This window comes from Phytophthora cinnamomi (assembly GCF_018691715.1).
Source record: "Phytophthora cinnamomi strain GKB4 chromosome Unknown Contig14, whole genome shotgun sequence".
NCBI lineage: Eukaryota > Oomycota > Peronosporomycetes > Peronosporales > Peronosporaceae > Phytophthora > Phytophthora cinnamomi.
This window is the reverse complement of record NW_027150947.1, coordinates 1,330,228-1,385,461: the sequence shown is the minus strand read 5'-3', so window position 1 is coordinate 1,385,461 and position 55,234 is coordinate 1,330,228. Positions and strand designations below refer to the sequence as shown.

General features: G+C 51.8%; 3 protein-coding genes across 3 annotated transcripts; 1 reads left to right on the top strand and 2 right to left on the bottom strand.

Moving 5' to 3' along the window:
- Positions 1-12,443: 12,443 nt before the first annotated feature.
- Positions 12,444-13,226, bottom strand: IUM83_01268 (uncharacterized protein; the record flags this gene model as incomplete). Its single annotated transcript, XM_067925110.1, has 3 exons — positions 12,444-12,905; positions 12,967-13,086; positions 13,146-13,226. The coding sequence occupies 3 exons, from the start codon at positions 13,224-13,226 to the stop codon at positions 12,444-12,446; spliced, it is 663 nt and encodes a 220-aa protein (XP_067797144.1).
- Positions 13,227-14,781: 1,555 nt separating this feature from the next.
- Positions 14,782-50,366, top strand: IUM83_01267 (TKL protein kinase; the record flags this gene model as incomplete). The annotated part of the gene is made up of 2 exons (XM_067925109.1): positions 14,782-15,766; positions 50,338-50,366. The coding sequence occupies 2 exons, from the start codon at positions 14,782-14,784 to the stop codon at positions 50,364-50,366; spliced, it is 1,014 nt and encodes a 337-aa protein (XP_067797147.1).
- A 1,809-nt stretch (positions 50,367-52,175) lies between these two features.
- Positions 52,176-53,345, bottom strand: IUM83_01266 (uncharacterized protein; the record flags this gene model as incomplete). The annotated part of the gene is made up of 4 exons (XM_067925108.1): positions 52,176-52,655; positions 52,717-52,836; positions 52,896-53,122; positions 53,219-53,345. 4 exons carry the CDS (start codon positions 53,343-53,345, stop codon positions 52,176-52,178), a joined length of 954 nt encoding a protein of 317 aa, XP_067797148.1.
- Between the last annotated feature and the right edge of the window lie 1,889 nt (positions 53,346-55,234).

The following is a 55,234-nucleotide window of genomic DNA, read 5'->3' as shown; positions in this document are numbered from 1 at the left end:
GACGCCTGTCAAATAGACTCAAAACAGGGATTACCCACTATTTGTCCTCTCTACTTGCTACTACGTAGTATGTCGTAGTTATATCTATTTTCTTGTATTATTCGTGTATTATTCGACCAGTGACTGGGATAATATGCAGGTCCAATGAGTTCTGCGTGGGGTGCTTGGTGTCAACACAAGCCAACGGTGCGACCACGATGTTGCAGTCTGTGCGACAGCAAGGATAACGTGCAAACGATTGTCTAGTCTTACATTACACCAGTTTTGGTGCGACTTCCACCTTTGGGTTAAAAGGGCTACGTGCAAGAAGTCTGATGCATGTATATTGATTAAGAGGGCATCTCGTTCTCAAAGCTTCTCCCGCGTTACATGATTGGCTCAAAGCAAGCCATCTCAGGTTGCGCGACTTGGCCCTCACAAATCGTTGATCCAGGCACCCTAGCGACGGCCGTCACGTTGGGTCTTCACCCAAGAGAGGAACTTCGCATAAACTGGGTTGTGTTTCGAATAGAACCTCTGTCCATTGACGATTTGGTACGGAACATTAAGTTTGTCCAGAGTATGCCCTTTGCAATCTGGCGCATCATTTTGTCGTCAGCGTCCGAATGACTGTGGGCCCACTTGACAATTTTGGTACTGAACATTAAGTTTGTCCAGAGTATGCCCTTTGCAATTTGGCGCACCATTTTAGTGTCAGTGTCCGAAAGACCGTGGGCCCACTTGACAATGTCCATACCACCCTTCCTCTCCTCATTTTTTTCCGGGTCTTCCGAGTCTTGCACACCGTCTTCATCATTTCCATCTTCCGTGACTCGGCCTCGCAGTGATCGCTGGTGGGCACCTATGGGGTCATGAGCGGAGAGTGAGCGGGCCGAGGGGGCAGCACTGCGAGAAACGTAGGAGGCGGTGACCCGGGTCTGGCCGGAGGACGTGACTGCAACAGCGCCGCTGCCATAAAGGAGAACAACCACAGCGACGAAAAGGATGGAGCACGCGCGCATGGGTGTGACTACTGCTGCTGGGACTTGAGTATTGCGCGGTGAATTGTTGAATGAAGAAGCTAAGGTTGCCACTCGGTTTACCGAGACCTGGCGATAACGGCAAGCGGAGCGGTCGTGGAGGGCAGGTAGTACCAGTAGGCACAACGCTGCAGGAATGCTAAGCTTGGACAGCAAGGGTAAACAGAGTAAGCCGGTTATTATCCATGGGTCACTAATGGTCGGTGGATGCAGACTGCGCAGATACGGAAGTTTGCCATGCAAGCTTTCGTGCTGGTATCACAGTCGTGACCTGGCTTTGTAACGGTAGGCGTACATAATCTGTAGCGAGGTAGTCCTCTTTGTCATGGTGATTATGCTACGCGCAAATCTTCATTATCACGATGATGGTGATGAGGATTTACCTGTTCGCGTAACCAGTTACAATGGTACTGATTGGTATGATGCACCTAGACTCTGTAGCGTATACAGACACGGAAGTTTGCCGTGCAAGCTGTCGCGCTTTCGCGTTTGGTGTCTCACAGTCGTGACCTGGCTTTGTACAGATAGCCGATATCCTCTTCAGAATCTGTAGGGAAGTAATCCTCTTTGTGATGATGATCGAGCGTGCAAACCCTCGACATTTTGACGATAGTGATGAAGATTTGTGCGTTCGCGTAATCAGTTACATGTATACTACACCTAGACTCTAAGTGAGCTAAGTAGCAACAAAATTCTCTGGAATTTATCCAGAGTAATTGTGGCGGAGGTACCGATCCCTATATAACCTCAGATCCCTGAATCACAAATGAATAGTGTATCCGGACGAACCTGTTAGGTTTTATACGTGGGCGGATAGCATATTATCCAGTAGCGCGTTACTTGAATCTTTTAGGGGCGACATTCCCGTGACAAGACAATCTGGATGTTGCTTGTAGTTAATTTTCGCATAACATGGGGGGGCTCATGTTACGAGACATCTAAAACAGACGCACTACAAAAAGATCAAGTTGGTACAATCCTACGATACCGAGGCTACGTCGTTCGGTCATAGATGATCGATCTCCCGTACACCCATAGCTGCGAGCAGGCGTTTCCGCGCTCAACTATCCATACTGTTTTAGTATGCCAGAATTGCGTGGCTATGAGCAGGCGTCGTACCTATCCAGGCTACGCCAGGATTGCGTGGCTATGAGCAGGCGTCTCAGCTACATGTACAGTATCCAGGCTGTCTTGCCATGTCCCAGCAACGCCACGCAGCTTCTCGCAGCAGAAGAACTGGCCGGTGAACGCCGGGGCAGAAGATCTCTATTTATGTTACATTTGTTTTACTTGTTAGGAGTTTGCGATAAGAATAAGCCCTTCAGTTCATATTCACAACTGCTGTTTAGATGTAAGGACTCTAGGTTTAGATGCAATGACTTCTCTGTAAACACTACATCTACATAATCGACGCCGCGTCGAATGCGGCACTGGGCGTCTGCCGAATATATCGTAACCGCGCGCATATCGAGATTTTAAGAAGCTTATATTTATTCAGACGATATTTACGCCTTACCCTCTGATTTGGCAACAACATAAGTTTAATTTTGGTTTGAGTATAGCTCACCCTTTTGAAGCAACTGAACGGACAAAGCGACCGCTGCAGCAATTATATTTAGAGAGAAACGTACGAAATCACGTAGCAGACGTTCACTGCATAAGCAGAGTGCTGATTATGCAATACCGCTGATTCAGCACCAGTTGTTAGCTGGAGGGCGAGCTACAGGGACAACCGCAAGTGGCGCTAGGGGCTTGGTCTAACTGCTATATGAACTCACTTCGCAAGTTACTATCGAGAGCGCACACGTCATACTACACGGGTCTGGGTTTTGCACGACCAAATAGATAAGGCAGTACTCGCAAGTCAGACAAATAGCCAACATGCGCTTCGGCTTCCTCGCACTTGGAGCTCTTATCGCCATTGTCACCGCCGAAGAAACTGATTCGAGTTACGCTATCACGAAGGAGGATTCAAGAAGAGAAACTCGCGCGCTATACATTCCCACCTCTGACCAGGAAGAAAGGGGCGAAATTACCCGGGGAAGGGAGTCACCAGGTTTGGTGGCCTAATTTCAAGGCATGGTTCAAGGGTTGGTTCAAGAAGACTTTTTTCTTTTGGTCACACCACAGTAAGGATGCAACACGGCGGCTTCGATAGAGCAACAGTCCCTCTGTGAAGAGGAGTTATTTCAGTCAACCCCTGCTCGTCAAGGCAGAAAAGAGATGGCAGAATACATCCCAACGCATATCCGATACAAACACAAAATCGAATACGCTTAGTAAGAACGCATGGGAATCATTTCTTTTCTCGCAAAAGCTGCAAAACCAAATAAATGTTTCACCAAGCACGATAATAGCGATCTTGTTCTGAAAGCTTAAAATGTGACGAAGCAATTTTCTGCGATGACTGTAGAAGTACGAGTTGCGAGGTTTTCTTGAACCCTTTAACGCGATGGGCGTCTTCTACAATCGTAGTTGTGAACTCCCTCGCGATCTCAAAGCGTAAGTGTCAAACGAGTTGATGCACCACGTTTTGGAGACACCAACTTTGGCAATGTAGTGTTCTACGTGATACTGAACAATTTTCCAACGGGCATGGTTAGTGACCCAATTACTCCCGTTGGTGACGTTTTTGCATGGGTGGCCCAATCTTCTTTGCCGTTAGTTGTCGGTAGGTGATAAGAACTCAGCGGATAATGGCACTACAACATACTTCCCTAAATCCGGCAAAGGCAAGAGATCTCGGCAGTGCCGGATCGAAAGAGGCCCTCAAAAACTTACATCTCCAATTGTAAGCGATGACCTGCCACAATACAAGTGTTCGCATGAAGCCCTAACTACATGACGTCTCTTCAACATGCCCGCGTATTCTAATATGTTTGGAAGTCGCTATGGAGCGCACGTTGCTGTCTGTTCTGTTGATATCAGGCAATATGCATGCTGCTATCACGGGTTAGATTTAACCCGGTACCTTAGAGATCTATATATCCCGTCACTTGCTGGGCTTAAGCAATGTTTGCCCACTAATTAGCCAAACTATATTGCCTGGAACTGGTCTTCTAGGGTAAATGAAGCCACTCCAGTCCGCAGCTTGTTCGTTTAAGACCGCAAAAACGTCTTAAGCGAAGCCATACCAGTAAACAGCAGAACTGTCAAGTTGGAGCGTGTTGCAGCACTATTGTTGACGTGGGCTTCTAGAAATTTTCTGCTCGTGCGTGATTTCGAATATTTGTGCTACGACAATGGCCATGATCATTACTTGTGAGTTACTTAGCATATTTTGGTGGGAAAACCCTGGTGTTGATCTTCCACGCGCGTTGCATGTCATTAAGGCCCTTGGTCAAATGCTAGCACGCGTTCTGAGCTATTCGCAACATTCAATTTGATTTGCTCAACGAAACTGGTACACCGTACCATTTTGGCTGGTTGGTGTTCCAGAGCACCAGTTTTCAGAACACCAAAATTTGCCGTGCCAGCCGTAGCACATTTGTACCAGAGTGCTACGGACGACGAAGCCGCAGCACTCATTTCTGTGGTGACTGGCGCATGTGCGAGCGCCGCCATGATTGCCGCAGTAGACAAGCGCAGCGTGCGAGCCCCGCCGTCAGGAACCTCAACATTTCGGAACACAACTTTCGAGGAAACTATGAACGCAACAAGTACAAACTGGTTTCATAAGAAGCTAAGGATGGATAAGATGTCCTTCATTCGCATTTACAAGGTTCTGTGTGATACTTGGCCCCACTAACCCGCTGCAAATAGCCGTACAAAACTGATTAAGAGGATAGCCTTGACAATTCTTTACTTAGCACAAGGATATACAATGGACGCTGCCGCATCGATGCTTGGAATCTCAAGCCCGCGGGCTGTAGTGTATATCAACGACACATTAGACGTGGTGAACGAATTAGCTTCTCCCTATGTTGGTATGGTACCGCCGAGCGAGATACCTGAAATCGAGAAGGGTTTCGAGGCGATTGCAGGGTTCCCCGACGTTATTGGAGCGGTCGACGGAACGCTGGTGAGAATCTCGCGGCCCCACGACTTTGATGGCTGGTACTGCAGGATTTTTTTCCTGCAGTCAATGTGCAAGCCATTGTGGACCATCGCCGTCACTTTCGGTCAATATCAATTCGAGCGGGGTCTAATAATGAACAGTCGCTGTGGAATGGTTCCGGTGCGGTAAGATCTTTTTGTTAATGGAAACGCTGTGATTCTAAAATATTCACATACTCTCTAGATTGTCGTCTTACATGCCACCAGGTAAACACTTGCTGGTGGATGCAGATTTTAAAATCTGGGCACATTTATTAACCCCATTTCCAGAGTCGGAGGCGGTGGATGACCGTCCCAAGCGGATATACAATCGAGTACATTCTCGTACCAGGTTTGTGGTTGAATGCGCGTTCGGGCGCTTAAAAAATCGGTTCAGGGTGTTGTTAGGCAAGCTGGAGCAGAAATCCTCATCACGTAATTACAAGGTGGTAATTGGCTGTGCTGTTCTGTACAACCTTCTCATTCTTGTTCGCGACTCAGTCGTTGTGGAAGGACGAGACCTACTTGTCCACGAGCCGCGTCTAAGAACGGTGGAGGATTTGGAAGACCTTGAGCGGCCATTGTCCAACTTGCCGGGAATGTCGAAACGTGACGGTCTATCATATCCATTTTTTTAATATCAAGCAATAGAACATCCTATTCGCAGCGATTTCACATTTTGAAGTTCATGTATTAATCTTATACTTGCCTCACGTAGATTCACACCTTTTCCCTACGATCTACAGTGTGACGTGGACGTCCCTCTGCCGATGAGATGGCAGAGGACTCCCACGTCAATTGCTAATGCATACCTTTCTGTTTACGCTGTACAGCGTAATAAAACATTGCATGGTTTATATTCGTTACATGCTATCCTACTGGTCAACATCAAGAATAATCATGATTATGGGACGCATAAACATGGAGTTTCATGCGACCTCATTGGCTAAAAATCCTGGAGATGTGCAAGAATCAAATTTTCGAGCCGAACTTTTGATTATGGGACGCGAGTCGCATATTTGGATCAAGCTACGTTTTGGATTAGTAGATTCTCATTGGTAGATCAGGATAGAATTAGGATCTGAGATTGATAGACTTTAGGATGGGACCTGGATACTTGTTTGCGTGTCCAGGTCGCCAAGAACTACTGGTTGTGCGGCGGCAATGAGCCGACGCCAAACTAACGATTCAATCAATCACTTTTCAACTTCCAATCTTCCTCTCAAGTGTTCGACGGGCGCCCGCCACTGCGCCCTCAAGCTTCGGGTCTTCGCATCGGTTTGTGTGACATAGCACTTGCCGTGTCAAGCTTCGGTTCAAGTTCAAGAAAGGTTTACTCGTGGCCACATCGTGGGAAGCGAGTTTTACCTGTGACTATTGGAGCCAGCCACATCGTGGGGAAGCTCTAGGTTGCGAACGTGCAGCTTTTGAGGAGCACACTTCGAAGAAGTGGGTACATTATCACTCCGTGTGGCCGGTGGAAATACCACGTAGGGGCTTTGCCTCCGCCTAGATCGGATTGTACCTAACCTTCGCTGTGTGCTGGGCTTTCACTAGAAGCCGGTTTAGCACCAGGGCGCCTGCATTGTGTCTGCGAAAGCGGAACTTTGTAGAAGTATAACGGTCCTTGGTTACCCGGTGGTAGTCCCTTGCCTCTTTTTCGATCTTTGGAGTCGGTCTATGGCCCGCTACAAGAAGGGTCACAACCAAAGCAGTAAGAGGAAGTATCAGAAAGCGAGTGACGTCAAAGTATCATCGACGTCCACTCCTGCTCCTCCACCTGTTACGGCGATTGACACCAGTCTTTTCTTCTCGCCAGCCGAGGCGGAGAGTTTCGCTAAACTTCAAGTGGATCTCCTCCGCCAGGTCAAAACGGCTAAGCGGGTTTTGGGCAAGTTTCGCAAAGAGACTTTCTGGATCAAGGACGAGAGCATCGAGGCCCAAGTGATCGCCAACTTAACCTGGCGTTTCTGAACCTTTTGGAGTGCCAAGACAACCTTGCTCCGAAGTTTAACAGCCTTATTCGCCAGAAACCGCAGCAACACTAAGTTGTGAAACACTTTTTGAGCTTTTAATTCCTTTTCCGTTTTATTTCGCCGTATTTTACGGATCACTCACCGAAAAGTCCATCTGTCCTACCCCTAATGACTATGACAAGGAGTAGGGAAGCTGAGAGTGAATCGCCTAACCCGCGGCAACGCCAAGTGCCACGGACGGCTCAAACGGAGGCGGCAACGCCGCAGGAAGCTCACCACGAAGTCCCACCCGCCGGAACGGCAAACGTTGCACCTAACGCAATGTCAATGCAACAGTTAATGATCTGGTTAACGCAACAACAGCAAATGTATCAGACGCAGATGCAAACGCAATTTCAGATGCAAATGCAGCAAGCCAATAACCGTTTTGAACACTTGCTCGCATCACAAGGTGAACGACTGAAGAAGGATCCTCCCATGTATGAGAGGAAATTCGGTGAAGATTTGGAACTATGGATCTTTGCCATGGAGGAATATTACGCTAACAAGCGCGGATTGATGGAGGCCGATACGTCCGATTTTGTGACCATGATATCCAGCAGTTTAGGTAAATCTGTGCTAAACTGGTATCGCGCTTTTTCGTCAGATTGTGAAGCGGCAGGAGTTCCCAAAACATGGCAATTGTTTAAGGCGAAGCTACGTAAACGCTTTCGTCCCAAAGACTTTGAATACAATCTACGTGAGCGATTGTTTCAGCTGAAACAACACGGGACCATCCATGAATATGTGTCATCGTTTCAGGATCTGATGTCTCAATCCGAGTTGGAGATTTCGGAGATGGAGAAGCGGTTCTACTTTCAGAACGGACTTCGGCCGGAGACAGCGAAAAAGGTGAAGGAGCTCAGTCCAAGATTCTTGTATGAAGTAATTGAGATTCCAACGAATTTCGAGTTTGCTCACTATGGAGGACTCTCGGCAAAGACCACGGCGAATCACCAGCCTTCTTCGAAAGCGGCATCATCTGTGAAACCAGCGGCTAACAATACAAGCAAGCCGCCGGAGCGAAAGCTGTCACCGAAGAGTGGACCAAAAGAGGATTGGCGAAAGTCAGCTACTTGTCATAATTGTGGACAAGTCGGTCATATCAAGCCACAATGAAAGTCCACCAAGGAAAGCAATCACTATGTTGGCGGATCATTCTACGCCATTTTGGAAGTGAAAGCTTTAGCCTACAATCAGGAGGAGGCAGCGACTGACGTCTCAATATTCGTCGACAATGGAAGCAGCCTCAACGGTGTCACTGAAGATCTAGCTGTACGACTTCAGTTGGACATCAACGAGCATCCTGACGACATGATGACAGTTCGTCTAGGATACAACCAAACAGTGCAAGACCGAGACGTACCGTCGAAATGATGTTGCAGATTCCGGGTTTCCCGGTGACGTGTGAAACGTTTACGGACATGCCTGTCCCGGAGGATAAGGATGTGCTTCTCGGAATGAAGTGGCTTCGGGAGAATAACCCTGACATGGATTGGGAACGTTTACTATTGCGCCCGCGTACAAGGACTGAGGAACCCCAGGCTCTTCAATTGGTGGTACCTAACAGACCTCGAACGCGTATGATCGGAGACCGTCGTTTCAAGAACGCAAACCAGAACCGCGAAATCTTCCATTACTACCGTCGGCATGGTCACAAGGGTGCGTTCGGTGAAACGAAACTGATCACAACGAAGCAATTTCTGAAGGAACTCCGCAAAAAGAAGGATATCGAAGCTGTGTTTGTTGTCAATCCACACGACTCAGAAAAGGCTGAGCGTTTTAAACAACAAGGATGGGAGGCACTGGTGAACAACCCCGCATATGAAGTCTTGCTCAAGTATCGTGATACTGTGTTTCGCACTGAGCTGCCAAGTACCACACCCCCTGTCCGCGAAGGGATTGAACACGAAATTCAACTTCAGCCGGGAACACAACCGATTTCGGTGAAACAATGGCGCCAAAGCCCGGAGCAGCGAACGGTGATCCAGGATTGGACGAAAGAGATGGCGCAGGCAGGTATTATTCGACCTAGCACCTCTGCATTCAGCGCTCCGACGTTCTGCGTCAAGAAGCCCGTGGGTTGGCGAATTGTGCACGATTATCGTCAACTCAATAGTGCCACCATTTTGCCAGCGATACCGATGCCGAGAAAGGAGGACACATTTGATGCGATGGGCGGTAGTTACTGGTTCTCCTGCATGGATCTCTTGTGGGGATACTATCAGGTTAAACTTCGTGAAGCTGATATTCCATTTACTGCTTTTTCGACGCCCGATGGGCTGTTTGAGTATCTTGTAACCCCGATGGGTTTGAGCGGTAGTCCGGGCACATTTAACAGGCTGTTACAGCGAGTGTTCAGTGACTTGCGCGAGGTGATGCGCATCTATTTCGACGACATCTACGTTTTTACGCAAGACAAGGACGTGCAGGTGCATGTCGACGCGTTGGACAGAGTGCTTCAACGGTGTCAAGAACAGCAATTGTACGTAAAATTGTCGAAGTGTCAGTTCTGCGTCGAAGAAATCCCCTGTCTCGGTGACTTTGTGGGTCGTCATGGTGTTCGAATGGACCCTGACAAAGTGCGCGTAATCAGCGACTGGCCGATTCAACGTACCAAGAAACAAATGGAAAGCTTCTTAGGTACGACGGTCTACGTCTCGCGTTTTTGCGCCGACTTCGCACAATTTGCAGGCCCACTGCACGAAAGTACTAAGGGTTTACGCCCAAAGGAAACGGTACACTTGTCTGAGCATCAGTTGGAATGCTTCCATGAACTCAAACGCCGTCTCTCCACCCCTCCTGTACTACAACTTCCTGATTTCGACAAACCGTTCGGTATTCGTATGGATGCCTCGAATTTTGCCATAGGGGGAGTCTTGTTTCAAAACGAGGGAGGGTTGGAGCATCCGATTGCATACACAGGACGCAAAATGAAACCAGCGGAACTCAACTACCCTGTTCGTGAGCAGGAGTTACTGGCTATCATGCATGCCCTTCGTGTGTGGAGAGTTTACCTTCTCGATCGCCCATTTACCGTGGAGACAGACCACAAGAGCATCGAGACTATATTGACGCAAAAGACAACCAATCGTCGTGTTGCGCGCTGGTTTAACGAGCTAGCTGAATTCCAACCGCAGTTCAAGTGGATTCCAGGAGAAAGTAACCAAGTGTCGGATGCAATGTCCCGAAACCCACTCTTTGAGCATAAAGCCGCTCAGGTTAGTCTCAGTGAGCTCATCGAAGCTGCTCGAAACCGTGAAATTGTTACTAGTATCCAAACACCAAGTGCGACTGTGACGCACTCGGCCAAACAACTGTACTCTACCGACCGGAGAGTTCAGGAGTTGTTGCAGAGTATTTCTAGTGGTAAAGAGGTACCACGCTACTCTGTGAAGAATGGATTGTTATTTTACCAAACGAGAGATGATGAAAATGCTCGACTGGTAATTCCGGATAATGAAGATCTGAAGAACCGTGTTATTTGTGAAAACCACGATGTGGTCACGGCAGGTCACCCCGGATACTTTAAGACATACTTGGGTGTCCAGAAAAAGTATTACTGGCCCAAGATGTCGAAATACATTCAACGCTATGTCAACACGTGTGAACGTTGTCAGCGGAATAAGGCACGCCAAACGAAGCCGCCCGGACTACTACAGCCTTTGGAGATTCCAGGAGGTAGATGGGTTGATGTGTCAATGGAGTATATGATTGCACTGCCGAGCACGGAAACCGGAAAAAACGCCATTATGGTTATTGTGGACCGGTTGACGAAACGTGCGAAGTTCATCGCAACCAATACGAATGCGACAACAGAAGAGACTGCTGCGCTATTCATGGTCAATTATGTGAAAGACCATGGCGTGCCGAAATCGATCATTTCAGACAGAGACTCCAAATTTACGTCCACGTTCTGGCAAAAAGTGATCAAGACTTTGGAAACGACCCACAAGCTGTCGTCTGCCTTTCGCCCACAGACTGATGGTCAGACCGAACGTACTAATCGGTTTATTGAAGACTATCTTCGGGGTGTTGTGAACCCATTCCAAAATGACTGGGATGGATATTTGCATCTCGCTGAATTCGCGTACAATAGACGTGTTCATTCCTCAATCGGTATGTCACCGTTTGAGGCTGATCTGGGTTATGTGCCCTATATGCCAGATGATGTGGCTAGGGACCCGGAATTTGAACAGTTGCACAACTCGGCGCAAGAATTTCTGCTCAAGCAAGATGCAATTTTGAAGATGGCACAAGATGCAATGAGTGAAGCCCAAACTCGTATGAAGTCTTACTACGACAAGAACAGGCTTGCTCAAGACTTCAAACCTGGAGATATGGTACTCCTAGATGGACGAAACTTGGACATTCGTCATAAAGGCTTCGCACAGTCAAAGAAGCTCGCACCGCGGTTTATTGGACCTTACCCGGTTGTGAAACAAATTCATCGTGACTCATACGAGCTGAAGTTATCGAAGGGTCTCAAGTTGCATCCCGTATTTCACACCTCATTGCTCAAGCCGTATCGCAGTGATGAATCACGGAGCCAAAGTGTGAACAAAGTGATTTTGAAGGACGGTACGGAAGGTCAACTTGTGCGCGAAGTCATTGGTCATCGTAACAAGAAGAAGAAACTCCAATACCGGATTTGGTGGCTTGGTGAATCACGCGAAGAAGCAACGTGGGAACCAGTAGAGAACCTGAATCAGATTCCAGGTCTCATTGACAAGTACTGGGAAACGAAGAAGAGAAAGCCAGCTTCGAAATAGCCAGGTCTTCTTGGAAGGGAGGTCATGTGACGTGGACGTCCCTCTGCCAATGAGATGGCAGAGGACTCCCACGTCAATTGCTAATGCATACCTTTCTGTTTACGCTGTACAGCGTAATAAAACATTGCATGGTTTATATTCGTTACATGCTATCCTACTGGTCAACATCAAGAATAATCATGATTATGGGACGCATAAACATGGAGTTTCATGCGACCTCATTGGCTAAAAATCCTGGAGATGTGCAAGAATCAAATTTTCGAGCCGAACTTTTGATTATGGGACGCGAGTCGCATATTTGGATCAAGCTACGTTTTGGATTAGTAGATTCTCATTGGTAGATCAGGATAGAATTAGGATCTGAGATTGATAGACTTTAGGATGGGACCTGGATACTTGTTTGCGTGTCCAGGTCGCCAAGAACTACTGGTTGTGCGGCGGCAATGAGCCGACGCCAAACTAACGATTCAATCAATCACTTTTCAACTTCCAATCTTCCTCTCAAGTGTTCGACGGGCGCCCAGCACTGCGCCCTCAAGCTTCGGGTCTTCGCATCGGTTTGTGTGACATACAGTGGATAATCTCTACTCTTCCTTCTCCAGCTACCGTTGCAGCAGGTGATGTTGCAGTTCCTGGAAACGGCGTGTTTCTTGCAGCTGCACTTGAAAAGCGCTGATTTGATGCTCCATCGCTGCGGCGAGAGCTCGAAAGTTCTCATCGCTTGCAGGGCGACAGTCCATAGCCGTAGCAATAGCCGTCATACCCATTTCCATCGCATGGGCTAGCTGTGCAACAGGTGCAACCTTACCATGACCTCTCGCGTTGTCGGTGGTATCGCTACTCTCCTCTGAGCTCTTCTCGTCCAAGCTTTCCGCTTCCATGTCGTCGTTCGTGTCCGCGAGGACATCACCGCTTAGCCCTTCTTTAGATGAAAAAACATCACTGAGAATAGTCCAAAGCTGATCGTCAATCTCTTTTAATACGGAGGCATTGTTGCCTGTCTTCTTCATTTCGCGTTTCTGTTCCTGGTAGAGGCACTTAAGCTTACTGTACTTCTGAGAAACCTGTATAAAAAACAAGTTCATAATCGATTAGCTTAGTAGTACATTGTCAGCATTCCATTACCTTGTCTTGTGTTATGACCACTCCCAATGTCTGCGAGAGAACACTGGCGAAGAACTGCCATGCCATGGCTGTCTTGATCTTTGTATCGGCCGAGTCAATTCGGTTCTTAACTTCGCCATTCTTAAAACGAAGTCGCAGGAGCTCTGCAATCATTGCATTGCTCCACTTCATTCTCTTACCTGCTTTTCCTTTTCCTTCACGGTGTACGCCTTTGCCTGGCTCATTCCTGCAGCATGATCCTCCTGTGCTGCCATCTTCATGGACACAGAGTCTAATGACTTCACCTCCTTCTTCTTAAGTGTCGTGCTTTCGTTTTCGATAGTGCCAACATCCTCACCGACAACCGCGGTCGGCGCCTTTTCTTCGATCGGCTCACTGTGAGCAGCTTGTCCGTGCACTGCAGCTCCTAAATGTACAGCACGTACACATCTAAGAACGTACAAGACAGATAATCCGGGCGGAGAGCTCGTCGATAGCTGTATTTTACCGTAGTGCACCGTACCTGTCGTTACCGATATGATTTTACCCGAGCGTAGAGTGCTGGTCCCCACAGTGGTTGAGAAAGTTTTTTGTGGTAGCTCAGCTTCGCCTCAATAGTTCACATGATGGAGCAAACACTGGGCTTCCATCGGCTCTGCGGGAGTGAAGGGGTTCGAGCGCAGCGAGCTGCCCGGCGCGTAGTTTGCGTTGTCCATCGAGAAACGGAATGACAGAGAATGGACCCGCCTGTCTGCAGACCAGTGATTATATCGCCGACTAGCTGAGTGGTTGGTACTCACTTGGACAAGGCAAGGCATTACAAGCTCGCTAGTCTAGCACGGGACGCGAACACCCCAGCAAACCTACCCCCAGTATGGCCAAGAACACGAGCTGACACTTGAACAAGGCCTAATAGCATATGTATCGGTAGTAATACTATTTCATAATACTATTATAATGTAAGAGATATTATCTCTGCCATGTGCCATGTGATGTTATAAGATGGCACCTCTGCCATATTATGGCACATGCCAGTTTCAGGGGTTAACATGGTCTACACTGTACAGCACTCATTTTTTTCCAAACCATGGGGTACCTTTGCTCCAGCATAACATCGAGCGCACTCTAGTTCTCCTCCGCACCTACACCTACGGCTATGGCTGTATGGTATTTTTCTTCTTTTAGTAGAATATAATATAGTAACCATTTGTAGAGCTACAGGTATAGTTCACCGGACAATTCCAAATTGAAAGTCATGATGCGCACCTTAGCTTACCTACGTTGACCATCGTTACTCCCAATGAGCGAGTCCAAGCACCAGCTAATTCTTCATCACAACGACGAAGAGATTGAGCGGATGGGGAAATGTGAGCGGGATATCCGATAAATTCGTTTAAGTAGTTTGATTTTGCTATTAGTAACTATATTTAGTAAAATTGTATTTTTTCTATGCACCCAATTAGTAATATTAATACACTTAGTAAATCAAAATCGACTCCTGAATTCTTAATATTACTTTAGGTATGAAATCGACTGCTGTCGGGCTACAATTGTAATTGTTCAGTATTGGCAACATGGTCCAGTCATGGCTCTGCAATATTACAATTAGAAAATCGATTCTATATTTGTAGCCATATTCTAATTATAATTGTGTACTCCAATTTTCACAATATTTTTATGCAATTTTAATTGACACAACGCTGCCAGCAGTATCCAAACTATGGAATGTCGTCTCGCATTTCTGAACACGCTGTGCACTTGCCAAGCGCAGCATGAGTACTAGCAATGTAAAGGGGTAGTTTTTTCGCGGCCGCAAGAGATGGAGACGTTGACGCTATGAGGGAGATTTCGATGCGTGAAGACATCGACGTGAACGTTGCCGACGACGCTGGCCAGTCTCCGCTCCATTTCGCGTTCGAAGAGGAACAGGTCGACGTAATTTGCCTTCTGATCGAGAATGGTGCAGACCTGGACCTGGCAAGGTTCAATGGGGTGACGCCGCGCTTTCGAGCCGCGGAAATGGGAAACACCGCTATGGTGATGCTGGTTCTGGAAAACGGAGCGGACTTTGACAAGGCCGACGAAGACGGTGATACGCCACTCACCCGAGCTACTACTAAGGGTAACGTAGGGGTTGTACGTCTTCTGCTGGGAAGAGGAGATAACGTGGCCAAGACGAACAAACGTGGCAACACGCCCTTGATGTGCGCAGCTAAGAGCGGCCACAACGAGGTGGCGGAGCTTCTTGTGGCCAATGAGGCGAATGTTGACCGAACCAACCTGTTTGGATCGACCGCCCTTCTCATCGCTGCCAAATATCGCCACCGCGAAATTGTGAAGCAGTCAATTGAGCATGGAGCTGTTGTCGACGTGGCTACGAATGACGGCGTCACTCTTCTCGTTCTTACTGCCGCTGCTGATCACGTCGATGTTGTTCGCTTGCTGCTGGAGAGTGGAACGGATATCACCAAGACTCTTAAGGGAGGCAACACGGCTATACTGGATGCGTCACGGAACGGCCACACCGATACGGTGAAGCTGTTGCTGGAGAACAGTGCTGACATCGAACACAGAAACCAACTCGGATTGGCTTCCCTTCTCGTCACCGCCATTTCAGGACACACTGATACTGTAAACCTGCTGCTGGTCAATGGAGCTATCATTGAACTCCCTGACGACAAAGGATTCACGGCTCTCATCTATGCTGCGGGGCGCAGTCACCTTGATGTTGTGGAGGCATTGGTGAACAATGGAGCTGACATTAAGAAAACCTCCAATGAAGGCTACACCACCCTGATTATTGCAGCGTCCGAAGGAGAAAGTGAAGTTATACAGTTCTTACTGGAGAGGGGGGCTGCTGTCGAGAAAACTGTTGAAGTGCACCGCGAGCATGGTTCGGAACGTGTAAAACGGTTCACCCTGAACCGCCCTAGAACGCTTTCTATTGGCCGATCCTGGGACTGTCTGATTGGTTGGTTCGAGGTAGCAGAAAGTGGTGTTTGCACAAGCCCACGCGGCAGGACAACAAGAAGGACAAGAGGGGAGTAGAGTTTAGAAGGACACGTAGGCCAACTTTGGCAACTTTAATCAACTCACTTCGGCATTTGCCACCAACATTACAAGCATTCCTCAGTAGGTTAACAGCCGCAAGGACGCTCGCCACAAGAACGCACACTGCAAGAACGCTCCGCTCAAGGCATGACGACCAAGCGCGCCGAAGTCATCCTGGGCAGTGGGAACTACTTCCACTGGGAGTATAACATGCGCATGACGCTCGCCGGGAAGGGGCTGCTCGCGCATGTGGAGGTCGTCAAGGCGGAGTACGAGATCGCGGAGGCGTGGCTCCCGAACGATGCTAAGGCACTGGGCATCCTCGCGCACGGTGTGGAGATCCAACACCAGACAAAGATCCGTTCCGTGACACGTGCCATGAAGGCATGGAACACTTTACGCGAGTACTACAACCGTACCATGCTGCACAACCGTGTCGTGATGACGCAGAAGCTGCACGAGTTCAAGATGGAAGCTGGAACGGTTATGGTCGAGCATCTGGACGCTGTCGACGAGTTGATCATCGGTCTGCGGACGCTGGGAGAGCCGATCGATGAAGCGCGGCAGCTGGCGGTATTTGCTGAGCAGCCTTCCGTCAGAGTACGAGCTGATCGCGTCCATCCTTGAGAACGTCAAGGATGTCACGATGAATGACGTGAAGGAGAAGCTGTTGAAGGAGTATGAACGGCTCGAGAAGTAGGATTCAACCACGGAGAAAGCTTTCCGCGCCAACGGGAACGCTGGACGGTTCAAGGGCGGCCGAGGCAACGGTCGAAAGGGGAACGGTCCGAGGAAGAACGGTGGTTTCAAGGGCAAGTGCTTCTAGTGTGACCAAGTGGGCCACATGAAGCGGGACTGCCCGGGCAAGAACGTCGGAGCTTCAAACGACGAAGTGTTCGCCGTGGGTGAAGAACCTTTCGCCGGATTGTTGATCGATAGCGGGGCGTCATCACACATGACCCCACACCGTGGAGAGTTGCTCGACTATTAAGGAACGGATACGGGCATCGAAGCGACGATCGCGGACGGAAAGAGACTTCGGGTCGTCGGAAGAGGAACGGTCAAGCTGACCGGGATGGACGGTAAACACATCAAGATGATGGACGTATTGTACATACCGGGACTCGACAGACGGCTGCTGTCGGTGGGGAAGCTTGCGGAACGCGGTCTGAGCGTGGAATTTCAGCGTTCCTCGTGTGTTATCTGGGGGAAGACCAGCGCAGTCGCGTTGGCAACAAGGTGGACAAGGCGTACGTGCTCGACTGCGAGCAAGAATCGGCACGGTTCGTGGAGTACGCCGGAGCTGACAGTCAGTGGGAGCTTTGACACGCTCGCATGGGACACCTCGGTGAGAACGCTATGGCTGAGACTCAGCGTGCTACGAATGGTTTGCCAACCGTGGGGCGCAGTGTCAAGACTTTGTGCGGTGTATGCATGAAGGGAAAGCAGACTTTGAAACCGTTTCCGTCATGGTCGAAGACGAAGGCATCGCGTGTGTTGGAGCTAGTCCACCCGGATGTGATGGGGCCGATGCGAACGGTCTCCAAGGGAGGTGTGATGTACGTGTTGACGTTCGTGGACGACTACTCGAGGTACGTCGTAGCGTACTTCATGAAGAAGAGCGAGGTGGCCCGTAAGCTGATTGAGTTCAAGGCGTTCTACGAAAACCAGTGGGGAGAACGCTTGAAGTGCCTGCGCTCGGACAATGGAATGGAATTCGTAAACAAGACGGTCACGGAGCTGTGTCGTCGGAACGGTATCATGAACCTGCGAACTGTGCCCTACAGTCCGCAACAGAACGGTGTTGCGGAACGCATGAACCGAACGATCATGGAGAAGGCACGCAGCATGCTGCACTACAAGGGCGTGACGACAGAATGGTGGGCAGAAGCTGTGAGCACGGCGGTGTACCTGATTAACCGTTCCACCAACACGGAACGCTCGGATGTGACGCCGTACGAGGTCGGCGTCAAGGTGAAGACACAATTAGAACACTTGCGTGTGTTTGAGTCGCCAGGGTATGCTCACATTGACGATGCTAAGAGGACGAATCTCGAGTCCAAGAGCTTCAGGTGTGGTTTCCTCGGGTATGCGGAGAACGCTAAGGGATATCGTGTGTATGACATGGATGCGTCCAAGGTCAAGGTATCACGTTCGGTGAAGCTGGACGAGCGCGAGGTGGGCGGAATATATATCACGCACTCGCCGCAGTATGGTTCGGTTATCCATGTAACCAAGGACGGTGATGAACCAACCGTTCCAGTGGAGACGGATCACCAACCCGTCGAAGATGAACCCATGGAAGCGGTTGAAGAGCCCGTCCAAGACATCGAGATGGACGAGGCGGAGTTGGAGCAGGAGGTACTGCGGTTGCCACCGCCAGAACGCTCGGCTACAGGTTTGGAGTTGACTGCGTACCGTCCTCCACCGCAAGCGTTCCAGGACGATCGCTTGGTATTTCACACCGAGCCGGTATGGACGAGGAGATCGCAGGAACCGGTGTCTCTCGTGGGGAACGGTGATAAAGATGATGAGGAACGGAAGTCGGAAGATAGCGATGGACCGCCATCTCCGAAGCGTCCGAGGATCGATGAGGACGGTCTCATCGCGGAAGCAGTCATGGTGTACGCGGCAAGTGTTACGGACGCAACGGATCTTCCAGAAACATACGCACAGGCAATTGCTAGTGTTGAGGCTGCTGCCTGGAGGGATGCAGTGGACGCTGAGTTGCTCTCTCATGGACGGAACGGAACGGGGTCGTTAGTGCCACGTGGAACGGATAAGCGTACCACCGGGAGTCGATGGGTATTCGCAAAGAAGCGTGACGAGGATGGTCGCGTGATTCGGCACAAGGCACGGTTGGTCACGACGGGGTTCAAGCAGAAGTACGGTGTTGACTTCTTCGAGACGTACTCTCCGGTCGCGAATATGAACTCAATTAGGGTCGTTTTGGCTGGATGCGTGGCAGATGGCTACGTGATGGAACAGTTGGACGCGGATACAGCGTTCCTGAACAGTGACCTGACGGACCGTGCGTACATGGAAGTACCACTTGGAATTGACAACAGTGATAACAACGTATGCGTGCTGAACAAAGCTATCTACGGTTTGAAGCAAGCGGCAAGCGCGTGGAATAAGACCATCCATCGTGTGTTTTTGAAGAACGGTTTCACGAGCTGTGGCGCGGATCAGTGTGTCTACGTCAAGCGTTCCAAGTACGGTTACGTCTACGTGTGTTTGTACGTTGACGACATGATAATCGCTGCGAAGACGAGCAATGAGATCCGTGAAGTGATGGATGCGCTGAAGAACGCATTTGAGATGAAGGAGCTGGGTACGGCGAAGTTCATCTTGGGTATGGAGATTGATCACGACAAGACTGCTGGAACGCTCATAATCAAGCAAACGAGGTACATTGATGACGTTGTGGAACGCTTCGGTCAGCAAAACGCTAAGCCTACGGACAACCCATGCCTGTCAGAAACGAGCCTTACGAAGACACAGTCACCTGGAACGGTCAAGGAGCGAGCTGAGATGCGGTCGCGACCGTACTGTTCCATCATCGGGTGTCTGCTGTACGTCATGGCATGCACCAGACCGGACATCGCGTATGTGGTGACGCAGCTATCACTGTTCCTGGAAAACCCCGGTCTGCAGCATTGGGGAGATGTTATTCGTGTGTTACGCTACTTGAAGACAACGCGGGAGCACGGTATTGTGTATGCGTGAGGTGGCTCGTTGGAATCGCCAGGTCGGGGTAGGCTGCCCTAGGCCAAATCCGGCCGCCAACGAGCCATTGTTGCCGGCGCGATGGCCGGAAAGGCTTGTATCGGGCCCATATAGGCCGAGGTTGGTGGATCACTGGATGGAGGGGTTCCACCCGGTTGCAGCCGCGATGGCAACGCCACGGTTGAAGCGTTCACGGACGCCGATTGGGGAAGCAACATTGATGACAGGCGTTCTGTGTCGGGCGTCGTGGTGAGGATCGAGAACGGTCCGGTAGTGTTCAAGTCCAAGTTCCAGAGAACGGTTGCGCTCTGCTCTGCGGAAGCTGAGTACATGGCCTATGCGTTCAAGAGGTGCTCTGGACGCGTACGATGTTAAAGGACATGGACAAGGAGCAAGTGGATGCGACGCAGATGTGGGAGGATAATCATGGTGCGATTGCATTGGCGCAGAACGCTGGGTACCATGCTAGAACGAAGCATGCGGATATTCGACACCACTTTATCTGTAGTGGGCCTACTTTGGCTCACCACTTTAGCTTATACGTCGCGCTACGTGTATGAGGAAGCGTAGGAGTTTATTAATAATTTGAATTAATTATACTTAAATCCACAAGTATAATGTAAATAAAATAAAACACCAAATAGCTAGTTTCAGGTAAAATCAGAACTGTATTGTTTGTAAATTGATCTTCCTCCTAAATCTGCTAAAACTGTTTATCATCTATGAAAGGGGTTGACAGCGACTGGTTGTCAGAGCCCCGCCAATATGCACGTCTCTAATTGGTAGAAAGATGCTGCTTTCTACCAATAGGATCTTTGGGTAGGTGTGGACCACTCATTGTGGTGGCCCACTTCAATGTATCCATTGGTGTGCATTACACCAATGTGAGGAAGTATCTAAAACCTTTAACAGATATTTATCTGTTAAAACCATTAGTGACTAATATCATGCACAAGTGACAGTTGTCACTTGTGACCGTTGTCATGCACAAGTGACTGTTGTCTCTTGTGTGTGTAACCCCGTTACACCATCCCCCCGTTAAGCTTAGACGTGTCGGTCTTGACACGTCAATTAATATTGACTGCTTGTCAATTGTTTGTGCTGGGGGTTTCCGCGCTCATCCGCAATGAGCACGGCCAAGCTGAAGACTGCCGTTGCAACAGAGGGTAAGCTCTCTGTTGCTGAGTACCATGCGCGGCAGGGCAAGGTGCGCCGCTACCACGGGAACAGACAACACAGTGTCTGTGTACGATTCTTCGATGTCGACCGCGTCTGTGCGTTGACATCTATAAGCGAATTTCTGTTGCTTACCGTGATCGGGTAAGCAAGCGCCAAAGCACTTCGAGTCCTTCTCGAAGCGAGGAAAGTATTAGCAACTCCACGCTGTTGCGGTGGAGGCAGGTGTCCGTGCGCCGTGCGCACTGTCCGTCCAGGTGGCGGTGCGCATTAGCAACTGCGACCACAACAGGTATACTATGTGTATACCTGAAAGCTTCAATGGTCTCCGTGCTAATTATCAATCACGCGAGTCGTCAGGCGTTGTAGATTACTGCAGCGCTCGCACTACCTTCTTGCTGGTAGTGCGTGTTGGGTTTCGTATTCCTTCACCATGTCCGGAACGTCTTCCATCAGGACGTTCCGTGGTTCCCACGTGTCGTGGTGGGGAGGGAAACCTCACCAGCGAATGTGAAAACAATCCGGACCTCGGATTGTTTTCCTATGATCGACAATTCGCTGGACGATCCAGCGAATTTCTGTGCGTGCGTCTCGCAGCGGTGGCGGAGGTGGTGGAAACACGCCCCGATGGTCAACGCCATGTTGACCTTCCTCTCGTGTCACTCCACGACCAGGTGACGGTCGTGGAGTACATTCAAAGCGCGGAGGTTGTCGCTCTGTACCATCGTGGCCCGGCTGTGGCGGTCTCCCAGACCGCCTTGAACGTGCCGTTCGGGCTGTAGGTCCGACTGTATTAACTGCTCCAGCGCGTAGTCGCGCTAGTGAGGAGGGTTTCCCCTGCCGAGTCTGTCTCTTCGGGTCAGACGAGCCACTTGGCTCATGGCTTTAACCGCCCGCCAAGGTCTGCGCGGGGCGCAGCCCTGGTTGTCTTGTTCCTTCTTGCCGCGGCTGACACTGTGCACGTGTCAGCGGCTTTTTGCGATGCTGTGTTGCAGTCGTAGATCCTCCCCCACTTAAAGTGGGAGCCGCCACTCCGACTAAACTCGACAGACGGGGATGCCGCATGGCATTCACAAAAAACGGTGTATACCCGGTCGAGGCATGCGCCGAGTTGTTGATGGCAAACTCTGCCATCGATCAGCATTCGCTCCAGTATTGGAACGAGTGAGCGTAGCTCTTCAACATATCGACGAGCACGCGATTCACGCGCTCGGTTTGACCGTCCGTCTGCGGATGATCCGCAGTCGACATTGAAAGCCGGCTCCCAAGAAGTGTAAACACTTCTTGCCACAGGTTCGCTATGAAGCGCGGGTCTCTGTCCGACACGATGTCGGTCGGCATACCATGGTGTTTGAACACCATGTCGACGAACAGACGGGCCGTCTGCTTCGCAGTCACTTCTGCCGGCACCGCAGCAAGATGTACCATCTTGCTGAACCGGTCGACGAAGACCACGACACCGGTATTCCCTCCGCTGTCAGGGGGAAGACCAAAAATGAAGTCCAATGACATGGACTTCCAACACTCCGACGGAGTCGGTAGTGATTGCAATGGAGCCTGCGCAAACGGCGCAGGCTTTACGCGTTGGCACACCTCGCAAGCACGGACGTACTTGCGCACCCACTTGTACTGGTGGTGCCAGTAGAAGTCACGCGTGAGAAGGACGTATGTCTTCTCACGTCCGAGATGTCCCGCAGTCGGGGCATCGTGATACTCGTACATGATCCTAAGGCGCAGGTCATGGTCATTTGGCACGACAACGCGATCCGTGTTGTCGTCGACTGCATTATAAACAAGCAGTCCGTCGTGCACCCGAAAGCGGTGTGCACGCGTTCGAAGGTGCTTGGGCAGCTTCTGACGGGACTTGTCAGAAGGTGTTGTGCCATAGACCAGCAAGAGTTTCGCGTCTGCGTCGTGCGCGTCCGCGGCCTTCACGTCGTCTAACAGAGACGTTGTGGGTGTGCTCGTTCGCATGGCGTCAATAGCATTGACGTCAGCAGCTTCTGCATAACCTGGTGATAACGCGTCGGCCACCACATTCAATCTTCCGGGCTTGTATTCAACCCGGAAGTTATATTCCGCAAATAATGAGAGCCATCTCGACATTCTTTGTGATGTGTGTGGCGACTTCACTGCGGTGCGCAGTGATGCATGGTCGGTGTTGACCACAAATGGTCTACTTCCAAGTAGATACACTTGGAACTTTGCGAGTGCATATTTCATGGCAAGGAGTTCCTTGTCATCTACCGGATAATTACGCTCAGCTGCCTTCAGCTAACGCGACTGGTAATAGACGACACGATCACGGCCCTCGTGATCGTGCTGCATCAACGCACATCCGATCGCGAAGTCGGATGCGTCACATACGACGTGGAATGGACGATCTTGGTCAGCCACTGCCAAGATCGGTGCCTCAGTCAAGCCCCGCTTGACTGCATCGAATGTCTTTTGGCAATCGGTTGTCCAATTCCACACAGCTTTATTCTTAAGAAGCTGTGACAACGGGCGGATCTTGCCCGCGTAATCCTCCACGTACTTGCACAAGTACGTGGCCAAGCCAAGGAACTGCCTCAGTTCCTTGACACTTGAAGGCGTTGGCCATTCATTAACCACTCTGACCTTTTCCGGGTCAGGGCGAACACCATTTTTTTCCCTACGAGACACCCGAGGACGGGTATCTCGCTCGCCCCGAAGATACACTTCTTCAGGTTCGCGTAGAGCTTATGCTTTCGCATAAGCTCAAGTAGCTTCCGGAGATGCACTCGGTGCATCTCAATGTCGGTCTTCCCGCCCACAGCCAGGCTGTGGGTGAACACATCATCGAAGTAGCTCGGTGCGAAGTCGCGCACCGAGCGCAACAAGTGCGTCACGCACCTGTTGAAAGCCGCAGGGGCGTTCTTAAGCCCCTGTGGCATCACTAGCCATTCCCAGAGCATGCAGCTTGGCGTGCTCACTGCCGTGAGAGGGATATCGCTCTCACGCATTAGGATCTGATAGAATCCGTCTCGCAAGTCGAGAGCACTGTAAACGGTGCTCCCGGCCATCGAATCGATGACAACATCTTTTCGCGGTATCGGTGTCTGCGCCGGTACCGTCGCATCGTTCAGCTTGTTGTAGGCATGAACGATGCGCCATCCGCCCTGTGGCGTTTTGACACAGAACGTCGGAGCACTGTGCGGGGACTTTGATTGCGACGACTTTCGAAGAAGCCGTCGATTGCTTTTACTTGCTCTCGCGGCAGTGGCCACTGCCGCGTGACACAGTACTTCGTGCCCGGCATGAGATCAATCTCGTGCTGAATGCCCTTATCCTGCGGAAGCTCCGCAGGAATCTCTTCCGGGAGTACGTCTTTGTACTCCCTCAACAATTCGTAATAGGGACTCGACTTCAGCGAGTCCCAGCCTTGTTCCTCGAAGCGCTCTCGCTTCGTCTTCGCACTGAGCGTGTCTTCACTCTCAGTGGTACTTCCCATGAAGAGCTGTCTCAGCTCTTTGCTCTCGCTCTCCGTTCTTTCGCTGTTCGAAAGAACGCAGACCTGCTCGATGCGTCCATCGTGCAAGTCGCGCGTGAAGCGCTTCCACCTCATGACTGGAAGCGAAGTCAACTCCGACGCCCATATCGGAGGATTAGCGAGTCCCATTTCCTGATACTGGAATCCAGTATCGGTACGCGTCAAGACGTTCAGCGTCTCGATGCCCGGCGTCACTGCCTCTGTCTGCGTCTCGGTCCCGGACCGAGACTTGCGCAGCGTTCTGCGCCGTCTTTTTGTTGTGCGGAGCCCGGTTCCGCACGGTGGTTCTTCTGGTCCAGGCCCAGTCATGGACGGTTGTTCGCCGGCGGACCCTGTCCGCGGGCGCGTGATACCAAGCCCGGCTTGATCGCATGGCGCTTCGTCGTGCAGCCCGGCTGCACGACAGCATACAAATTGCGTCAGTACGGGACGTTTGCAACCGTCCGTACTGTTTGCAGCGTCAACTCCCGGAGTTGCCTCGCTTTCGTCACCTCGACGCCAGTTATTGGCGGAGCCCCTCATCACCAAGGGTGCGTCGACTCCCGGAGTCGACGCGTCTTCGTCGACCTGACCTCTTCGGGTCAGGGACTGTCCCATGCGTACTTGAACGCGAGTGTTGGTTCCCGGAACCAGCACATTTTTTTCTTCCGACGTCGGCAGCACCGCCGACGTGGGTCTCACTTGTGCGCATCCTCGCGCACCCCTTGGGCATTCCGGGGCAGCGGCATTGAGCGCTGTCTCGACTGGCGAGTCGCGCGCACCTGCTGGTGCGTGCGCTGTGGTAACAGGGCCATCGCTCTCTGTTCCGCAGTCGCGACCGAAGCGCACGAGCGTGCGCTTCTTCCAGTCTATCACCGGATCATGCCGTGCAAGCCACGACATGCCCATTACTACGTCGAACTTATCGTCCAGGTCCAAGTGTTCGACGAACACCCGTTGTTTGTACGAGAAGCGCACGTTCACGACGCGGTTCTCGGTCTTCACGATGACACCTGTTGCCAATCGAACTTCCAGAAGACTTCGAGGTACCTTTACCTCCTCGAAGTCAAGACTCGGTAAACTCCGTAGTCGAACAAAGTTGCTCGACGCGCCCGAATCTACCAGAGCGCGAAGTGAGTCGCTCTTCGACGTTACCTTCAAGGTGACCAGGTTCGGCCTGTTATCTTGCTTCTTGCAGCGAGATCTGGTCTCACTGGGGGCTGCAGTCCTCAGTGTCGCGTGCCCAATGTCGGCACGCGTGACTGCATTACCAGTAGGGCGCCCCACGCCTACTGGATGTTCACGTTTTTTGTTTGTTCGCGGCGATGCCCGGCATCGCCACGACGGCCACCATTGTAGTGCACCGGAGCCGTGCACTCTATGGCAAAGTGACCGATCCTTCCACAACGGAAGCATCGCACATTACTTCCGTGCTGCTGGTGACCAGCAGCCGTTGCATTCGAGAGGTCCATTGGTTCCGGACCTCCCGTGTCCACTACCGGGAGCGGTTGCGACCTCAACACGTTCGCATGCAGTTTAGCCTGTCGCAGGCTAAACGCTTCTTGCATTGCGAGAGTAATCGCAGCTTCGAGAGTACTCGGGTACTCTCGGAAGAGATAGGTCTTCACAGGCCCATCGCTCAGTCCCTTCATGAACGTGACGACTTTAGTCGCCTCGTCTATCGGGTTGGTCACGATGATCGAGACCACGTATCGTGCACGCTGCGCGCAAGCATGGACGTCATGCTTACCCTGCTGAAGGTCGAGGAATTCCGCCCTCGACCGGAACTCATTTTGCGGGGGCTCAAACGCTTGTCTGAGCTCCTCTTTGAATATCTCGTACGTGCTAAAGCACGTCGGATCTGAGAGTCGGCGTCCGTACGCCCAACCCCTCGCTCGTCCGCCATGACATGACATGGCGAACGCAACCTTTGACAGTGGGTCGACGATGCGTCGAGCCGCTATGGCTGTGTCGAGTTCGACAAGCCATCGGAGGAGAGGCTCGCCCTCTCGTCCCACGTAATTGCTTACGCTCAATTTCAATGATTGAGCACGCGGTGTCGTCCCTGACGACGCCGACACTGAGGAAGCAACATCACGCTGCTCCTTCATGATGAATCCTAGAGCAACACCATGTTGCTCCGTCGGCGATAGCGTACGCAGCATTGTAGCTATCGCCGCTTCTCCAATGACTGTTGACAGTCGTTGGAGGGCCTCCCACTCTGGGTCAGACAGGTGGGGGCAGTCCGCGCGTGCAATATGCGTTGCAGGCGTATTTGAGCTCTCCATGGGCACCTCCGTGCTCATGGGGTTCTCGGCTCCGCGTTCGTACTCCTCGTACGAACGTCAAGCAGTCGGTCGTTGGACGGACTACAAAGTGCTACCAGGTGTAGTGGGTCTAACTTGACTCACTACTTTTGCTTACACGTAGCGCTACGCGTATGAGGAAGCGTAGGAATTTGTTAATAATTTGAATTAATTATACTTGAATCCACAAGTATAAATAAAATAAAACACCAAATAGCTAGTTTAAGGTAAAATGAGAACTGTATTGTTTGTAAATTGATCTTCCTCCTAAATCTGCTAAAACTGTTTATCATCTATGAAAGGGGTTGACAGCGGCTGGCTGTCAGAGCCCCGCTAATATGCACGTCTCAAATTGGTAGAAAACAGCATCTTTCTACCAACTAGCCGATCGCCGCCGCTTCGCGGCGGTGGGTGTGTGGTTAGTTACAGGCGGTTACGTTCACTGTTCCAGCTCGCTCCACTATTTGTCATGGCCCCCTCCGCATCGCTCCAGTGGGTGTACCATTCGTCCCAACCCGTTGCGTTCGCCGTACCAGCTCGCTCCACTACTTGGCCTACTATTGCTCCCAACCTGTTACACTACTTAACATCCCGCTCGTTGCAACCCGTTACGCTCTGTGCCAGCTCACTCTACTACTAAACATACTGTTTGTCCTAACCCGTTACGCTTGCTGTACCAGCTCGCTCGACAACGACGTGATTGCGCTCGGTGCTCGAAGGTCCGGCGTGCTTGAAGGTCCTGCAGGACGCTCTCGAAGATTCGACTTGTTTGAAGGTCCGGGCGTACTTGAACGACCATTTATCGCAACCCGTTACGCTCGATCTGCCAGCTCGCTCCACTACTTGCCATACCGTTGCTCGCAACCTGTTACGCTCGCTGTGCCAGCTTGCTTCACTACTTGGCCTACTGTTCGTCCCAACCCGTTACGATTGCTGTACCAGCTCGCTCCACTACTACGCGATCGCGTTCGGTGCTTGAATGTCCAGCATGCTTGAAGGTTCGGCGGGCTTGAAATTCCTGTGTGCTTGAAGGTCCAACGTGCCGGTAGGTCGAGCTTGCTTGAAGGTCCGGTGTGCTTGAAGGTCCGATGTGCTGGAAGGTCGGACGTGATTGAAGGCCCTGGATGGAGTGCTTAAAGGTCCGGGTTTACCCCTGACCAGCGCACGTCTTCTATTTCGCGCGCTGTATCGCGAAATGTGTGTGGCACTCCGAATAGCAATATATTCTAACAGAGAGAGTTTTGCCCAATCACAGAGCAGTAATAATATATATGATGTATTTAGCTCAGGCACAGAAGGTCGTCTATTAACTTTAGAGCGTATGTACAGGTTGCTATGCCGCACACACAGCGCACCGTCGTCGCTGTGCGGCGCTCGCGTCCTGTGGGGTTCGCATCGGCGCCCGACGTCCGAACACTTCCTCGTTCCGCGGCGCGCGAAATTCAAAACAGGAAATGTGAGCGCAGAGGCAAAATCGGCCGATCACAGGACGAATAGATATCATGCATGGCTATGCGTTGTAATATCGAGCAAAGATAAGGCAGTCCGGAAGATGGTGAGAAGCCATAGGACAGGCTACTAATGCGCTAATGCAGGGCAGTAAGACGATGCTCTGTGGCAGGCTGATGCCCCAAGGGCGGAATACGACGGACACCAGACAAACACACCGGAGACTCGGTTAGTTGTAGGGGATAGGATCTTTGGGTAGGTGTGGACCACTCAGTGTGGTGGCCCACTTCAATGTATCCATTGGTGTGCCTTACACCAATGTGAGGAAGTATCTAAAACCTTTAACAGATATTTATCTGTTAAACCGTAAGTGACAAATGTCATGCACAAGTGACAGTTGTCATGCACAAGTGACTGTTGTCACTTGTGTGTGTAACCCCGTTACATTATCCGCGAGAACGTGGAACGCGGAACGGTCAAGGTGAACTACATCGACACAAAGCACCAGTTGGTCGACATGTTGACGAAGGCGCTCGGAACGAAGATGCTCAAGTACTTGAGGGGCGCCAGCGGGATAAAGGCGAAGGTCACCGTGTAGTAGCGGTGAGTGGGAGTGTTGAAGTGCTCCGCTAGCATGGTTCGGAACGTGTAAAACGGTTCACCCTGGACCGCCCTAGAACGCTTTCTATTGGCCGATCATGGGTCTGTCGGATTGGTTGGTTCGAGGGAGCAGGAAGCGGTGTTTGCACAAGCCCACGCGAAACGACAACAAGAAGGACACGTGGGCCAACTTTGGTAACTTTAATCAACTCGCTTCGGCATTTGTCACCAACACCACAAGTGTTCCTCAATAAAAACCAATAAGGACAAGTGCACAGCTCTCGTTTGTGCGGCTGAGTGGGGTCATCTTGAAGCATTTAAACGTTTGCTAAAGAAAGGAGCTTGCGTCGATCCGCCCACTTGCTCACCTCTAGTTGCTGCTGTCCGTAAAGATGACGCTGGAGTTGTTGAACTCTTACTGAACAACGGAGCAAGTGTTAACAGGCCGGCAGAGGATGGTTTAACACCACTATTGGCCGCTGCTGAGGACGGACATACCGATATCATGCGCGTTCTGATAAGGCATGGATGGAGCTAACATCGATATGACCGATACCGAAGGCTATTCTGATCTCGGCTATGCAGCAGAATGGGGCCGTTTAGAAGGTGCTAAGGTGCTACTAGAGAACGGAGCGGACATCAACCCGCCCACACACGAAGGGTGTACTGCTCCGATGCGTGCGTCGTTGTTTGGTCGTATTGACATCGTGAGGCGTTTGCTACAAAAAGGAGCTGATACTGGCAAGTTCGACAACGAAGGGCACACTGCTCTAGCTTATACTAGGGAAAGTGGTCACGCTGACGTTGTAACCTCTCTTCTGGATAATAGAGCCAACATTGACATTGGATAAAATGATGGCTCTACACCTCTCGCGGTCGCAATAATGTTCGGTCATAATGACGCAGCCGTCGCTCTCATTAATCACAGCGCCAATGTGAATTTGCCAAACTCGTATGGGCGAACTCCATTGATACTGGCAGCTCAAAACGAGCGTATGGAGACCATGGAGCAACTGCTGAAAACCGGCGCTGATGTTAATGCTAAGGCTGAAAACGAAGATTGCGCACTTCACGTCCTTGCAAGAAAGGGAAATGCGAAGTGTGTATTATGGCTACTGGATCATGGCGCAGCTGTCGACATACCAGGAAACAACAGATGCTCAGCTCTCGAATTTGCTGTTGCGCCTGGTCACATAGAGGTAGTCCAGCTATTAATCTCGCGTGGGGCGAACGTGAATTGCCGAGATAATGACGGGGATACTGCACTCTGTCGAGCCATTTACCAGAATCAATCCGAGGTGGCACGCTTTCTGCTGAATCACGGCGAAAATGTAAACGCAGAAAACGGCGTTGGGTGGACACCTTGATTGCTGCAGCCCAACGAGGCCAAATGGAGATTGCAAGTTTTTTGCTTGTAGAGGGCGCCGCGATAGACTCAAAATCGAGCGATGGGCGTACGGCACTTTTTCTTGCGGCGGAAGAAGGTCATTTCGACGTCGTTCGTGCTCTCTTGGATAATGGTGCCGCCATAAATATTGTTGACGCAGAGAACCAGACCCCATTGATGAAAGCCGCATACAGGGGTCACGTAGAAATGATTGAGTTTCTTCTGGCTAGGGATGCTGATGTTTATCCCAAGGATAGTCCAGGTCGCACCGACACCGAGATTGCGCGCCGAAACTGCAAAAACAAGGCAAGGAACATCCTTCAACGGTACCAGGCGAAGCAGCCCAACAATGGCCAAGAAAACAAAGTTGTGCGCCAGCTCTGAAATTTCGTCACATAAATTTGAAGAAGCAGGTGAAATAAAGCTACGCCCTGTCTCGACTTCATTATTTGTCGTAGCCTACGCGGCGTGGACGCGGTCACAAGCAAGCTCTGACACAGCCGCGCTTCGCCCGGGACAGCCGGGTTTTAATTTGCGGACAACAATTGGTAGGTTATTGCTTTAGTACTGCTCTCATCTTTTCTTTAATAGCAGGAAATAGGGGAAGAAACTAATGCGCACCTAAAAGCGTCCTAACCCTAAGATTTTTTCCTAAAATATCCTGTGGACCACGTTTTTATTAGAAGTCGATTAGGACAAATTGGGCAAAAAAGTACAGTAAATAACATTACGCTGTGCCTATTACGCCTTTCAGTCAGATTGTCCAAATCGGACTCTTACTAGGCCTCTTTGTTAAATAGTGGTGCCAAGGTCTGACACCGGCCAAAGAACGGGTAACCCCTGTGACACAGTTGCACGACAGTCTTGTCGGTACAAGCACAGGTGCATATCTACTGAGTACTATCCAATCGTTTCTTAGGAAATGCTATAGAGCCGAGTCTGTGAGTGCGCCCTGGCATCACGCGCACTCAGTCGGCTTTTCTGTGAAAAAGTCTGCTTATTTTGCAATTAGCCTCCTCCTGAATCAGCCCCATGCATCGCGCCCACTCTTCGCCCTCCGCCCCTGCCTCAAGCTCATCCCCGGCAGCCACACGCGCCAGTGTCGCACGCCCATCATCCCGTCCATCGTTGAGTCGGGCCCCCGCTCAATCGCGCCCCGCACGTACGCCTCCACGCCCCTCGGAGGGTACTCAGCGCGAGTTTGACGGCCGGGATGTTCGGCGTGCGTTCCTGCAACTGGAGGAGCGTGAGGCGGACCGCGTCAGCAAGCGCGCGCGCCACCGCCACGACTCGCTGCCATCGAGCGATGGGGAGGAGGATACGCCGCACCCGGTCCTCGACATGTTCTGAGAGAACATAGGCAGCAGCGGCGTGCTCACCCTGACAAACTTCACCCCCTCCGAGATCGTACGAATTTACGGCTATGTGGGTGCCTACATGGCGACGAGGTGGAATGTCGGACGCGGCAAAAAGAGCAAGCTTACTGGTGTGGACGTGTTCTTCATGACGCTCAGTGTCTTGAAGAACGGAGGCGACTGAGCCGTCCTGGCTAATTCTGTTGGCATTAAGGCACCTACATTTGAGAAGATGATAGTGAACTTTCTAGACTTGCTCTCCCCGCACCTGTACCGCCTGTGTAACGGGCCTGGTGTATGCCCGTCACTGGCTTACACCTAGCTGTTGAGGAAGCGTCTTGTTCTCAGGAAGACTGAGAACTAAGTATTAAGTCCGAGGTAAATTCAACTCTGATTTATTATTAGACCGGGACGCGAGCCCTTAGGACTAATGTGAACCACTCAAATAAAGGTCGACAGCTGATTGGCTGACTGTGGGGTCTGGCTTCCCCACCTTTCAGCCAATCAGAGGGTGACGAATCAGCACACACTAGTCGTGTGCCGAGCATGCCGCCTTACGCAATATCAGAAATAGGTCTAGCTACTTATGTAAACGGAGGGCTCATTACATCACCCTCCTCTCGAGGCAGCACTCGCGATACGTGTGTGCAAGCGGGAAATTCTTGGAATTTGGCGCGGCGTTAACTGGGAGATCACGATGCGTGCGGACCACAGCCCCTGCGCACCGCAGGAGCACAACCAGACTTGCGCGGCGAGGGGCAGGACGCAGCGAAGTGCGAGTAAGATGGCGGAAATATCGGGTATGATGCCTGCGGAGATGGCGACGACAACGGGGACGACGGCAGACACGCGGACGATCTCCGCGAGAACGGCAGTGACGACACAAGCTTCTACGGCGGTGATCAGCGCGGGCGTGCCCGCGCTGCGAGCTCCATCATCGTTGCGCGTGATGGATCGAGAGCTGAAGCCGAGGGACTTGTATGACTTGTCCGGCGCGGAGTCGCCAGAACCGCTGGCGACGATGCAAGATTACTTCCGTCGATTTCGAGCGCTGCGGGGGAAAGGTATTGATGGCGTCGGGCATGATTCGCTCCAGCGCTCGTGGTGTGCCATGATCATCCGATGGAATCGGATGCTTCGGGAGGGCGACAACTTCGTGGCGTAGCTCGCGGGTCGCGAGGAAGTCATTGGTGAACATTCGCTGCGGGAGCTTCGTTCGCGCGTGTGTACCAACGCGTGGAATGAGGATCGGATCTGTTACGTGCAAGTGTGCGAGGGTTGTGTCGTCTGCGGCAGCTCGGAGCATTACTCCGAGGTGGACTGGACGCGCGAGGTCGCCGAGCGGCCGCTCGGTGAAGCGGAGCAGTCGTGGATCGCTAAGTATCGACGCGCATTCAATGAGGTCTCGGTGGGTTCTATTCGCGGCAGGGTGTATCCCCGTCGGCTCGTGGTCGTTTGCGATCTCGGTCGCCGCAGGGTCGGCGTCGATGGAGTTCTCGGTCGCGATCTTGGTCGCCGCGTGGTCGGCGACAGCGGCGCTCTCGTTCGCAATCTCGCTCTCGTACTCGAGGACCACATCCGAGACATCCCGGAGGAGGGATGAACGTGGTTTCCACGTATCCTCGTCCGGCGGATAACCAAGCCAGCGGACTCGATAGCGCCGCGCGGGGGGAATCCCGCGGGTGGATGTTCTACTCGTACGAGCGCGGGTACGAGGCGTTGCACGAGGAGGGTCCTCGTGCGCCACGAGGTGATCCACGATCCAGCACTTTTGGCCAGCCGAGTCAACAATCGGCGGAGGGGGTTCGCGGCGATAGGGCGTACGCTTGGGTGTTCTAGGGGGATGTGGAGGCTGTAGCGAATCGTGCTCAGGTGGAGGCTTAGGAGACGACTGCGCAGATCGAGCAGACCCGGAGGGAGCTTGAAGCGGCGCGCCAGTCGGACCGGGAGTTACTGGCGCGGACTCGGGTGTTGGAGATGTGCGTCTTTGGAGCGCCGCGGACGGGGGCACAGCCGCGGCAGTCGGCGGCGCGGACGGCGCGCCGAGAGGGGCGTTCGCCCTACGCTCCGGCGCCGGCACCGGAGGATTCAGCGTCGACGGGATAGCAGCGGGGTGGTACTTCTTGAGCCGCCCGACGTAGAACGTCGGGTGTAATCGTAATGACGTAGGAATATCCAACGTGTAGGCTTCACCGTTAACCTTCACGACTCTGAAGGGTCCATAAAACGAGCGCGAGTTTGCTCGCGCCAAGATTGGTAACTGCGGAAGACCGAATGCCGTCGGTCGACAGGAGGACTTGCTCTGCTATCCGGTAGCCATATTCTTGCGTCCGCGCCTGTCCGCGTTCTTTTTGTTTATCCACTGCATGTTGAAGTGCATCGCGCACAAAACGGGCGATTGACGCGCGTCGGTGAACGAACGCCGAAACGGCGGCGTTATCGACTTGGCGCGCCGGGGACTTCGGCTCGAAGTTGGCCGCGACTTGAGTACCGGTATTACCGGGGTCAATCAGGGTTCGCGCAGTCCATGCTGCGAGAGGAGACGCCGCGGAGCTCGGCGTCGCGAGAGCCTGTTTCACCTTGGAGCGGGTGACCGCGTTCAGTGACTCGGGGTCGTGAGCCCCACTCGTCACAACATATTCATCATTGCCACCGTCATCACCCCACCCAGAGTGGAGGCGCCAGACACCGTGGGATGGCCTACGGCGAGGAGAGCTGGGACGCGCGGGTGCGGCGCGTTGTTCGTGAAGAACGGGGTCAGCCCCGTCGAGGCGTGCTCGGCGTTGTTGAGTGCAAACTCGGCAAGGGGTAAGAACTTGTTCCAACTCGCGAAAGAAGTTGCGTAACTCCGAAGAACATCTTCGAGGACCTTGTTGCCCGCTCTGTCTGGTCATTCGTCTCCGGATGGGCCGCCGTCGACATCAACAGCTTCGTCCCCAGAAGCTGGAAGAGCACGGTCCAGAACGCGGTCCAGAACGCGGACGTGAACCGCGGGTCACGATCGGAGATGATCGACTCCGGTAAACCGTGGTGGCGAAATACGCAATCGACGAAATGCGCTGCGGTCTCAACCGCGGTGACCGTATCACTCACGGGGGTGAGATGCACCATCTTCGTGAATCGATCCGCGATAACCAAGACGCCGTTCCGACCGTCGGCATCGGGAGGGAGCCTGAAGACACAGCCCATGGAAACTGAGCGCCAGGCCTCAGTTGCGATCGGCAGTGGGTCAGGGGCGCTTGTGACGACTGGGACGGCTTTACTCGTTGGCAGGTCTCACAAGTGCGGACCCACTTACGCACCCATTGGTACATGCGGGGCCAGTAAAACTTGCGGGATACTGCCGCGAAGGTCTTCTCGCGGCCCAAGTGTGCGCCCATGGGGCTATCATGGAACTCGTGAATGATGCGAACTCGCCGATCATCGTCGTTGAGGACGATGACTCGCGGAGCATCGAAGCGATCGATGTTGTAGTACAGCAGATCATTGACAAGATGGTAGCGGTCGATCTGGTTGCGCGTATTGCGCGAGAGGGCTCCCAGTGTCTCGTCGCTGGGAGAGCGGAGATACGCCAAGATGTTGGCGTAGACCGCATCATCTGCGTACGCCGCGACGATCTCATCGCGTAAATCTATCTCGGGGGACACAGACGTCAGGTTGATACCTGACGCGGCGCACACTGCGCAGTAATCATCACCTTCATCCTCGTCGCCAATCACTTGATGACCCAACACGACTCGAGAATCGTAATCGGGTCGCCGAGACAGCGCGTCGGCGAGGATATTGTTCTTGCCCGGCTTGTAGTGCACGACGAAGTTGTACTCGGCGAAGAACGCCAACCAGCGCGCCATACGCTGGGATAGATGCGGCGACTTCATCGCTATCCGCAGGGATGCATGATTTGTGTACACGGCGAATGCCTGTTCGCCCAGCAGGTACACTCTGAATTTTATCAGGGCATACCGCATCGCAAGGAGCTCCTTGTCGTGTACGGGGTAGTTGCGCCCAGCCGGTTTCATCTGTCCCTGACTGGTAACTCACGACTCGCTCATGACCTTCATCGTCGAACTGCATGAGCGCGCACCAGATAGCGAAATCGCTAGCGTCGCACACAACGTGGAAAGGCTTTGAATCGTCCGGAAGCATCAGTATTGGCGCAGACGCTAAGCTCTGCTTCATCGAGTCGAATGCGGCTTGGTGCTCGGGACGCCAAGACCACGTGGCGTCTTTCTTCAACAGGGATGATAGAGGCTGGATCAGTCCGGCGTAGTCTTTCGTGTATTTGTGCATATAGTTCGCGAGACCCTGCCACTGACGGATCTCAGTGGAACTTGTGGGCGTAGGCCATGAGCAAATGAACGAAACCTTCTCCGGGTCAGCTCGCACTCCCTTCTTGCTCACGTAACCGCCGAGTATCGGAATCTCCGGTGCACAAAATACACACTTCTTGAGGCTGCCGTACAGTTTGTTCTCTCTCATCACTTGAAAGACTTGCCTCAAGTGCCGGATATGGACTTCGAGCTCGCTGAGACCATCTTCAGCGCTACTGTGGACGAAGATATCGTCGAAGTAACTCGGCACGAAGTCGCGGAGTGGGCGAAGTACATGGGAAACCATGCTATTGAACGTGGCGGGTGCGCTCTTCAGACCTTGGGGCATGACGAGCCACTCCCAGCGCATTCCGCTGGGAGTACTGACGGCCGTGAGAGGGATGTCACTCTCGCGTATATGTATCTGATAAAAGCCATCGGTCAGGTCGATGGCACCGAAGACGACACTGCCCGACATGGAATCCAGTACCATGTCCTTGCGGGGGATCGAAGTCTGTGCCGGGATGGTGGCGTCGTTGAGCTTGTTGAAAGCGTGGACGATGCACCAACCACTCGTGACCTTCTTCACACAAAAGGTCGGACTCGAATGTGGGGAGGTACTCTCGCGGACGTGGCCGGCTTGCCGGCGACCTTCGAAGAAGTCGTCAATGGCCTTGACTTGATCGCGCGGCAGTGGCCTCTGCCATGTCACGCAATACTTCGCGCCGGGTGCGAGGTCTATCTTGTGGCGAACGCCACGATCCGCTGGCAGAGCCGCAGGGACCTTGTCGGCGAAGACGTCGGCAAACTCGCGGGCTATCTCGTAGACCGGGTTACCAGACGCCTTCAGGGTTTCCCAAGACTGCGCGTCGAAGCGCTCCTCGCACGCTGACTTTGGCTCAGCGCTCTTTGGTCTTACCGACGCGTCGTCGAGCTCAACAGAGTTAATCTCGTGAGGCACCAAGTCAGCGTCAGTGATCAGACAGACTTGCTCGATGTCCCCGGCCTTAAGGTCTCGGAGGAACTTCTTCCAGGAGAGGCCTGGGAGGCTGGTGATGGACTTGGCGTCGCGAGGTGGGCTCGCGACTTCGATGACGCGCGTCTGGCTGGGAGCGCCGTCCGCATACTCGATTGCGCAGACCGATTAAGTCGGTCCAGGAGGTGGGTCAGCGAAACTCCGGCGAGGCTTCAATCGTCACCGCGACCTGCGGGAGGTCTTTGTGCGCCTCGATCCCCTGCTCGAGACTGAGGTGTCGCTCCCGCTGGACGATGATGCACCCTCCTCTAGGCGCGAGATATCGTCCTCGACCGCGCCGGTCGTGCGCGGTGGTAACTGCGGACCAACCGCGGCATCGTCGTGCCGGGGCCGCTGCTCGACCGCCTCAATAGTTTGCGGGAGCCACTGCTCTACCTCCTCGTTCTTCATCCACGATAAGCGCGGGTGATCGCTTGCTTGTCTCTCACGCGCGCCCTCCCGCGCGCGTTCTTCTTCATCTTCGCCAGTCAACAGCACTGCGCAGGTCGTGCAGAGAGGGCCATCGCTCGCTCTGTGCACAATGTGCGTCGTGGATTCCCCGTCCATGACTGTGACGTGGGGCCAGTCTCTTGGTGCAACCACGAGATGTGTGAATACCTCGCTCACGTCGAAGTCTTGGGGACGCTTGACTGAACGAGCCAGCCAGTCGTTCTGGGGCTGATACCGAGTCAACCATGGGATGCCCAGGATACAGTCAAACGCGTAATTCATCTCGATCACGAGAAAAGCGTCGTTGCTGTGAAAGCCGTCGAACGTGTACGGCAACGAGACCTCGCGCCGCGCAACGCAGCGAGCCTTTCCGTCAGCAAGCTCGATTACCACTTCGCCCGGACCATTCCGGACGCGAACACTATCGGGGAGCACCGACAGGCACGACGCGCGGAAGACGTTGTTCGTCGCGCCTGAATCCAGGAACGCGCGGAGGGGTCGCCGGGCGCCGGCGACAAGCAGACTGACGATGATCAGTCTCGAGTCGCCGCTGGCAGTTGTGGCATTGAAGTGTGCGTGAAGCACGGGGAGGGGCTAGGAGGTCGATCTGCCACCGGTGGACCCAGGCCTCCGTTCCAACCAGTAGGGCACCCCGCCCCTACTGGTCCCGACCGTTTTTTGGTTGTGCGACCGGGGTTGCCTCGCCGGACGTGGAATGTTCCACGTAGGTAATGACGGGAGCCGGCGCACGGCACACCGCCGCGCGATGTCCAGGCTTCCGGCGCCGGAAGAAAACCATCGGACGGTCGTCTCGGCTGCTTCGTCCTCGCCTCGAGGACGGCCACTGCTGACGCTGCGACGCCTCAACGGCGTCGATCTCCATGGGTTCAGGACCCGGCTGACTAGTCTCTGTGGAGGGTTGTCCTTGCATACGACGATGTCACCACATAGGCCTCGCATAACGCGAGGGCGAAAGCTTCTTCCAGGGTGGCGGGGTCGGCCCGCGTAAGACAGTATCGCGTCATCCCTTCGCGCATCCCGGATACGAAGACATGGACTAGGGACGCCATGTCGATCGGCTTCGTGACGATGCAAGAAGCGAGATGGCGCGTCTTCTAGACATAGTCGCGCATGGACATATTGCCTTGCTTGAGGGCGAAGAACGTCGTCCGAACACGTGACTCGTCCTGTGGTGGTTCAAATGCGAGACGAAGGTCACTCTGGAGTGTCTCCAGAGTCGGGAACGCGTGTTGGTCGACGACGAGCTTGCCGAGGGTCCATTCCTTGGCCTTGCCGGAGAAGCGGGATAGTAGGAAGTTCACTTTGGCCGAGGACACTTCGATTAACCTCGAGGCGATCGCGATATCAATATCTCGGAACCGGCGGTTCACAGGAAGACATTCTGGGCCCGTCCCAGAATATGAAGAGGTCTCCATCTTCACGCGTCGTTCCTTGAGGGTTGCGAGGGAGTTGGTACTCGCCGCTTTGCTTCGGCGAGCTCGCGGACCATGACCTCTTGGATGGCTTGGCGATGATGGTCGGGGGTCGCTGAGCTCAGCAGCGACGTGACGGCCACTTCTCCTGACACCGCCGCAAGGCGGTGGAGCGCCTGTCACTCGATCGACGTGAGATGGGTGAAGGCTGCATGCTCCAGCGTCATGGCTGGAGGTCCGGCGGGCTGGTACTCACTCATCTCGAACTTGGTCATGGGAAGGACTACAAAGTGCTACCAGGTGTGACGGGCCTGGTGTATGCCCGTCACTGGCTTACACCTAGCTGTTGAGGAAGCGTCTTGTTCTCAGGAAGACTGAGAACTAAGTATTAAGTCCGAGGTAAATTCAACTCTGATTTATTATTAGACCGGGACGCGAGCCCTTAGGACTAATGTGAACCACTCAAATAAAGGTCGACAGCTGATTGGCTGACTGTGGGGTCTGGCTTCCCCACCTTTCAGCCAATCAGAGGGTGACGAATCAGCACACACTAGTCGTGTTCCGAGCATGCCTCCTTACGCAATATCAGAAATAGGTCTAGCTACTTATGTAAACGGAGGGCTCATTACAGCCTGTACGTGGAGCAAGGTGCGCGCTCCGACACGTTGAAGAAAGTAGTGTTGTCTGGACATGCGTTTGGCCACTACCCTGCTGTACGCTACGCCGTAGATGTCACGTTTCAGCAGATCAACATGATCAGCGGCACCCAGTCGGATCGGGCTGAGTACTACAGCGCCAAGCACAAGTTACACGGTTACAAAACCGAGATCTCTGTCATTCCTACGGGTTTGGCTATCAACCGCTCTCATTATAGGCGCGGATCAGCGGCGGACATTTCATTCTTCCGCGACAATAAGGCGTTCCACAAGGCTGCAGCAACTAAGAGGTCCCAGAAGAGGGTATGCCGAATGACGGCCCGCTCTTCGAACGATTCCCGTCATCGTGGATCATCCTCGCGGATAAAGGCTACCAGGGGCTTGCCGACACGTATCGTGTTGTCCACCCAACGCGTCGTCGTCCCACCGTGCCGCTCACGCTGGAGGAGGAAGCAACCAACCGCAACATATCCTCTGACAGAATTGTAGTTGAAAACTACTTCGGAAGACTATGCACGCTGTGGGCCCTTTGCAGTGACAAGTATCGGTGTAAAGAGGCGAAGTACCATATGTACTTTCGCGCTTGTGTAGCGCTCACCAATGTGCAAGTACGTGCGCATCCGCTCCGCGCAGACGACGGAGAGAACTACAAAAACTATCTGCGTCGTCTAATCCACATTGGAACTACGAGACTGAACAAGAGGCGCGAGGCCTATCGGCGTACTCGCGAACGCCTCCTGCTCCGCCTTGCCATGGAAGTGCCGGCTGTCGACGAAGGGGATAGCAGCGGCAGCGACGACTTGATGACGCAGTACAGTACCGCGTACTAGAGGTATAATTGGTTCGCTGTATATTACCAAACGCGATCTAATAGCTTTCGATCAGAAACTAGTTTGCTTAATAAACAGCGTCTCAATTGCTCAACTGCATGTCCACAATACTGTATGTCATGGACCGCACCATCTCGCAAGCTATATGATCAGACAGCCGGTACTATAGCAGACTGCCTAGCTTTTGGTCTGCAATAATGCAGTAGCGATCGAGACCGATATCTGGTTTAGCGACCTACTGTATACTCCGAGTAGCCAGGCTCTCAAAATCAGGTAGTGTGTGAAGAGAAAGTGCAAAATGCATAATCCTATTTTTTTTAAATACCTAATTCCGGAGATGCCTGAAACCACCCTAGCAGGCAGTCTATTCGCGTCGCTGCCTGTGCATTCCACCTTTCGACGCTGTCCACCTCTTAGCACGAATGGGGAAGACAAAAGGATCAAGGCGAGGGTCTAAGAAGGGTGCTCGTGGAGACCAACAGACCGCACCACAGCCTAAAGTCACTGGTGCAAAACGCGCCTCCTGTCAGTTTTTGAGCAAGCACTACGAATCATTGCTGAAGATGCAAACCGAGAAGAAGCCTCCTCACACGTCTGAACCGTGATGGCTGTGTTTGTTTATGGTGGCGGATGTGACCCAGCATATTCGTCATTGTTTCCGCACAATGCAGTACGAGAACATCACCATGCGGGGCCAATACTCTGCACTCTCCAACCTAGTAAATGCACTGCAGCTCAAATGTAAATCAGACAGGAAAGACGGCACCGCCCCGGCCATTGACAAAGAACGAGTTGTATGATGTGCTGGAAGAGTCTGCAAAACAAGCTCTAATTGAAGGAATGAGCCGGGCAATAGAGGCATTGATCAGCAATGTGAGCCGCATCAGAATCGAGATTGACCAGGAAACAAGAAACTACTGATCGCGTGCCAGAAACGCGAAAAATGTGATGACTTGCAACGATCTCCAGTTTCGCGATCTCATTGAGACGCACAAGGCTCGGTTGACCGCTGCGTATGGTCCGACAGCAAGTCATGACATTTGGAAGCAGAGACATGATATGATCGAGCGATACAAGGTCGACACTTCTTTTCATCGCCGCGTTGACAGTGTTGAGCGATCTTCGTTTTTTGCTGCGTGGTCTGATGTGGACTGCGAGGGCGATTACAGGTGACTGTTCTCATTCGTCGCTGGAGTGGCGGCGATATCGCCCGGCACTCACTCAGTTGAGAGTGAGTTCACCGTCTTGAGGCAAGTCAAGAACCCGCAGAGAACAGCACTAACCAACTATGCAATGGAAGGCCAACTCCAGTCGCTGCAGTGCTTCTTTTTGCTCGATCTAGCTGAACGCGTCGCTAGGAGTGCACGTAGCTACGGTTTTCTGTATGTGAGCCTCCTTTCAGAGCTCGAACTCCGCAAACTTCTCATCGCAACTATGTTTCTTGAGGGTATCTGAAACACATATCTAAACAGCAAGCGCCAACTCACAGTAGAAAAAAAAGTTATACTGGGAACACCCGAAAAATGAGGGGGGGGGGGGCAGTCCCAACGGATTAATTGCGTGCGCGTAACTCTCCTTGGCGCAACCTTCGCGCCACATCAGCCTGAATGATGTCGACCCAGCAACTTCGATAGATCATACTACATGGCCGCCAGGCCACGGTCGAGTCGACTTATCTCACCTTCTTCGTGATGCGCGCGCTTCTCGTCATCGCCAGATGGAGGGAATCACCCCTGCTCACGAGCGTGCAATTATCAACCCAGCAGCACTGCGCTACCTCACGGGGCAAATGGTGATTAAGCAACCGAAGGTGTTAGGACAACAAGTGATCCTACGCAAGGAGATCGCCTTAGATGATTTTGCAGACGAAAAATAAGCTAGCATTCGTCTTTAGATGAAAATGATTTGGCTTTTGCGACAGCGGATGACTCGAAGTTGTCGACGCCTGTCAAATAGACTCAAAACAGGGATTACCCACTATTTGTCCTCTCTACTTGCTACTACGTAGTATGTCGTAGTTATATCTATTTTCTTGTATTATTCGTGTATTATTCGACCAGTGACTGGGATAATATGCAGGTCCAATGAGTTCTGCGTGGGGTGCTTGGTGTCAACACAAGCCAGCGGTGCGACCACGATGTTGCAGTCTGTGCGACAGCAAGGATAACGTGCAAACGATTGTCTAGTCTTACATTACACCAGTTTTGGTGCGACTTCCACCTTTGGGTTAAAAGGGCTAAGTGCAGGAAGTCTGATGTATGTATATTGATTAAGAGGGCATCTCGTTCTCAAAGCTTCTCCCGCGTTACATGATTGGCTCAAAGCAAGCCATCTCAGGTTGCGCGACTTGGCCCTCACAAATCGTTGATCCAGGCACCCTAGCGACGGTCGAAGGTCAGGGGGTTATCACGTTGGCGCTTCACCCAAGCGCGGTACCTCGCATAAACTGGGTTGTGTATCGAATAGACCCTCTCTCCATTCATGATATTGTACGGAACGTTGAGTTTGTCCAGAGTATGCTCCGCCGACCTGCCCTTTGCAATCTGGCGCACCATTTTAGCGTCAGTATCCGAAAGACCGTGGGCCCACTGGACAAGTTCCGTGCCACCCTTCCTCTCCTCATTTTTCCCGAGTCTTCCGAGTCTTGCACGCCGTCTTCATCGTTTCCATCTTCCGGGTCTTGCACGCCGTCTTCATCGTTTCCATCTTCCGTAACTCGGCCCCGCAGTGATCGCTGGTGGGCACCTATGGGGTCATGAGCGGATAGTGAGCGGGCCGAGGGGCAGCACTGCGAGAAACGTAGGAGGCGGTGACCCGGGTCTGGCCGGAGGACGTGACTGCAACAGCGCCGCTGCCATAAAGGAGAACAGCCACAGCGACGAAAGGATGGAGCACGCGCGCATGGGTGTGACTACTGCTGCTGGGACTTGAGTATTGCGCGGTGAATTGTTGAATGAAGAAGCTAAGGTTGCCACTCGGTTTACCAAGACCTGGCGATAACGGCAAGCGGAGCGGTCGTGGAGGGCAGGTAGTACCAGTAGGCACAACGCTGCAGGAATGCTAAGCTTGGACAGCAAGGGTAAACAGAGTAAGCCGGTTATTATCCATGGGTCACTAATGGTCGGTGGATACAGACTGCGCAGATACGGAAGTTTGCCATGCAAGCTTTCGTGCTGGTATCACAGTCGTGACCTGGCTTTGTGACGGTAGGCGTACATAATCTGTAGCGAGGTAGTCCTCTTTGTCATGGTGATTATGCTAACGCGCAAATCTTCATTATCACGATGATGGTGATGAGGATTTACGTGTTCGCGTAACCAGTTACAATGGTACTGATTGGTATGATGCACCTAGACTCTGTAGCGTATACAGACACGGAAGTTTGCCGTGCAAGCTGTCGCGTTTTCGCGTTTGGTGTCTCACAGTCGTGACCTGGCTTTGTACAGATAGCCGATATCCTCTTCAGAATCTGTAGGGAAGTAATCCTCTTTGTGATGATGATCGAGCGTGCAAACCTTCGACATTTTGACGATAGTGATGAAGATTTGTGCGTTCGCGTAATCAGTTACATGTATACTACACCTAGACTCTAAGTGAGCTAAGTAGCAACAAAATTCTCTGGAATTTATCCAGAGTAATTGTGGCGGAGGTACCGATCCCTATATAACCTCAGATCCCTGAATCACAAACGAATAGTGTATCCGGACGAACCTGTTAGGTTTTATACGTGGGCGGATAGCATATTATCCAGTAGCGCGTTACTTGAGTCTTTTAGGGGCGACATTCCCGTGACAAGACAATCTGGATGTTGCTTGTAGTTAATTTTCGCATAACATGGGGGGGGCTCATGTTACGAGACATCTAAAACAGACGCACTACAAAAAGATCAAGTTGGTACAATCCTACGATACCGAGGCTACGTCGTTCGGTCATAGATGATCGATCTCCCGTACACCCATAGCTGCGAGCAGGCGTTTCCGCGCTCAACTATCCATACTGTTTTAGTATGCCAGAATTGCGTGGCTATGAGCAGGCGTCGCACCTATCCAGGCTACGCCAGGATTGCGTGGCTATGAGCAGGCGTCTCAGCTACATGTACAGTATCCAGGCTGTCTTGCCATGTCCCAGCAACGCCACGCAGCTTCTCGCAGCAGAAGAACTGGCCGGTGAACGCCGGGGCAGAAGATCTCTATTTATGTTACATTTGTTTTACTTGTTAGGAGTTTGCGATAAGAATAAGCCCTTCAGTTCATATTCACAACTGCTGTTTAGATGTAAGGACTCTAGGTTTAGATGCAATGACTTCTCTGTAAACACTACATCTACATAATCGACGCCGCGTCGAATGCGGCACTGGGCGTCTGCCGAATATATCGTAACCGCGCGCATATCGAGATTTTAAGAAGCTTATATTTATTCAGACGATATTTACGCCTTACCCTCTGATTTGGCAACAACATAAGTTTAATTTTGGTTTGAGTATAGCGCACCCTTTTGAAGCAACTGAACGGACAAAGCGACCGCTGCAGCAATTATATTTAGAGAGAAACGTACGAAATCACGTAGCAGACGTTCACTGCATAAGCAGAGTGCTGATTATGCAATACCGCTGATTCAGCACCAGTTGTTAGCTGGAGGGCGAGCTACAGGGACAACCGCAAGTGGCGCTAGGGGGCTTGGTCTAACTGCTATATGAACTCACTTCGCAAGTTACTATCGAGAGCGCACACGTCATACTACACGGGTCTGGGTTTTGCACGACCAAATAGATAAGGCAGTACTCGCAAGTCAGACAAATAGCCAACATGCGCTTCGGCTTCCTCGCACTTGGAGCTCTTATCGCCATTGTCACCGCCGAAGAAACTGATTCGAGTTACGCTATCACGAAGGAGGATTCAAGAAGAGAAACTCGCGCGCTATACATTCCCACCTCTGACCAGGAAGAAAGGGGGCGAAATTACCCGGGGGAAGGGAGTCACCAGGTTTGGTGGCCTAATTTCAAGGCATGGTTCAAGGGTTGGTTCAAGAAGACTTTTTTCTTTTGGTCACACCACAGTAAGGATGCAACACGGCGGCTTCGATAGAGCAACAGTCCCTCTGTGAAGAGGAGTTATTTCAGTCAACCCCTGCTCGTCAAGGCAGAAAAGAGATGGCAGAATACATCCCAACGCATATCCGATACAAACACAAAATCGAATACGCTTAGTAAGAACGCATGGGAATCATTTCTTTTCTCGCAAAAGCTGCAAAACCAAATAAATGTTTCACCAAGCACGATAATAGCGATCTTGTTCTGAAAGCTTAAAATGTGACGAAGCAATTTTCTGCGATGACTGTAGAAGTACGAGTTGCGAGGTTTTCTTGAACCCTTTAACGCGATGGGCGTCTTCTACAATCGTAGTTGTGAACTCCCTCGCGATCTCAAATCGTAAATGTCAAACGAGTTGATGCACCATGTTTTGGAGACACCAACTTTGGCAAAGTAATGTTCTACGTAATACTGAACAATTTTCCAACGGGCATGGTTAGTGACCCAATTACTCCCGTTGGTGACGTTTTTGCATGGGTGGCCCAATCTTCTTTGCCGTTAGTTGTCGGTAGGTGTAAACTATGCCTGAGTAGGGTGAAGCCAGGGGAAACTCTGGTGGAAGCTCGTAGCGATTCTGACGTGCAAATCGATCGTCAAACTTGGGTATAGGGGCGAAAGACTAATCGAACCATCTAGTAGCTGGTTCCCTCCGAAATTTCCCTCAGGATAGCAGCAACTTATTTACGATAGTTTTATGAGGTACAGCGAATGATTAGAGGATTCGGGGAAGAAACTTCCTCGGGGGGCAGTCCCAACGGATTAATTGCGTGCGCGTAACTCTCCTTGGCGCAACCTTCGCGCCACATCAGCCTGAATGATGTCGACCCAGCAACTTCGATAGATCATACTACATGGCCGCCAGGCCACGGTCGAGTCGACTTATCTCACCTTCTTCGTGATGCGCGCGCTTCTCGTCATCGCCAGATGGAGGGAATCACCCCTGCTCACGAGCGTGCAATTATCAACCCAGCAGCACTGCGCTACCTCACGGGGCAAATGGTGATTAAGCAACCGAAGGTGTTAGGACAACAAGTGATCCTACGCAAGGAGATCGCCTTAGATGATTTTGCAGACGAAAAATAAGCTAGCATTCGTCTTTAGATGAAAATGATTTGGGTTTTGCGACAGCGGATGACTCGAAGTTGTCGACGCCTGTCAAATAGACTCAAAACAGGGATTACCCACTATTTGTCCTCTCTACTTGCTACTACGTAGTATGTCGTAGTTATATCTATTTTCTTGTATTATTCGTGTATTATTCGACCAGTGACTGGGATAATATGCAGGTCCAATGAGTTCTGCGTGGGGTGCTTGGTGTCAACACAAGCCAGCGGTGCGACCACGATGTTGCAGTCTGTGCGACAGCAAGGATAACGTGCAAACGATTGTCTAGTCTTACATTACACCAGTTTTGGTGCGACTTCCACCTTTGGGTTAAAAGGGCTAAGTGCAGGAAGTCTGATGTATGTATATTGATTAAGAGGGCATCTCGTTCTCAAAGCTTCTCCCGCGTTACATGATTGGCTCAAAGCAAGCCATCTCAGGTTGCGCGACTTGGCCCTCACAAATCGTTGATCCAGGCACCCTAGCGACGGTCGAAGGTCAGGGGGTTATCACGTTGGCGCTTCACCCAAGCGCGGTACCTCGCATAAACTGGGTTGTGTATCGAATAGACCCTCTCTCCATTCATGATATTGTACGGAACGTTGAGTTTGTCCAGAGTATGCTCCGCCGACCTGCCCTTTGCAATCTGGCGCACCATTTTAGCGTCAGTATCCGAAAGACCGTGGGCCCACTGGACAAGTTCCGTGCCACCCTTCCTCTCCTCATTTTTTCCCGAGTCTTCCGAGTCTTGCACGCCGTCTTCATCGTTTCCATCTTCCGGGTCTTGCACGCCGTCTTCATCGTTTCCATCTTCCGTAACTCGGCCCCGCAGTGATCGCTGGTGGGCACCTATGGGGTCATGAGCGGATAGTGAGCGGGCCGAGGGGCAGCACTGCGAGAAACGTAGGAGGCGGTGACCCGGGTCTGGCCGGAGGACGTGACTGCAACAGCGCCGCTGCCATAAAGGAGAACAGCCACAGCGACGAAAAGGATGGAGCACGCGCGCATGGGTGTGACTACTGCTGCTGGGACTTGAGTATTGCGCGGTGAATTGTTGAATGAAGAAGCTAAGGTTGCCACTCGGTTTACCAAGACCTGGCGATAACGGCAAGCGGAGCGGTCGTGGAGGGCAGGTAGTACCAGTAGGCACAACGCTGCAGGAATGCTAAGCTTGGACAGCAAGGGTAAACAGAGTAAGCCGGTTATTATCCATTGGTCACTAATGGTCGGTGGATACAGACTGCGCAGATACGGAAGTTTGCCATGCAAGCTTTCGTGCTGGTATCACAGTCGTGACCTGGCTTTGTGACGGTAGGCGTACATAATCTGTAGCGAGGTAGTCCTCTTTGTCATGGTGATTATGCTAACGCGCAAATCTTCATTATCACGATGATGGTGATGAGGATTTACGTGTTCGCGTAACCAGTTACAATGGTACTGATTGGTATGATGCACCTAGACTCTGTAGCGTATACAGACACGGAAGTTTGCCGTGCAAGCTGTCGCGTTTTCGCGTTTGGTGTCTCACAGTCGTGACCTGGCTTTGTACAGATAGCCGATATCCTCTTCAGAATCTGTAGGGAAGTAATCCTCTTTGTGATGATGATCGAGCGTGCAAACCTTCGACATTTTGACGATAGTGATGAAGATTTGTGCGTTCGCGTAATCAGTTACATGTATACTACACCTAGACTCTAAGTGAGCTAAGTAGCAACAAAATTCTCTGGAATTTATCCAGAGTAATTGTGGCGGAGGTACCGATCCCTATATAACCTCAGATCCCTGAATCACAAACGAATAGTGTATCCGGACGAACCTGTTAGGTTTTATACGTGGGCGGATAGCATATTATCCAGTAGCGCGTTACTTGAGTCTTTTAGGGGCGACATTCCCGTGACAAGACAATCTGGATGTTGCTTGTAGTTAATTTTCGCATAACATGGGGGGGGGGGCTCATGTTACGAGACATCTAAAACAGACGCACTACAAAAAGATCAAGTTGGTACAATCCTACGATACCGAGGCTACGTCGTTCGGTCATAGATGATCGATCTCCCGTACACCCATAGCTGCGAGCAGGCGTTTCCGCGCTCAACTATCCATACTGTTTTAGTATGCCAGAATTGCGTGGCTATGAGCAGGCGTCGCACCTATCCAGGCTACGCCAGGATTGCGTGGCTATGAGCAGGCGTCTCAGCTACATGTACAGTATCCAGGCTGTCTTGCCATGTCCCAGCAACGCCACGCAGCTTCTCGCAGCAGAAGAACTGGCCGGTGAACGCCGGGGCAGAAGATCTCTATTTATGTTACATTTGTTTTACTTGTTAGGAGTTTGCGATAAGAATAAGCCCTTCAGTTCATATTCACAACTGCTGTTTAGATGTAAGGACTCTAGGTTTAGATGCAATGACTTCTCTGTAAACACTACATCTACATAATCGACGCCGCGTCGAATGCGGCACTGGGCGTCTGCCGAATATATCGTAACCGCGCGCATATCGAGATTTTAAGAAGCTTATATTTATTCAGACGATATTTACGCCTTACCCTCTGATTTGGCAACAACATAAGTTTAATTTTGGTTTGAGTATAGCGCACCCTTTTGAAGCAACTGAACGGACAAAGCGACCGCTGCAGCAATTATATTTAGAGAGAAACGTACGAAATCACGTAGCAGACGTTCACTGCATAAGCAGAGTGCTGATTATGCAATACCGCTGATTCAGCACCAGTTGTTAGCTGGAGGGCGAGCTACAGGGACAACCGCAAGTGGCGCTAGGGGGCTTGGTCTAACTGCTATATGAACTCACTTCGCAAGTTACTATCGAGAGCGCACACGTCATACTACACGGGTCTGGGTTTTGCACGACCAAATAGATAAGGCAGTACTCGCAAGTCAGACAAATAGCCAACATGCGCTTCGGCTTCCTCGCACTTGGAGCTCTTATCGCCATTGTCACCGCCGAAGAAACTGATTCGAGTTACGCTATCACGAAGGAGGATTCAAGAAGAGAAACTCGCGCGCTATACATTCCCACCTCTGACCAGGAAGAAAGGGGGCGAAATTACCCGGGGGAAGGGAGTCACCAGGTTTGGTGGCCTAATTTCAAGGCATGGTTCAAGGGTTGGTTCAAGAAGACTTTTTTCTTTTGGTCACACCACAGTAAGGATGCAACACGGCGGCTTCGATAGAGCAACAGTCCCTCTGTGAAGAGGAGTTATTTCAGTCAACCCCTGCTCGTCAAGGCAGAAAAGAGATGGCAGAATACATCCCAACGCATATCCGATACAAACACAAAATCGAATACGCTTAGTAAGAACGCATGGGAATCATTTCTTTTCTCGCAAAAGCTGCAAAACCAAATAAATGTTTCACCAAGCACGATAATAGCGATCTTGTTCTGAAAGCTTAAAATGTGACGAAGCAATTTTCTGCGATGACTGTAGAAGTACGAGTTGCGAGGTTTTCTTGAACCCTTTAACGCGATGGGCGTCTTCTACAATCGTAGTTGTGAACTCCCTCGCGATCTCAAATCGTAAATGTCAAACGAGTTGATGCACCATGTTTTGGAGACACCAACTTTGGCAAAGTAATGTTCTACGTAATACTGAACAATTTTCCAACGGGCATGGTTAGTGACCCAATTACTCCCGTTGGTGACGTTTTTGCATGGGTGGCCCAATCTTCTTTGCCGTTAGTTGTCGGTAGGTGATAAGAACTCAGCGGATAATGGCACTACAACATACTTCCCTAAATCCGGCAAAGGCAAGAGATCTCGGCAGTGCCGGATCGAAAGAGGCCCTCAAAAACTTACATCTCCAATTGTAAGCGATGACCTGCCACAATACAAGTGTTCGCATGAAGCCCTAACTACATGACGTCTCTTCAACATGCCCGCGTATTCTAATATGTTTGGAAGTCGCTATGGAGCGCACGTTGCTGTCTGTTCTGTTGATATCAGGCAATATGCATGCTGCTATCACGGGTTAGATTTAACCCGGTACCTTAGAGATCTATATATCCCGTCACTTGCTGGGTTTAAGCAATGTTTGCCCACTAATTAGCCAAACTATATTGCCTGGAACTGGTCTTCTAGGGTAAATGAAGCCACTCCAGTCCGCAGCTTGTTCGTTTAAGACCGCAAAAACGTCTTAACCGAAGCCATACCAGTAAACAGCAGAACTGTCAAGTTGGAGCGTGTTGCAGCACTATTGTTGACGTGGGATTCTAGAAAATTTTCTGCTCGTGCGTGATTTCGAATATTTGTGCTACGACAATGGCCATGATCATTACTTGTGAGTTACTTAGCATATTTTGGTGGAAAAACTCACGCGCGTTGCATATCATTAAGGCCCTTGTTCAAATGCTAGCACGCGTTCTGAGCTATTCGCAACATTCAATTTGATTTGCTCAACGAAACCGGTACACCGTACCATTTTGGCTGGTTGGCAGAACACCAAAAAATGCCGTACCAGCCGTAGCACATTTGTGCCAGAGTGCTATGGACGACGAAGCCGCAGCACTCATTTCTGTGGTGACTGGCGCATGTGCGAGCGCCGCCATGATTGCCGCAGTAGACAAGCGCAGCGTGCGAGCCCCGCCGTCAGGAACCTCAACATTTCGGAACACAACTTTCGAGGAAACTATGAACGCAACAAGTACAAACTGGTTTCATAAGAAGCTAAGGATGGATAAGATGTCCTTCATTCGCATTTACAAGGTTCTGTGTGATACTTGGCCCCACTAACCCGCTGCAAATAGCCGTACAAAACTGATTAAGAGGATAGCCTTGACAATTCTTTACTTAGCACAAGGATGTACAATGGACGCTGCCGCATCGATGCTTGGAATCTCAAGCCCGCGGGCTGTAGTGTATATCAACGACACATTAGACGTGGTGAACGAATTAGCTTCTCCCTATGTTGGTATGGTACCGCCGAGCGAGATACCTGAAATCGAGAAGGGTTTCGAGGCGATTGCAGGGTTCCCCGACGTTATTGGAGCGGTCGACGGAACGCTGGTGAGAATCTCGCGGCCCCACGACTTTGATGGCTGGTACTGCAGATTTCTTTCCTGCAGTCAATGTGCAAGCCATTGTGGACCATCGCCGTCACTTTCGGTCAATATCAATTCGAGCGGGGTCTAATAATGAACAGTCGCTGTGGAATGGTTCCGGTGCGGTAAGATCTTTTTGTTAATGGAAACGCTGTGATTCTAAAATATTCACATACTCTCTAGATTGTCGTCTTACATGCCACCAGGTAAACACTTGCTGGTGGATGCAGATTTTAAAATCTGGGCACATTTATTAACCCCATTTCCAGAGTCGGAGGCGGTGGATGACCGTCGCAAGCGGATATACAATCGAGTACATTCTCGTACCAGATTTGTGGTTGAATGCGCGTTCGGGCGCTTAAAAATCCGATTCAGGGTGTTGTTAGGCAAGCTGGAGCAGAAATCCTCATCACGTAATTACAAGGTGGTAATTGGCTGTGCTGTTCTGTACAACCTTCTCATTCTCGTTCGCGACTCAGTCGTTGTGGAAGGACGAGACCCACTTGTCCACGAGCCGCGTCTAAGAACGGTGGAGGATTTGGAAGACCTTGAGCGGCCATTGTCCAACTTGCAGGGAATGTCGAAACGTGACGGTCTATCATATGCATTTTTTTTTAATATCAAGCAATAGAACATCCTATTCGCAGCGATTTCACATATTGAAGTTCATGTATTAATCTTATACTTGCCTCACGTAGATTCACACCTTTTCCCCTACGATCTACGATCTACAGTAGATAATCGCTACTCTTCCTTCTCCAGCAACCGTTGCAGCAGCTGAAGTTGCAGTTCCTGGAAACAGCGTGTTTCTTGCAGCTGCACTTGAAAAGCGCGGATTTGATGCTCCATCGCTGCGGCGAGAGCTCGAAAGTTCTCATCGCTTGCAGGGCGACTGTCCATAGCCGTAGCAATAGCCGTCATACCCGTTTCCATCGCATGGGCTAGCTGTGCAACAGGTGCAACCTTACCATGACATCTCGCGTTGTCGGTGGTATCGCTACTCTCCTCTGAGCTCTTCTCGTCCAAGCTTTCCGCTTCCATGTCGTCGTTCGTGTCCGCGAGGACATCACCGCTTAGCCCTTCTTTAGATGAAAAAGCATCACTGAGAATAGTCCAAAGCTGATCGTCAATCTCTTTAAATACGGAGGGATTGTTGCCTGTCTTCTTCATTTCGCGTTTCTGTTCCTGGTAGAGGCACTTAAGCTTACTGTACTTCTGAGAAACCTGTATAAAAAACAAGTTCATAATCGATTAGCTTAGTAGTACATTGTCAGCATTCCATTACCTTGTCTTGTGTTATGACCACTCCCAATGTCTGCGAGAGAACACTGGCGAAGAACTGCCATGCCATGGCTGTCTTGATCTTTGTATCGGCCGAGTCAATTCGGTTCTTAACTTCGCCATTCTTAAAACGAAGTCGCAGGAGCTCTGCAATCATTGCATTGCTCCACTTCATTCTCGTACCTGCTTTCCTTTTCCTTTCACGGTGTACGCCTTTGCCTGGCTCATTCCTGCAGCATGATCCTCCTGTGCTGCCATCTTCATGGACACAGATTCTAATGACTTCACCTCCTTCTTCTTAAGTGTCGTGCTTTCGTTTTCGATAGTGCCAACATCCTCACCGACAACCGCGGTCGGCGCCTTTTCTTCGATCGGCTCACTGTGAGCAGCTTGTCCGTGCACTGCAGCTCCTAAATGTACAGCACGTACACATCTAAGAACGTACAAGACAGATAATCCGGGCGGAGAGCTCGCCGATAGCTGTATTTTACCGTAGTGCACCGTACCTGTCGTTACCGATATGATTTTACCCGAGCGCAGAGTGCTGGTCCCCACAGTGGTTGAGAAAGTTTTGTGTGGTAGCTCAGCTTCGCCGCAATAGTTCACATGATGGAGCAAACACTGGGCTTCCATCGGCTCTGCGGGAGTGAAGGGGTTCGAGCGCAGCGAGCTGCCCGGCGCGTAGTTTGCGTTGTCCATCGAGAAACGGAATGACAGAGAATGGACCCGCCTGTCTGCAGACCAGTGATTATATCGCCGACTATCTGAGTGGTTGGTACTCACTTGGACATGGCAAGGCATTACAAGCTCGCTAGTCTAGCACGGTGTGTGCTGATTCGTCACCCTCTGATTGGCTGAAAGGTGGGGAAGCCAGACCCCACAGTCAGCCAATCAGCTGTCGAACTTTATTTGAGTGGTTCACATTAGTCCTAAGGGCTCGCGCCCCGGTATAATAATAAATCAGAGTTGAATTTACATCGGACTTAATACTTAGTTCTCAGTCTTCCTGAGAACAAGACGCTTCCTCAACAGCTAGGTGTAAGCCAGTGACGGGCATACACCAGGCCCGTCACACCTGGTAGCACTTTGTAGTCCTTCCCATGACCAAGTTCGAGATGAGTGAGTACCAGCCCGCCGGACCTCCAGCCATGACGCTGGAGCATGCAGCCTTCACCCATCTCACGTCGATCGAGTGGCAGACGCTCCACCGCCTTGCGGCGGTGTCAGGAGAAGTGGCCGTCACGTCGCTGCTGAGCTCAGCGACCCCCGACCATCATCACCAAGCCATCCAAGAGGTCATGGTCCGCGAGCTCGCCGAAGCAAAGCGGCGAGTACCAACTCCCTCTCAACCCTCAAGGAACGACGCGTGAAGATGGAGACCTCTTCATATTCTGGGACGGGCCCAGAATGTCTTCCTGTGAACCGCCGGTTCCGAGATATTGATATCGCGATCGCCTCGAGGTTAATCGAAGTGTCCTCGGCCAAAGTGAACTTCCTACTATCCCGCTTCTCCGGCAAGGCCAAGGAATGGACCCTCGGCAAGCTCGTCGTCGACCAACACGCGTTCCCGACTCTGGAGACACTCCAGAGTGACCTTCGTCTCGCATTTGAACCACCACAGGACGAGTCACGTGTTCGGACGACGTTCTTCGCCCTCAAGCAAGGCAAGATGTCCATGCGCGACTATGTCTAGAAGACGCGCCATCTCGCTTCTTGCATCGTCACGAAGCCGATCGACATGGCGTCCCTAGTCCATGTCTTCGTATCCGGGATGCGCGAAGGGATGACGCGATACTGTCTTACGCGGGCCGACCCCGCCACCCTGGAAGAAGCTTTCGCCCTCGCGTTATGCGAGGCCTATGTGGTGACATCGTCGTATGCAAGGACAACCCTCCACAGAGACTAGTCAGCCGGGTCCTGAACCCATGGAGATCGACGCCGTTGAGGCGTCGCAGCGTCAGCAGTGGCCGTCCTCGAGGCGAGGACGAAGCAGCCGAGACGACCGTCCGATGGTTTTCTTCCGGTGCCGGAAGCCTGGACATCGCGCGGCGGTGTACCGTGAGCCGGCTCCCGTCATTACCTACGTTGAACATTCCACGTCCGGCGAGGCAACCCCGGTCGCACAACCAAAAAACGGTCGGGACCAGTAGGGGCGGGGTGCCCTACTGGTTGGAACGGAGGCCTGGGTCCACCGGTGGCAGATCGACCTCCTAGCCCCTCCCCGTGCTTCACGCACACTTCAATGCCACAACCGCCAGCGGCGACTCGAGACTGATCATCGTCAGTCTGCTTGTCGCCGGCGTCCGGCGACCCCTCCGCGCGTTCCTGGATTCAGGCGCGACGAACAACGTCTTCCGCGCGTCGTGCCTGTCGGTGCTCCCCGATAGTGTTCGCGTCCGGAATGGTCCGGGCGAAGTGGTAATCGAGCTTGCTGACGGAAAGGCTCGCTGCGTTGCGCGGCGCGAGGTCTCGTTGCCGTACACGTTCGACGGCTTTCACAGCAACGACGCTTTTCTCGTGAT